Here is a 71831-nt window from a genome sequence, read left to right on the forward strand (position 1 = left end):
CGAGTAATTTTTGGCTCGACCCTATTCGGAGCTCTTTGTTGATTTTATAACTGAGCAATAGCGGCTTGCTGAGCCTGGAGCATCTCGAATATCACTTGGAGACTGACTCCTTCGTCTCCTCTGCCCTGTGTTCCTTGGCCACTAGATCGGCCTTCTCTGCGTACACTCCCATCGAGATCTGCGCCTAGGTCCGCGTTTAGAGCAACGTGCGAACTGACATCGACTGTGTTAGCAACCGGTACTCCCCCGAGATTAGCCTGTGGCACCTCGACTCCTAGAGCAATCACATTTTCATTTTCACCGTGGAATCTGAGGCCATTGTCACCGTGTGTGGATGCGTTTTGTGAGTTTGACATATTTTAACCTGAAAGCAAAGATACTTGACAAGAACAAGTGTAAAATAATGTGTTTTACCAGAATCAGTACTGAACAATCACTATTATCCTTAGCCCAACGATGGGCGCCAAACTGTTTACCCTAAAAATTGAGTAACAATTAAACTTATATTATGGTTTTAAGGATATGTGATTTAACCCAGTGTCAATTGATAAATAACAAATTAAATAGATAAAATGGACAATAAAATAAATCAAACTGGTCTGCAAACAATGCCTCGACCTCGATTCGAGATAGTCTCGAGGTTAGTTAATAGGAACAGTAGAGGATGGAACAAACAGCGATGAACAGTAAGTAAAACAAAGAAAAAAACGTATATGTATATTCTTATCAGTGAATAATGATTATTCTCCTACAAGTGAATGGAGTCCCTCTTTATATAATAGAGGAATCATAAATAAGGTACAACTCTAATAACGGAAGTAGATCCCATGATTAGCACTAATAACCGCTTTGATTTGGTCTGTTCCGGGATTTTCACTGTGATCTTCGACCGGTTATGATATCTCGTCATTCCGTTATTACGCCTTACTCGACGTCAGTCATGCTTGATCTCGATTGTTGCTGGCCTCGATTTCAATGAACACTTCGATCTCCAGGCTTGATGTTCTATATTCGAGCTCGAGCCCGATCTATTATGAGGTTATCCTCGGGGCAACTCCCCTGCCAACTAAATCGGGTAATACACTCATCTTAAGACACATGAATAATATAAGTGCAATATTTAGTAATCTAATACAGTTTAGTGATAGTGATCATGTTTGTCCTGAGATAGGAAGTAGAATAATAAAGATGTGGAAAAGTAGCTATAGATGACAGTTAAAACACTGTTAACAGTACTGAAATTAAAATGATTGTATGCTAACAAAGATTTAAAAAGCAGCAATAAGTTCTGAATAAAATATCTAGATTAAAGAGGCTAATCGAAAACTAATAATGGAGATGTAGAAACTAACAAGAACACGAAATTGAGGAAATTAGAGACAAATAATGTCCAATCAAGCATGATGCGATCCTTTAAAGACAAATAATACTTTCTCCGTTCACTTTTACTTGTTCACTATTTACTTTGTTTACTACTTAATAAATAATAAATAAAGTGCATAATTTACCATGATACCTATATTAATTGGTGTGTAATCTTAATGTATTTGAAAAATAATTTGGAATGAGTAATTAATGCTAAGAACAAAACATAAAAAATAAATTATTTTTCTCTTGATATGCGAAAAGTGACAAGTAAAAATAAAAATTTATTTTTATAATAATTGACAACTAAAAGTGAACAGAGGAAGTAAGAAATAGAGGAGTCACGACAATACTGCCAACTTTTACCTTCTATTTTTGGCAGCTTGAACTGTGATTGTTACTATGGTTGACTGTGTTGGAGAATTTACACCAAACGCAAAACCAATATTGCCGTTTGTTGTAAGTCTAAAAATATGTTATTACCATCGTTTTGTACGCGTGGGGTTGGTTCACAAATAGCAATATAAAAACGTAAGTAGTAATTTCCTATAACTATATGTTGATAATTTCCACTCATTCGTTCAATGAGAATGTGGTTCCCGAGTTCTATGTTATCTTGTGAACTCACATATACATAATCTTGCAAAAAAGAAAAGGCCAATGAGAAATATAACTACCAGTCCAAAGGTTTGTCACTTTTCGCTTTTAAAATTTTAAAACAAATAAAATTTTGAAAATATTTCATTAGAATTAAAATGGGGTCAAATGATTTTTGCGGTATTTACAAACTCGTTTTTAGTTAAAATGGAAGATGTTTTTAATTGTATCTTTAATAGGAATATTCTTACAGTGTAGTTAAGTGATAATAACTTGCTTGAAAATAAAAATCCACAAACATTAAATTAAAGTGCAGGAGTAGAGTGATATAGAGATAAAGTAGCAATATTATTTATGAGTTGGTCAATTTAGCGATGATGAATTAATTGTTTGGTAAGTAGGTAAGAAGAATTTATAGGTAGGGGATGTATTACTCATTTATTTTGTGTAATTAGAGATTAGATTACGCGTAGGCCAAAGCTGCCTAAGAAACTTCACTATCATTAATTACTTTGTTTTTATCTTTCTCCTTTTGTGTGCATGTAATTATGAATAGTACCGTTTTACCATTTGAATCAACGCGGTGTGAGCAAAAGTAGAGAAACTTCCTTCTCAGCACAATTGCAGACGCAGACACACTATTGCTCAATTCCAAAACCTGGCACATAAGTCCATTCAGAATATTTGATAAAATTGGATCGTTACAAGAAAGATTGACACAGTCTGCTGCATATTATGTACAAATTAGAAAACAAGTTGGAAATATAAGAAAACGTAAAATGTATAGAAAAATAACTTTGTATGTGCAAACTGCAAACACAATTTGAAAAAGGGAAAAGGGTCAAATTAATTTTTTTTTAATTATCAATGCACCCATTTCTCTTCTTGTAATAAATAAAATTGGTTTAGAATTTTATTTATTTTTCAATCATATACACACCGTAGAATTTAGTGGATCTATTTATTATGTATTATATGCAGTTGATCATCACGTATGTACATGTATATTCAAATATATTTTATTATTACCTGGTTAGTATATAGTTTGATCGACTAACTTAAGAGTGCACAATGTGTATGCGTTTAATTAAAGCAAAGTTAAATTAGATAACGGTAGGGGTAAATTTGGTATGATAATATAATGGAGGTTAAATATAGATAATATATGAAAGTAGAGGGGTATATTTGGCCATTTTTCCTTTGAAAAATGATCTAAATTTGCAAATAACGTGGCCTAAAACCTTTTTTTCCCAAATTAATTATATTATACAACTACTAAATTGGCCAATTGGTCGTAAAAGTTACATGACTCAAATTTACTGAGAGATCCTCAAATTATATGGATAATTCGAAATACAACACGATATATGTTTAAAACAACATTTCTACTTGGAAAAAGTTATACAACAAATACTTGTAGGCAATAACATTTGCAAATGCCAAACTTGTGCTGTTGTGCACAAATAAGCTAATTATCCCACGGGATAAGGAGTATGCATGCCCCTTTCTAAAAGAATTCACATTAATTTATATGTAACAAGCTCTAAAGCTTTAGTAAAAGTAATTGATTTAGCATGTAGTGATTTTCCATCATTATTATATTCGAACATGGACTTAAAGCAAAAAGCAAAAAAATTATGTGGGGTGAAATGCAACTGAAAAAGAAAAAAGAGAAGACCTAAATTCTCAATTTTAACCCCAAATTACTCCTATATACTCCATCTATTTGGTATCTATCCTCCCCCCTCCCACTCTCCAAACATTCTCGTCTGCAAAGAATAAGCAGCAAGAACAGGACTTCTCAACTGATAATTCCGATTCTGTAGTCGACCTTTTATAACAAACCCAATTACTCTCTCTCTCTCTGAGATTTTGGAATTAGAATTAGACCAGAGTTAGGAAAGATGGTGACTGGTTGCTATCATTCTCTCAAGTGCTTTACTCATGAATCTGTGAAATTCTCCGGTTAGGTCAGGTTTCGATTTCTTCTCCACCCAGAATTAATGTTTTATTGCAAATCTTTTCAACTTTTGACTTGAGTTGTTCGTTTTTGGTTACAGGTGCTGAGTCCGTTTCTCGCTTTGCAAAATTCAAACGTGCTATGATTTTTCCTTCAAACTGCTCTGAATCTCTCTGTTTCGTTCCTTCAAACTAAATTTTTCATAGTGGGTTTAAATAAATCCATGGCCAATTCCCAAACTCCTTTCCTCTCACCACCATTTTGGTTTCTCTGAATATGGATTTTTATTCCCGGATTTTCTATCAAAATCTATTTTTATTACTTGCTACCCTTTTGGTCTCTGTTTCCATCTATTTGCTTCCTCTGTTCAGCTTCACCCCTACATTATTCCTCAGGTATCAAGTTTCATTCTTTTCAGTAATTTTAATTTGTTGGTGATCAAATCATCCTCCGTTTCTTTTCCTTTTCTAAAAGTTTAATTATTTTTTTGGACATTACAGATTAAAAAAGGGTCACGCTCCTTTAAACGACAATTCAGATTTTTCTGACGTTCTTCCTGAAGAAGATGACCAGAAAGAGTGCGACAATGTGAGGACCGAGCAACAATTAGAACCCAAGTTTGAAGCTTTTGAGGAAGTTATTGAGTATTTGGATTCGGACAAGCATGTCGATAAGCAAAAAACTGATTTTTGTTTTGAGTTTAAGTTCCCTACGTACGAGGAATTTAGTAAGAGCAAGAATGAAACTGGTGAACTTGTCACCTCTGAGTTTGTATCTGAGAAGAATTTTAGCAGCTTAATTCAAGAATCAGAAGTTGTGAACCTGAATGTTAAAGAAACTGGTTCTGTTTTAATACATGTTCCTAGCAAAAAAGAAGTCATTCAGGAGGAAGAGGAAATTAAGGAAATTGAGGGAATAGAATTTGTGAAAGGAGAATCAGATACTGTGTGCAAACAATTTTTGGGTGATACAGATTTTACTGATGAGTTTATGTTTCAATCAGAAAAAGATTCGCTGAGTACAGATTCAGATTCTGTATCAGTTGGTTTTGAGCAAATGCGTTCACTTATGAGCAGGTTAGTTAATTCGTACAGTGATGGGTTTTTATCAGATGATGACTTTGGAGGTGAATTTGAGCTTGATTCTTTGAATGATATTAATGCCGATTATTCAGAAGCGAAAAATCTTGAATTATCTGAAGAAAATCTTGAACCTGAGGATTTTGAGGACAGTGATAATGATACAATGGAAGAGTTTAGGAAATTAGAACAAGAGGATTCAGAATTTTTATCACAGAATGATTTTGGTGAAGATTTGGACAAGGCTAAAAGTGTAGAATTTGTTACAGAAGATGACAAGTTAATAATAAATGGTTCACAAGAGTCTGAAAATCACAAGTCAAACAATGCAGCGGTTGTTGATTCTACTGAAGATGTAAACAAATTAGAGTCATTGTGGGAACATCAAGAATTGATTGAACAATTAAAGATGGAAATTAGAAAAGTCAGAGCCACGGGTTTGCCTACTATTTTGGAAGAATCTGAGTCTCCAACAATGGACGAATTACAACCATGGAAAATTGATGAAATGCTTCACCGTGAAGATTGCATGAGCGAACTACACAAATTCTACAAGAGTTACAGAGAAAGAATGCGCAAATTTGACATTTTGACGTACCAGAAGATGTATGCAATAGGTTAGTCACAACTCTAACTACGTAATATCTTTTTTATACATAGTACTAACTATATTAGCGCATAAATGTTAAACTATTTTTTTCAATAGGCCATCTTTGCGTCATTATGTTAGTCTTTTCTTAACGGGCGCACCAGGATTAATTAGTATTCGAGTAAAAAGAATAAAGTGGCTCGACTTTAATTATTTCTAAAGTTTAACATTGGACCCACAAGATCTAGTTTGCTGGGGCTCCTGAAATTCATAATAGTAACATGAAATGCAATGCATTGGATTCATGATGTAAGGAACAGAGGTCGGCCCCAGTGAAAAGGCTTACTACTACCTTTCTCCTATTTTATGTTTTTGTCCATGTGAAAAACAAAAGGTTAGATAATGATACACTCATACACTTTCTACATTTTTTTAATGTTTATACAATTTGAATAGGTCAAAATGTTGTTTAAACACACACTAGCTAAGGACCATTCACAGGAACAAGAGGAAGATTACACAACAAGATGTCCTTATTATATACAGTATACTGCACTTGCTAGAAGTATGTACACGTTTCTTTCTTGTGAAGCTGTGTAAACAGAATACACAAGTAAAAAAATATAAAATAGCCTATGCCGACCATTTGTGTATGACCATATCTGGAAAGTTGTACGTTTTATACTTTCATATAGTTCATACCCATACCTTTGTTGGCCAACAACAAACAATTTGTCTAAGATGTGATCTTGACCTAGAAATTTATTGAATTAGTTAGTATTGACTGCTTACGTACAGTGGCGGGTGTCAAAATATAAATAAAAACCCATTTGAATTAGCTGATTGTAGATAGTTGATAAGCTTGAAGTGCTGAAAACCATTTTTAAGTGCTGAAACTGATTTTTTAAATAAGCATTTTCGTGTTTGGATAGACGTGCTAAAAGTGATAATAAACAGTTGATGTGTTTAGTAAAAAAAATGCTGATAAGCTGTTATTTTGTTAAAATGACTAAAATACCCTTTAAAACTTTACAAAAGATTATAAATGAAAAAAAAACTTTGTAAAGAAAAGGATGAACAACAATATGATTGAAGAGAAAGTTAGAAAATTTATTTTAAAAAAAATTGTGGATTAAAATTTTTTATTAAGGATAAACTAGTAAAAACTTGGTCAAACTAAAAGTGTTTATAAGCTAAAAAACCATAAGGTGGGGGTGACCAACTTATGACTTAAGATTGATTTTAACTTATAGGCATTTTGGATGTTTACTAAACGAAGTCAAAAGGTAGTTATAAGCTAGTGTGACCAGCTTATAAGATTAGCCAAACACTCTCTAACTAAACAAATAATAAGGGGAGTCAACTTATAGTACTATATATACATTAAAATAAATTTTTGACACCCCTTCGGATGAGTTGGCTCCGCCACTGCTCACGTAGCGTATCATAGTTTTCTTCCCTAAAAAATGTCCATCTAGTTGCTTCGCAAAATTCCTTGTTGCTTCTTGGAAAATCGTTCACTTGAAATTGTTTATTCAAAATCACGAGCTTTGAATTTGGTTTCTCACAAAGTATGTGGTAGCTAATTTGTTTTAAACATTAATAGTTTAAAAGGATCTTTTCAAAATGTGGCTCTAATCCAACATGTTTTTACAGGTTATTTGCAGAAAGATCCGCAAAAAGATCCATTGCAATTACTCTTCAACCAGAAATCTTCAGGTCCAACACTAAAATCCCTTGTCTCACAAAATATTAGGCTATTCAAACATAAAAATCATGACGACATTGACCCAATGGTAAAGTTTATCAAAGAATTGCAGAGTGATTTGGAAGTGGTATACGTTGGACAGATGTGCCTTTCTTGGGAATTTCTGCACTGGCAATATATGAAGGCTTTAAATTTGTGGGACTCTGACCCACGTGGGATCCGAAAATATAATGAAGTTGCTGGAGAGTTTCAACAGTTTCAAGTGCTCATGCAAAGATATATAGAAAATGAACCTTTTCAAGGGCATAGAGTTCAATATTATATCAAGAGCCGATATGATCTTCGTAATCTTCTTCAAGTTCCTGTTATAAGAGGTTAGTATCTGATAAGACAGCTCTCCTTTTTCCTCTTGTTGTGATACAATTAGATGTGGCAAATGAGCAGGTTGTTCACATTTAGGCGGGTCAAAAGGAGTCAAATCAAAAAATGGGTCGTGATCCAATTTACCAAAAGAGATGAGTCAAAATAAGAGTAACTAGTCATAACCCAACTCATCCAACATGACCCGACCTCTCCTTTTTATTCTTCTTTTGAAAAAGAAACGAAGTGAAAAATAACTTAATTTTTTTTAAATTATTAGCTTTTACTAATTCTAGGTCTCCAAACTTGATATTGTATGTTTGGATTGTATTTGACTGGTTGAGTTACACTATTTTGATCCATTTTGACCCAATAGCTTGATGGCGGTAATTTTGGGTTCAACTTGGATAAAGTCAACAAACATGTCATAACTCAACCCCTTTAAATTTGGACGGGTTGAGCGAGTTACTAAAAAATGGATTAATTGTGCCCCCTCTAGATATGGACACCTCTTCTCCTATAAAAGGTAGTGAAATATTGTGTGTATTAAATTTATATAGTGTATTGAATTTACAAAGTGATATGCAGATGACAGAGTGAAAGATAGAAACAAGGCAAGAACAAGAGAGAAAGATGACTATTCAATTACAAATGACATGCTAGTGGAGATCCTGGAAGAATCAATACGAATATTTTGGCGCTTTGTCAGAGCTGATAAAGATTGCTATAGTGTGATGGCAAAAGCGAAAGGTCAAAAGGTAATTCATCCAGAGGTTCAAGAAGAGGATGATCTAGAGCTTTTACTGGAGATCAGAAAAAATCTTGAAAAGGTTAGTTTCTAAGTTTCTCATAGACAAATGCTTTCTATAGTGATTATATTATATAAAAGCTTAAGGTATTAGAGATAGAATACTTTTATTTACTTAATTATGTTAAGTCGCAAAATATCTGTGCTTATATTTGGAATCTACAATGACATGGACTTCTTAATCTCTATTTTTATGGAAAAATGCAGAAAGAGAAGAAGCTGCAGGATGTTTTGAGAAGTGGAAATTGCATATTGAGGAAGTTCAGGAAGCAAAGAGAAGAGGATTCAGATCATGTACTCTACTTTTTCTGTCAAGTAGACATGAAATTAGTGGCTAGGGTCCTGAACATGTCAAGGCTAACGAAAGATCAACTAGTGTGGTGTCACAACAAATTAAGCAGGATTAGTTTTGCGCATAGGAAAATACATGTAGAACCCTCTTTTTTGCTCTTCCCTTGTTAATAATAGTCAATTTTTAGTGTCAATTATGCCAACAAATTTCTTTGCTTGTTAAATCTTTCGGCCGTGAAAGGAGGTAGGGGGTGTCAAATAACACCCCTTCGCGGGTAAAATACACTATGTAAGTAGGTAAAAAAATAAATTATAGTATGTATATATACTTAATTTCCTGGTATATTTATTTTTATATATTTTGACACCCCCTAATAAAAATTCTGGTTCCGCCACCGGTAGCTTTATCTTTGTCTATTTATCTTTTACGGTAGGAAGTTTCCCCAACTCCAACGAGTGACTTGCGAACTAAAGGTAACTTCTGATCGACATGAAGTGACATGTTGGGAAAGTCAGTCTCTTGCACGAAGAAACGTGGACTGGACTAACTGCATCACTTTCTGTAATATAAAGGTGAAAAGAAAAGAAAAAAGAGAAGGAACTCGCACACTCATACAATAGCAATAACTCAATATAATCTCACTAGTGGGGTCTGGGGAGGGTAGTGTGTACGCAGACTTTACCCCTACCCTAGGGTAGAGAGGCTGTTTCCGATAGGACCCTCGGCTCCCTCCCTCTAAAAACTCTCCACCTTGCTCTTGGGGTGACTCGAACTCACAACCTCTTGGTTGGAAGTGAAGAGTACTTGACACTAGAGCAACCCACCGAACGCACACTCATACATTCCTTCTATTTTAAGGACTGAATCCGATTTCTGACAGTAAGTCCACCAATTTTACTGTGCGTGTAAACTAGTAGTACAATAGTGGTTTTGTGGGGTTCTCGCATAATTAAGTAACACACCTTACTGCACGGTAAAGAAACTTATCCGAGGATAAGCTACGGGTAATTCATATTCGGAAACTTAGATTAAATGCAACCGAGCATATGCACTGACTTCTGTTTACTTAAAACTACCCGTTGATTGAGTAAAATAGTGAAAGGTGGAATATAAGGAGTGAATCCACTGTTAAATTTATCTATTGTGCTATCATACAACGAGCTCTACTCAAATCTAATGTCGTCGATACTTATGGTTCAATTCATTAACCGTAGGTATATGTTTTTCACACATATGGTTGAAATACTGTGGTAAACAATTAGAAGAATAATACCTAATCCCGATAACCTTTTGTTCGAGCTCGGCAAGAGTTGAAGGCTATCCAAATATTTAGAAGACTGAAGTCGAATGTCATACTAGGACATCCACGAGAAGCAAAGCTGCTCTTATGCAATAATGCAAATAAAATGGATATCAATGCCAGAATAACGCAAGATGAGGGCACATACCGTACCACTTCAACTCTTTACCATTCAGGAGGATGGTTTTAATATGACCTCCCTGCTGAAAGTTTGTGTATTTCTTTCTGCACGTCTAACTTTGTAGTAAAGTTAGAGGAGAGCAAAGCTTCAAGTAGCAAATGGATTGTCATAAGATCCAATGGTAATACTTGGCATCTTAATACAGTAAGTATGCTGCTTAGATGACATCTCAAAACGGAATTCTTAAACATTCCATCGCAATAAAATTCTTTCTAGATATCAATACTTAACATGATAAGACTTGATTCATTTAGTCAGCCATTGAATATGCACCCCCCAGAAGGACCATAGCTCATAAGTTTTGAGTTAATTGCACAAATTAAATCCCTGCACTGTGGAAAAAGCCATATGAAATGTGCAAGAACTGTACACCAGAGAATCTTACAGCTAAGCAGAAATACAAACTTGCGGCAAGGACAGCAGGCATGAAGAGACTTGTTCTAAAAATAGATCAGTTCAGATAATGCCATCATCTCTCTGTTTCACCAATGCCACCATCTCCAGACCTTTGAGTCTGTTCCTCATCTTTCTTTTTCTCCTTTTTGTTTTTCCTATTTAGGTGGGACCCTATTTGCATTTATTCGATTTAATCCCCCCTGGCGAAGAATGCAGGCTACTGAGCAAGGTCGGAAGGAGGCGAGGTCTCCAGATAGGGCTTCTGGTAAAGGCACATAAGAAAACATGTTATCTTACAAAAATACAACAGGAATAAGGTGTACTTGAACTTAATGTGCACTCATTACTGATTATTTTTCAGAACCCCAAAAAGAAAAGAAAACAAACACCCACGGATTAAGGAACCAGGGAAACCAAGAGAAGTACTACCTTTGGTCATTTGGTGGTGCTCTCCATCTTTTCTCGCACCTGATCATAAGCATTAAGCAGGTCTGCCCGTTTATTTGCTACTTCTACTAGAGTTTCCAGAGCTGCAAAAGATATAGGCACTCATGTTATCAAGATGAGGCAAAGAAGGATCATACATAGATAAGCCACAAAGTTAATGCCAGATTTCAGTGAGTCCTGTAGATGGTTAGAAACACCCGTTCTAGAGTTCATACAGTATATTTGGCTAGAGAAGAGAGAGACATACACCACCCTGTCTCTCACGCACACGTCATTTCTGTTTAATATTCTAAACTCTCAAAAGGTTAACTTCGCCCGGGATTTTTTGGCACTCCAAGTCATTTTGATCTCCAGTATACCTAGGTAAAAAGGTACTTCTGATGGTTCTGGAGGTATGAAAGCAATTTACCTGTCTCAAATGACGATTGGGCAGTTCGAAGCTTGGGAGAGACCAGCATCCCAAACATGGATAATGACTTGAGCCGCTCTTTTCGAGCCTAATAAAGAAATACAGTAACACTAAATTTGATGTATGCAATGATGCTCAATGAAAAATTAATAAAAAGAGAGGTAACCAGGAAAATAGATTAGTAAGATTGATCTGAGTCCAAAAAACATCTGTAAATGGGAAAGTTAAAAGGTATTGCCAAAAAATTATGAAATCCAATTAGGTATCCTTGATTATATATCTAGGCTGAACTCTGAAAATCCAACCTTTGCAGATTTATTACACTTGATCTTAACCAAAGGGTTGAGAAAAGTAAAACTCAAACCTTGTAGATTTGCACTTCACTTATCCAATTTTGGCTACTAGCTCGGATATCAAAACAAAGGAGAGTTGATGGACAATTTCACTAGAGTTAGTGAATGATGGTTTGAAAAGATGATAGACAACATGACATGTAGAAGAGAATAGTTTCTTCAAAACATGTCACATCAAGGGCCAAATAATAAACACAATGTTTATTGACTTGGAATCTTAATTATGGAATATTCTGTCATTTTTGGAATATTGTGAACTAAGCTGAGACAAAGAATTTACATTTTGCATGTCCACAAACTAAATTAGACTAGTGGTACTTGTAATTAGTACAAGAGGCAATGTGGAATGATTGTACGAACATAATAAAGCTGAAATCCATGTATAGAAAGCAAAAGTAAACTAGCTATGGCTTTCATAGTGCTCGATAGAATATTTCTTCATTTCAGTTTTATGAATTCACACAGAGGAAAATTGCAGGAAACTTTGAATGAAGAGAGGGGATAATATAATTGGGAAGATATGTCAGCTAAAAACAAGTTTACAAAAGTTTAAAAAATGTTTGGTTATCGATGTTCATTTCCAAATCGCGTCACAGAAATAAAATTTGATAATCCCTATCAGAAGAAAAGAAAGAAAATTTGATAGCAACACTCAAGTGCAAATGACTCAATATTTTTTTTTCTGATGGTACTCAATATTCTGAACAGAGTTATCTAAATATTAAATAAACTTATTGGGCATGGAGCATTCAGATATGTTGTCAGTACCTTCATAGTCTTTGCATTGAAAGGTGACTTTGGCAAGCCACATTTTCAGAACTATTCATGCATTTGATCATCTAACTCAATTAGAGGTTGAATATCCTAGCATACCCGTTTTCATAGATGGAGATTTCTGTTTCTTTTTTCCTGGGGGAGGGGGGGGGGGGGGGGAGGGGGTGTAGGTACTGCATGGATTGGGAGAGAAATTGAAAAATGCACTATAAGTTCCAGACACAAGCATCGCCTAATAAAATCATACCACCTGCTAAGTCACTTACTTGATCATCAACTGTACGTGGTGATTCAGTAGCTTCTGGCATTTCTTCCTGGACTTCTTTGAAAAAGTAAAAGAAAGAAAGTTAGAATCTTTGTTGTGATAGATGCTTAATTCAGGTAAAGGAATAGAAGATGCGTCCTTTATTCAGTTATATATTACATTATCTTTTGCTGCAAGTGTAGAAGAAGCATTCCTTAAACTGGACTTCCATGCCACTAACAAATCAGGTGCTGAAGGAACAAGGTAGGTGCTGAAGGAACAAGGTCGGAAATATTGTCATGCAGTCTGCACTACAAAAACGGAGAGAGAAACATTTCCATGCTTCTACCTCAGTAAGAGTAGCTGAAAATTCAGGTCTAGCACCTATTAGAACCTAGTAGGTGCTTTACTTTATACTGGGTTAACTGCCTTAGTATCTATTCTCCTTTAAACTATTTAAGAAACATTATGAGTGCTAAAAGAGCCAGAAACATGCATTCTGTACCAGAATTTGAGGAACCGTCCTGCTTCAGAACCTTTGGGCTACTGGATTTCCTCTGTAACAGTTTATCCTCCTCAAATTTTGCTTCCTCAGAAGAGCTTTTTGGACTCTCAGACGATGCCCACTTACACAAACTGAAATGCAATTTCTCCAATTCAGGCCCAGCTACATATCAAAAACATTACAATACGATTACTACTTTCAATACGGTTATGTAAACTAGCAGAAGAGAAGTTCCACCACAGAATGAACATGATACAGATAATTTTGTGTGCCGACAAGTAAAATGCACAAATGCTGCAAAAAAGGTATGGATTTACCATCCAAATTGTTTAACTGCAACGTAGTGGCAGCAGAATGAGATTTGAGGTCAAACAAAGCACTATTGATACGTGAAGCACCCATGGAATGCCTAGCACTCGCCAACTCAAACCATCCCTGCCATGTAAGCAAATGCAAAGTAAATACTATTTCAACTTTATTGGATCCAAAGCTATTATTGCACAAATTTGTCAGCTTAATCATACTTAAATATTCATTATGAGTTACATATTATAGGTACACACACAAAGGATTGCTGCAAATCCATTTACACCAAATTCTGGATCGGTCCTAAATTAGGGAATTTGGATGTTTTTACTTGGAGAAAATAAGTGAAATCACAAAGGAGGGATAAAACAAAGGAAGGAAGAAATTGTAACCTGGCGAAGTGATGAAGAGAGAGAATTCATAAGAACTAAATAGCTGTCCGTTGAATCCATAAACTCCAAAACATTCTTATCGTTTTCGTGGACGGAGCTCTGCATTTCTGCAACTTCCACCTTCGCCATATTGAAATCGCAAATCTGTTAAGCTAGGTGTCCTTAGTTTAATTCTAGTTTCATCTCCATGTTAATACGCCTCGATCCGACCCTGCTGCTCAACTCGTGACAGTTGTAGAAATTGACCAGCTTACCCTTTCGTCAAAAATCCTTTTTGGAACCATAATTACAATATTGGTTAAGAATTAACAAGAAAAGGATAAGTTGGTACCACCAAATACAAATTTAAATTATTTTATCGATGAGAAAAGGGATTTTATTTCTTTATATTTCTTTCTTGTAAAGATTTTGAAAAATGTATAACTATTTTCTTTTCGGTAAAGGGCCAAATATACCCCTCTACTTTCGAAAATAGTCTAAGAATATCCCTCGTTATACTATTGAGTTATCTATACCGCTACAGTCATACTTTGAGTTCAAATATACTCCTCATTTAAACGAAGGAACACGTATCATCGTCATGTTGGTCAATTCTAAATATCTCCTAATTAATTAAAAAGACTCATTACCCATACCCGAAAAATAATTTTTTAAAGCAATTTTTTTTTTGTAAAAACTGAAAAAAAAACTGAAATTAATAAAAATATTTTTTTTTTCAGTTTTTACAAAAAACCTGCTTTAGAAAAAACTGAAAAATATTTTCTAAAATAATATTTTTATAAAAACTGAAAAAATAAAAGCTGAAAATTAATTTTCTAAAGCAATATTTTTGTAAAAACTGAAAAAAACTGAATTTTGTTTTTACGAAAACTTAAAAAAACGAAAATATTTTTTTCTTCCAGTTTTTATAAAAAACTGCTTTAAAAAAAGCTGAACAATATTTTCTAAAATAATATTTTTGTAAAAACTGAAGAAAAAAAATTAAAAAGCAATTTTCTTTAGCAATGCTTTTGTAAAAACTGAAAAACAAATATATATATTTTTTTCAGTTTTTAGTTAAAAATATTTTAGTTTTTTCCAGTTTTTAATTACTTTATAAAATTACTTTTCAGTTTTTTTTTTTCAGTTTTACAAAAATATTGTTTTAGAAAATATTTTTCAGTTTTTTTAAAGCAGTTTTTTTGTAAAAACTGGGAGAAAAAATATTTTCGCTTTTTTCAGTTTTTACTAAAAAAAATATAATTTAGTTTTTTTTCCAGTTTTTACAAAAAATAAATTATTTTTCGGGTATGGGTAATGAGTATTCTTAATTAATTAGGATATATTTAGAATTGACCAACAGGACGATGACATGTGTCCCTCCGTTTAAATGAGGGGTATATTTGAACCCAAAGTATGACTGCAGGGATATAGATAACCCAGTAATATAACGAGGGATATTCTTAGACCATTTTCGAAAGTAGATGAGTATATTTGGAGAGAGGACAAACAGACTCACTACTCTTAGTGAGGCTTCTGCTGCATGTGGGAAGCAAGATTCGCAGTATGGCTTCAGAAAATATATTCATTATACCTATATCATTTAACGAATTGTCCAATTGTCGTTTCACTCAATGAAAGAGTAACTACACAAAAATGTACTTAAAATTGCTCAATTGAGTCAGTCTTGTTATAAAATAAAGACTATAAAAAAAATAAATTGAACACAAGTATAGAGGGAGATTGATATTTTATTCAACTTCAAATTCATGTACATAATGAACTGAAAACTCATCTATTTATAGAAGAAAGGAAGCAGCTGCGAGGCTTTTCAGAAAGCAGCTGCAAGGCTTTTCTTTAGCTGCTTGTAAGTTGTCTGCATGAGCTGCTTGCAACCTGCCTGTTTAATAAAAAGCTGCTGCAAATCATTTCATTGAACTGCTTGCAACCTGCCTGCATCAGCTGCTTGTAGATAAACTTCAACAGAGTACTAAATGGATAATCTTCTTCAGGAAGATTATCTATAGCGGAGTAATAAATGAACATCCACAATATAATTATTTTCATAACACTTCCCCTTGGATGTTCATTAAAAGATAATATGCCTCATTAAAACCTTACTAGGAAAAAATCCTGTGGGAAAAAATCCTAGTGAAGGAAAAAGAGTACACATATTTAGTAATACGCATTGCTAGCTACCTCATTAAAAACCTTATAAGGAAAACCCTGTGGGAAAAAACTTTAGTAAGGAAAAAAGAGTACATCGCGTATTTTATTCCCCCTGATGAAAACCTTGTTTCAAATATTTAAGTTTTCGCATTCCAATCTTGTATACCATCTTCTCAAAAATTGAAGTTGGTAAAGATTTAGTGAATAAATCTGCTGGATTGTCACTTGAACAGATTTGTTGCACATCAATGTCACCATTTTTCGGAAGATCGTATGTATAGAATAATTTTGGTGAAATGTACTTTGTTCTATCTCCTTTTATAAATTCTCCCTTCAATTGGGCTATGCATGCAACATTGTCTTCGTATAAAATTATGGGTCTTTTATCACATTCCAACCCATATTTTTCTCGAATAAAATGAATCATTGATCTCAACCATATGCATTCCCTACTTACTTCATGAATAACTATTATCTCAGCATGATTTGAAGAAGTAGCAGCAATAGATTGCTTTGTGAAGCGCCATGATATGACAATACCTCCACATGTAAATACATACCCGATTTGAGATCGAACTTTATGGAAATCGGATAAATAACCTGCATCTGCATAACCAACAAGATCTGCACTACCTTTGTTGGCATAAAACAAACTCATATCAAGAGTTCCCTTTAAATATCGCAATATATGCTTAATCTCATTCCAATATCTCCGTGTAGGAGAAGAGCTATATCTTGCTAGTAAATTAACAGAAAATGCTATGTCAGACCTTGTAGCATTAACAAGATACATAAGTGCATCAATTGCACTGAGATAGAGTATTTCAGGACCAAGGAGTTCCTCATCCTCTTCTGGAGGTCAGAACGAATCCTTATTCACTTCAAGTGATCGAATATCCAATTGGTGTACTTAATGGGTGCGCTTTGTCCATGTAAAAGTGTTTCTAAGACCTTTTCTGTATAGACAGATTGATGGATAAAGATCTCGTCTGCTAAATATTCAATTTACAGACTAAGATAAAGTTTTTCCCTTTGGAGCTCTTCTGGAGTTCCTATGATATTTATGCCGTTAACATAAACAACAAGTATAACAAGCTATGATGTTGTGTTCTTTGTAAAAATGCATGGACAAATGCCTTCATTTACATAACCTCCATTCATCAATTCAGTGAGGCAATTATATCACATGCGCCCAGATTGATTTAAACCGTACAAAGATCTTTGTACTCTGATTGAATGCATTTCACGATGCTTTGAACTATATGCTTTAGGCATTTTAAATCCTTCAGGGATCTTCATATAGACTTAATCAAATGAGTCATATAGGTTATGTCGTGCATTTAGATGGCATGACATCTTCAGGTGTCTATACTACAGGTCCGATCCTCACAATCTTTTACAATATTGTGCACTATATTGTATCAAATATATCGTCGACGATCATTTTATATCGGTTCGCAAGTGAAATAACTTGTTGAGATCTCATCACTTTCTTTATTTTCAGGTACCTGAACTTCTTCCGGAGTTTCATGAAATGTTATGTCATGGGTTCTTCCAGAGCTTATTTCCTCCTTATTATGATCATTTTGATCATTTGCTCCTATTCTTTTCAAGGATTGTTACCTTTGGAACCGATTGGTCTACCACGCTTCATGCGTACAGTAAACTCTATCCTTCAGGGACTTAATTTTAATAGGAACATTTACAGCTGAAATATGATATTTAATTTTGGATCAGCAAATGCTTCTGGCATTTGACTTGAATTATCTTCTAAGCGAGGATCATATTAATGATAATTCAATTCATATAGCATATTTTTTAGCTGTTTTATTCCATCCCCCAAATGTTAGAAAAACTAACTCATATCCTCAATCTTCTTTGGAAAACCTATCTTTGTGCATTGTGGTAGAGAAATTAATCATATACCACACATCAAAAGTTATTAGATAGTAAAACTATTTGGTTTCTGATCCTAAACCAATTATGAGGGGAGGACTTATCATATTTTGTTGGTCTGATGCATACAAGTGCTACTGTATGCAATTTAGAAAATCGTAGACCAACACATGAGGCTTTGTTCTGTTAAGCAATAGTTTAGCCATTAATAGGAGGTATTCAATACTAAACTAGCTTGGATATAAACCAGCATCATCAAGATGAACTATCTTGATTTCATAATCTGAAAATTATGTTCTTAATTGAGAAAGATAATTTCAAATGCCAAACTACAGGTTGACAATAAACATACATGTAACCATCTTATATATGCATCTATAAATGGTTCACATGATAGGTGAATGGGCCCATATTCACCTTTTATATATTTCAGAATTCGGGGATTTTAGTCCTAACTTTAGCTGGTATAATCAAGTTATTATGAGAACAAGCAACACAAGAGAATTCTTGAAGAATCTTCTAGTTCTTCAGTATATGCTTATCTGAATTCTCAAATAGCTCATTTAAAGATGGCAAATGAAAACTTCAAGTTTATCATAGCATGTTGTCACGGAACCGTTTTTCTGAAGGTTCGGCGAGGGCAGCAAAGTAAGCCTGACTGCTACCTAGCTTCAGCCCTTAGACAATAATTAGCACAATCGTGCTAAAGCGATGGCAATCACACGAAACAAGCAAGAAAGCTTTGAAATAAAGAGACTCGAATTTGGGAGGCAAGTGCCAATTTTCTGTTGTGTTTATTCAATATCTGATGCCTTACAAAGAATGAAAACAAAGCCTATTTATAGAACTAAAATGGCTATACAAAGGGTTGGTTGGCTGTCTAAAACAGCTTGGTGCATTCCAGCCTGGAAAGGTGCCTGGATTCCTGGATGAAAAGCTGCCTGGATTCCTGCCTGGATTCCTTAATGGGAAGTTGCCTGGATTCCTGCATGAAAACCTGGAAAGGCAGACTTTGTGGGATATGATGTCAGCCATGACCTCCTGATGGCAGTCCGAGAGTTGAGCTCGGTCAAGGCTCGCTATCGCTGGTTTTGCTGAAAATTAATAGGTGCGATGGCGGGGCGGTGCACGTTCCCCCACCTGAAATGGCGACGACCCCGGCGCCACACAACTGAAGATAATCGTGGACTTGTTCCTTGAACTGCCACAAGTCTTCAAACTTCTCCCATGATGCCTCCTCTAACGAAGTTCCTTTCCAATGAACAAGGAACTGCGCGCTTGAATTGCCCCATCCTTTTCCACGGACCAATTGATGGTCTATGATGGCCTCCAACTGCTTGTCTGTTGCTGGCGGAGTAGCAAAGATCTGGCTTCGACTGGTCTGCGCCCGATCCTTGTCTTCCATGTCTTCGAAATATGGTTTAAGTTGGCTAGCATGGAAGACTGGATAGATTTTCAGATGACGCGGCGTGTCCAGTCGATATGATATTATCCCCACTTTGGCAACAATTTCGAACGGACCCTCATATCGGCGAATCAAACTATGATGTACGCCTCGCAGTGATTTGAACTGCCGTGGATTTAGTTTCACCATGACCCTGTCTCCAATCCGGTAATTGACTGGACGACGTTTCCGATCTGCAAATTTCTTCATTTTACGCGCAGCCTTGTCAAGATATGACCTGGCTAGATCGGCTTGTTCCTCCCAAAACTTGGCCATGTGAAAAGCCCCCGGATTCTTCAATCCGACGTTGGCGGGCAATGACTGAGGAGTGTTGGGCTGTTGCCCAGTTGCAAGCTCGAAGGGACTCTTCCCAGTCGCTTCGCTGCGTTGTAAGTTGTAAGAGAATTGAGCTATGTCCAGTAGCTTAGCCCAGTCTCTCTGATTGGCGCTGACATAATGCCTCAGATAGCATTCAAGCAAGGCATTAATTCTTTCCGTTTGCCCATCTGTTTGTGGATGGAAACTTGTTGAGAAGTGCAATTGAGTTCCCAACAAGCTGAACAATTCTCTCCAGAATGCGCCTGTGAAACGAGGGTCTCGATCGCTTACAATGTGCTTAGGCACACCCCAATATTTCACGATGTCCCTCAAAAATATACGTGCTGCCTCCTTAGCTTTGCAACCGGCAGTGGTGGCCGAGAATGTTGCATACTTGGTGAACCTGTCGACAACCACCATAATGGTGCCGAATCCCTTCGAATTTGGCAAACACGTGATGAAGTCCATGGTTATGCTGTCCCATGGCTTCGCCGCAACTGGCAGCGGCTCAAGTAATCCCCCTGGAAGCTTGGATTCCACCTTGTCTTGCTGGCAAACTAGACAAGTGCGTACATATACCTCGATGTCGTCCCGCATCCGAGGCCAATAATAAGAAGACTCGATCAGGGCCATTGTGCATTTTTGCCCTGGATGACCTGCCCAGGCAGAGTCATGGCCTTCCTTCAGAAGAGTACGCTGGAGATTTGCCCATTTGGGCACGTAAATCCTCTTGCCAGAGGTATACAAGAGACCATCTTCCTCCCAAAAGCGCTGAGTTTTGCCCTGACTGGCCAAAGCAAAAAGTTGTTTAGCTACGGGATCAAGTTGCATACCTTCTTTGATGGTCTGGATGATGCCACTGCTTGCTGAGCTAACCATGTTTGCCAATATTGTCTTGCGACTTAAAGCATCGGCTACTACGTTAGCTTTTCCTGGCTTGTATTCCAGGGTGTAGTCGAATTCTGCCAAGAAATCTTGCCAACGAGCTTGCTTGGCAGATAGCTTCTTCTGCGTCTGGAAGTAGCTTGTTGCAACGTTGTCAGTCTTGACAACAAAATGTGCTCCCAGCAAATAATGACGCCAAGTCCTTAAGCAGTGAACTACAACAGTCATTTCCTTCTCTTGGACAGTGTAACGCCTTTCAGCGTCATTCAGCTTTCGACTCTCAAAAGCTATAGGATGGCCATCTTGCATCAGCACGCCTCCTATAGCAAAATCAGACGCATCAGTCTGGACTTCAAATACCTTCGAGAAATCAGGCAGGGCCAATACGGGTTCCTTGGTGATTGCTGCCTTGAGTTTCTCGAATGCCTTCTGGCATATGTCGCTCCATTCCCACTCTCTGTCCTTCTTCAGCAAGTCAGTGAGGGGAGATGCAATAGCCGAGTAACCAAAGATGAATCTCCGATAATAGTTGGCTAAGCCAAGAAAGGACCGAAGTTCCGGCACCTTTGTTGGAGCTTCCCAGTCGTGGATAGCTTCCACCTTGTCCCTATCCATCCGAATTTCCCCGTGGCTGATTGTATGCCCAAGGAATTGTACTACGGGCTGTGCAAAGCTGCATTTCTCCCGCTTGACGCACAAATCATTTTCCCTTAGTACCTGGAATACCTTGCGGAGATGTTCTGCATGGTCCTCCATGTCGTTGCTGTAAACCACGATATCATCTAGATAGATGACAACGAACTGATCCAAGAAGGGATGGAATAGTTTGTTCATCAAAGTGCAGAAGGTTGCTGGAGCATTTGTTAAACCGAATGGCATTACCAACCATTCAAAAGCCCCATATCGTGTAACACAGGTTGTCTTGGGCTCGTCTCCATCCGCAATCCGCACTTGGTAATAACCTTTCCTCAGATCCATCTTGGTGAACACCTTTGCCTGCCCCAAACGATCAAATAAATCAGCAATAAGAGGGATAGGGTACTTATTCTTTACCGTGACCTTGTTAAGGGCCCTGTAATCAATACATAACCGCATGGTACCCTCCTTCTTCTTCTGAAATAAGACAGGAGCTCCGTAAGGTGCTTTGGATGGTCGTATGTGGCCAGCTTCTAGCAACTCCTTGAGTTGCTTCCTCAATTCCTCCAGTTCTGGGGGCGCCATGCGATAAGGCGACATGGCAGGTGGCTTTGCCCCTGGAACCAGCTCGATCTGATGATCAACTTCCCTCCGTGGTGGCAAATGTTTGGGAAGTTCCTCCGGCATCACGTCCTTATTATCTTCAAGGACTTGCTCAATACGGGGAGGCAATGCTACTGCCTCAAGGGAATGCTCAACGATTCCCGTCAAGGTTGCAAGAAATGTTGGTTCTCCTTTCTTGAAGCCTTTCACAAGTTGCATCGCTGACAGATGCACTCCGGTTTGTGGTACCCGAACAAGGGGCACAATACATGAACCTCCAGGGTCGCTTATGTGAAGCTGGTTGATACGTGGTGCAATAAGTGCGTTGACCTCGTACCAAAAGTCCAACCCTAGAATGATGTCAAAGACATCCATGGGAGCAACAGTGAAGTCTGTCAATCCCTGCCAGTCTCCTAAAGCAATCTGTACGTTAGGAGCAAAGCCATGAACGGTAGTGGGAAGGGCATTGACAGTCTTCATCATCGTGTCGCTGGATATGAAAGCAAGTCCAAGCTCCCTAGCTCGTTCTTTCATCACGAAGTTATGAGTCGCACCTGTATCCACCATGATGCGTACGTCTTTGCCATTCAACTTGGCATCGACGAATAAAGATTCACGTGGCCTCATACGAGGCGGTTGGGCAGCAATAGCGGCAATGGTCATATGGTTTATCAAGGCCATATGATTGAACAAGCCTACGGCCTTGTTCTTCTCTAGTCCTGCACCATCAGCTGGTGCTCTTCGCTCCTCCGGTTGCCTACCAATAGGCGCAGCAGTTTGTCCTTGCTGCTGGTGTGCTGCGACGATTGCTCCTAACTTGTTTAGAGTAGGGCAATCTCGAGCAGAATGAGAATGGTTACCGCAAAGATAACAAACATCTCGCTGAGCAGCCTTTGGTGCTCCTTTCCTCTTATCATCGTAGTCCTTGCGATAATTAAAAGAGTGATTGCGGTTACCTCGATTATCATTGCTCCGATTGGGAATGAATCTGCCTTTGCCTCGATTGGTGTCCGCCTTTGGAGCAGCAGCAGCTTGGCTCCGATTGTTGTTTCCCTTAGACGCTCCGGTCCGGAAATCTGCTAATGACTCGGCTACTACAATAGCCTCATCGACGTCGTCGATCTGTCGCCTTTGTAATTCTTGTTTGGCCCAATTCTGCAAGCCATCCAAGAAATGGAACAATAGATCCTCACTTGTTAAGTTGGGGATCTGAAGGGTGAGCTTTGTAAACTCCTTTACGTACTCACGGATGGAGGATGTTTGCCTAAGCTCTCTCAACTGTCGGCGAGCTTCGTGCACAACATTTTGAGGATAAAACTGCCGTTTTAGCTCCTCTTTGAACTGCTTCCAGGTATCAATGAAGCACGTCCCTTTCTCCATATCTGCCTTCTTTCTGCGCCACCAAAGTATGGCGGTTTCAGATAAATACATGGCTGCCGTTCGGATTTTGGCAGCATCGCTGGTAATGCTTACATGTTCGAAATAAGCATCCAGCTGCCACAAGAAGTTTTCCACGTCTTGAGCGCTTCTTTCACCTCGAAATTCTCTGGGTTTGGGAGCCTCGATACGTGTTTCTCGGACAGTGATGGGACCTCGCCCAGTGGTTCCTTCTGTCTCCTCTAGGCGTTGTCTTAAAGCTTCAACTTCTGCCTGTAAGGAAGACAAAGCCTCAGTGAGCTTGAGTTCAAGGTTGTTTAGCCCGTCATCTTGCTCCTGAACGTTCCCTCTGACTTCTTGAAGTCCATCAAGGGCAACTGACTCAAGTGAACAAATATTGATTTCTGCAGCAGAAATACGACGATGTGTGGCCTCTAGACCCTTCTCTATCATACAAACTCTCTCGTCTAGAGATATAGCTTGAGAAGTTTCGGGTGCAGTATAGGGCAGCAACTCACTTTCAGGTGGAGATGCATCCCTGGCCCTACTTTTGTCGCGCTTTCGACCCATGCCTCTTTGTGGTTCTGGGTTCTCTTCAATGTGGGTTTCTTCAACGTTACGGTGTGAGTTCTTAGCCATGCAAGAACCTAGGCTCTGATACCACTTGTCACGGAACCGTTTTTCTGAAGGTTCGGCGAGGGCAGCAAAGTAAGCCTGACTGCTACCTAGCTTCAGCCCTTAGACAATAATTAGCACAATCGTGCTAAAGCGATGGCAATCACACGAAACAAGCAAGAAAGCTTTGAAATAAAGAGACTCGAATTTGGGAGGCAAGTGCCAATTTTCTGTTGTGTTTATTCAATATCTGATGCCTTACAAAGAATGAAAACAAAGCCTATTTATAGAACTAAAATGGCTATACAAAGGGTTGGTTGGCTGTCTAAAACAGCTTGGTGCATTCCAGCCTGGAAAGGTGCCTGGATTCCTGGATGAAAAGCTGCCTGGATTCCTGCCTGGATTCCTTAATGGGAAGTTGCCTGGATTCCTGCATGAAAACCTGGAAAGGCAGACTTTGTGGGATATGATGTCAGCCATGACCTCCTGATGGCAGTCCGAGAGTTGAGCTCGGGCAAGGCTCGCTATCGCTGGTTTTGCTGAAAATTAATAGGTGCGATGGCGGGGCGGTGCAATGTGCTATCTCTAAGTAAATTTTCGGTTTACTATGGCATAATCTTTTGCATCAGTAAACTTCTGATTTACTGCGGCTACTTTTGTATTTGTAAATTTCTGATTTACTGTAGCTACTTTTACCTCAGTAAAACTTCTGATTTACTGTGACTACTTTTGCATTAGTAAACTTCTGGTTTACTGTGATACATGATATAGTACAACTTGAAGAATAAGACGGGTAACTTCTCACATACATATTATTTTACCCCATATGATTGTGGAAACATGGAGATTTTCAGTCTTCCAATCATTTGTGGTCTCAATATAATAGCCATTTGTATCAGTAAACTTCGGATTTACTACAACATATGTTTTGACCATAATCATATAATATGAATGACATATTTGTATATAAGCTCTTCGAGAGCCTTTCTTTATTATCCACAATCTAATATTTACCAGACACTACTGGTGTCATGTATCTTCTAGACAACAATTAGCTCTTCAGGAATTGTTGATACATTTTGTACTATCAAATATTGCTCGGACATTTCTGGTATCATGAGAGAAAATCATAATCAAATGAACAATATAAAACTAATTCTAAATTTGTAAATGACGAAAATTAAGAATTTTAATATTTCTACCACTAACTTTGTGACAAATATCTCCTTCAAGGAGAAATATCATTAACATCTGAATATTTTGTATCAATACGGCAATCACATAGTCATTGCATCTTTTAAGGAAAGATACACGAGTTATTATTTCCTTCGGGGAACTCAATAACTAACCATAATATATTAATGTGGTTGTAGTAGAAAACATTTTACAAGAATGCTTTTGCCTTAGAATGATACTTAATAAAATTATCCAAGATGTTTTACGTACAACAGGTACGTGCGACAATGATCTTTATGCCTCAAAAATAATATTTATACCATTTGTTATTCTAGCTCTTCCGGAGGTGAGTTGTGGTATTTCTTCATTCACTACAAGGAATGGAAATGTGCTTCAAAAATAACTTTGAATAGCTCATTATTTTATTTACGCACAGAAAGACACAATTTCATAATATTTTCCTGCTTCGGGAGAAAATTTCAATTGTGTTACTTCTTTAGGAGCAAATTAAAATATGAAAATTGAGTATATATTCTCTCAATCATATTACCTCTTCTGGAGGTGAATTGTAATATATTTACATCAAGAGCACGTTCATATTTACGATTTTATTAATATTATCATATTCACTTCAGGGAATGGATTAATATTTATCAAAAATTCTCATCCTTCAGGAAATCGAATATAATTATTTGAACGCGCATTAATCACATCAATTGTGATGCTTCAACCTCTTTTAAAATATTTACTACTTCAGGAGCAAATTGAGGCGTGCATGTAATATAGAGAATATTTCTCTAGCTTATCTTTAATTGTAACCACAGAAAGCCTAAATTATCACTTCTGGTGGTCATAGGCATATACCACTTCTGGTGGATAACAAAATTTAGTTACAATGAGATATACGAAACATAATCACTTCTGGTGGTTGTATATTTCTTGCAAACTCTGCTGGAGTTTAAGTGGATCTAACAATGGTATCCACTTTGTAATCCATTATTAAGATAATTAGGATGACAATAAGCACAAAATAACTATTGTATACATGTACGTAGACCGCAATCGTTTGCCATATAAAAACTGGTGTGTCTCGCTACCATATAACAACTTAAGTAAAATCAATTATTTTTTTCAATTTCACGAGACCACATCCAAGTAAAACGACATCGGCATCATTAGTTGGCTAAAAAGACAGTAATTAACATATATTTATTCAAGCTCAAAAGACATAAAGAACATAATTTAATAGTAGTACTTATCTTAAGAATACCAGTAGGATTGCATATCAAGTGTTCAGAGAAATGGAATTTATAACAAAGACTCACCAATTACGTCACGAGAGAAGAAGCACTCCACCTTATTTGCCGAGTTGCCTACAGTCAATTGGTGATTTTCATTCTGATAAAAATACTTTCAGACTGATGACAAGATTAGAAACTCGTGCTGATAACGTGTTATAAAATAAAGACTATAAAAGAAATAAATTGAAGACAAGTATAGAGGGAGATTGATATTTTATTCAACTTCAAATTCATGTACATAATGAACTGAAAACTCCTCTATTTATAGAAGAAAGGAAGCAACTGCGAGGCTTTTCAGAAAGCAGCTGCAAGGCTTTTCTTTAACTGCTTGTAACCTGTCTGCATGAGCTGCTTGTAACCTGCCTGTTTAATAAGAAGCTGCTGCAAATTATTTCATTAAGCTGCTTGCAACCTGCCTGCATCAGCTGCTTGTAGATAAACTTCAACAGAGTACTAAATGGATAATCTTTTTCAGGAAAATTATCTATAGCGAAGTAATAAATGAACATCCACAGTATAATTATATTCATAACAAGTCTCGTTTAAATATGAGAATCTTAGTAATTCCGTGTTCCCTTTAGGCCATATCTAATTTTATTTTATTTTTTGTTTAAGAAAAAGGGGTGACAAATTTACGTGAACGAGAGGCTATTTTGTAATATTCTCAAAATTAGATGGCCATTTTTGTAAAACAAGGCCAGCTGATTTAGGGTTTGCAACAGTACATAATCTGCTATATAAATGCATCTCGTCACTTCATACAATCTCTTTTGGTCCATTCTTATCTTACCATTGTAGAGAAGCGGAAAAACTCCACCTACTTGAGAAGATGGTTCAGAGACTTACATATCGAAAGCGGCACAGCTATGCCACCAAATCCAATCAACATAGGGTTGTCAAAACTCCTGGTATTGCTTCATATCATAATCTAGTTTCTTATTTTCATTTTATTTCAATTTGGCTCAACACTGTGCTTGTTGTCTGTACAAGGCAGATCCAGTATTTTAATTCAGCATGTAGAATTGTTATTAATATATAGTACTTTTTATGAAATTATAAACTCTTTCTATGAAGTTTGAGCGGAAGTCAGTAGAGCGGCTAGTACTCTATTTACATCTAACAGTGTTACTTGTTTGTTATAAAGTGGGTTGAATGTTCAGTGATATGTGATAATGTGATGACTGATGTAGCATGATTATTTTTTGGAAAACTAGGTGGAAAGCTAATTTACCAGAGCACCAAGAAGAGAGCTAGCGGCCCAAAATGTCCAGTTACTGGGAAGAGAATCCAAGGGGTTGGTTTCATTATTCCCTTTATGGTCTTTTTATGAGTCGTTTCTTTCCAAGTTCCACCATGCTGTGCTCCGGGTATTCAGGTTCTCATGTCCCTGAGAATTGTGTTTGCCATGTCGTATTTGTGTCTGTCAACTTGTGTACTCAGAATTAAAGGTTTCATGCCATATTAGTGCGTTAAGGGGATGATTCATTTCATGCCATATTAATGCGTTAAGGGGATGATTCATAGTAATGATGTGATACTAAATAAGCAAATTAGCAAAAGTACTTGTTATACGGCACCCCCATGCTCTGGTTCAATCGCAAAGGTAGTACACATTGAATGTGTGGTAGGCTCACATCACGAGTTAAAATTTGAACGCTGATTGGTGAAGCAAATCTATTATTCAAGTGGTGAAAGATAGAAAGATTGGCCGGGGGGGGGGGGGGACATCATACAACGTGTTTTGAAGCTTGAAACATTGATATCGTGGTTATAATAGGGAAAAGGAAAAACGTACTCGTTCTGTGGAAGTACCAAAAACTAATTGGAATTATCCGCAAGTACTTTCGGAAAAATCCATAAGTACTCGAGAGTCGAGTGGGTTAGTTAGCAACCCCAAAGGCTATGCATTTTACTCTTTTCTCTGTTTCTTCTTTCGAACTTGGTTAATAGACGAAGTAAAAGATGCATAAACGAAGTAGAGCTGAATATGGCGTATATTTATTTTACAAAAATTGTCCATGGACAAGATAAAAATCACGTTTTTTTTCCTGCTAAAGCACGGAGTTTTAAGTCTTTGGAGTTTAGTTTGCTGTATAGGCAAACATTTCTTGCCCCCTCTTTACATCTTCTCGCATGTTTTTAAAATTTATGACATTTAACGAACAAAAGAGTGGTGCTTAATATCTTCTGTTACATTGATGGAAGACTCCTAGGGAGCTTATAGATTAAAAGTTTCCTGTCCATAGTGGATGTACTACTGGCCTACTCGGTGTATGGATATTTTCTTTTTTGTTGTGAGTTGTGACTAGAATATATTAAGTTCTTATTCACCAAATAATTTTAAAATTGTTTATATGTATCTGCATGGACAACTAATAGAAAAGGTATGAAATCATAGACAAACTAGAATTATCATGCACGAAACTAGGCAACGTAAACAAAAAGACTTGCAATCCTAAGCAAGAAATCTAGCTAAAAAAGGAAGTTATATGTGGTGGATGCTGGATGTTTTGCAGATGGAAGGGTTGAAATTAAGAGATTAGGAATACCTGTTAAATCATCTTGTCCGGTTGTCCCTTCTCCATGATTAGGTGAAGTCATGTTTGTGGGATTAGTGTCCTCGTTTTACTGCAATTCGCTTACAATTACCAAAGATAGGCTAATTTTCCCACCTCTTTTTCTATCTGAGGCTTAAAGAGGGCCTTTAAGCAGAAACGTATTTACTGACAAATTTCTCTCTGTCGATTAGATTCCACACCTGAGACCTGCTGAATACAAGAGATCCAGATTGTCCAGGAACCGCAGGACTGTGAATCGTGCTTATGGAGGTGTGCTGTCTGGAAGTGCTGTGAGGGAGAGGTATGCCTTTTTTGTCAGTGGAAACTGCATATTTGCTTTTGAATTTACTGGGGTTTCTCTGCGCAAGTACTTAATCTGTCAATGAATTTACCTATGTAGAATCATCCGGGCTTTCTTGGTTGAAGAACAAAAAATTGTGAAAAAGGTGTTGAAGATTCAGAAGGCAAAGGAAAAGCTTGCCTCAAAGAGCTGAAGATAAAGACACTGAAGTCTCTTGCAATTCTATTATGTTTTCAGTTAACTTAGGCTGTGATGACGATTAAAATGTTTGAAAGAACATGTTGAAATGCTAGTACTCATATCTAGTAGAATCTGAGGCTCTAGTATGGTTTTGTAGACCCACTTGTTGAAACTATTGTCACCTGACTGGAGAGGTGTTTCCTGTTTGCAGTTCAGCGATACTTTAATGCATGTTAACTTTTGAATTTACTTTAGGATTATAACTAACCTTTTTTTATCCTTCAACCATGTTAACGTACATATGTTAGGTTTTAATACTTGAGGGAAAGAAGCCCTTTCTAATAATGAATTGGTTAACACTTAACACCCATCTGAAAAACTTTTACTACCTTTTAAATGAAGCCTTGTCCGCTTGAGCTCTTCAAACCCTTGTACGAGGTTGGAAAGTGCAAGAGAAAACGACTGATCACTTTCAGTTACAATCAGCTGCAGCCCTTAGATCTGATATTGATGAGTTTGTAAGTTTTGAAACATGTACTGGAGCAAACACAAAGTAGAAGAGTAGATCCAAACCCAAAGAGCAACGACCCAAGATCTGTTTGTGATGAATTTTGGTGTTTAGAGGTACAATTTTTCCATGTTGTTAATTGAAGCATGGGGATATGAACTCAAGCTTTAAGTCCAGTCATGTTTTATTCATTGAGTCTTCTGTCCGGCTCATAAGTGCCATAAGACGTTCAAATCTACGATTTCTTACACTAACCTCTGATAGCTGGTCCGCTAATTTTCCCTTTTTCTTTTCTCAGATTAAAAGGTAAAAAGATCCTAACACTAAAACGTAACAAAAGCCTTGCCAATTCAAGGAGTAAATTCCTGTACCTACGAATATTGTATACTAATAAGTAATATGAGGGGAGATGCAAAATTGGTTGTGAAAAAAATGGATTCGAACCTTTTGTTTAGTCTGCATGTTCTCCTTTAGAAAACAAGTCACCAATCCTTTGGCACTACCGATTCCGGTATTTCAACAATGTGTTCCCCAGACGGGTTCACATATTCTTGAGTCTCCTCCATATTTTCATCAATATCAATTTTCACTTTGTCATTTACTTGCACCACATTGTTTGGAATCTCATCTTCTTGAATCACTTGTTCATCATCCACAATTTTTCTTTGACTCGAGATGGTTGCATCCCCACCTTTTCCACTCCTTGTAGTCACGACCATGGCATGTCCTGTGTTGTTCCCACCCTTCGGGCTCACCACTGTGTTACTTGGTAGTGCCCCATTAGGACAAGTGTTTAAAGCTTGTGATATTTTCCCCAATTGAAGTTCCAAATTGCAAATTGAAGTGTTGTGAGAGGATAATTGAGCATCAAAGTCGGCATTCTTCTCCAGCATTTGTTTAAACCTGTTCTCAATTCGCCCCATCTCATTGTTGGAAGAGCTAGGACCATAGGAAGGATAAGGCAGCGGGTTGCTTGGTTGTTGATACATCGGGTGACCCGAGTTCATTCCCCGGCAACGACGCCAAAAATTGGTCTCGCCCAAATCACACCTCAGTTTGGGGTTGTGAAGCGGTTGATTGCAATAATAATACCCAACTAAGAGTCAGGATCGAATCCATATGGAGCGTAGATGGGATTAGGTATATATTCGGACTAAGCGCGTAAAGTGTCTAAGATGCCCTTCCACAAACTGTATTTTGTCTCTACTTCTAAATTATGCTACGGTTTGCAAATGTAAAGCTAGAGAATAATATTTTTGGTGTTGTTTTCCAAGTATGTAAAAGATCTAAGTCTGTGACTTCCACCTAGGTATTTGCCTAACGGGTTGTGGTCTTTAGAGCGGGTTTTATTGATTGGGGTTTATTATTGCAATCAACACACAATTACCCACTCAATACCTCTCGGTAATAGAGTGGTTTTTCCCAATTTGGCTTTCTCAAGCCCAAATGGGTAATGCACAAAACAATTGATAGATGCTCAAGTCGGGTTTTATTATCTCTAGATTTCACCCTTTAATTGGGACTATCAATTTCTTGAGTTCATTACAATTTCTTGTTAGCCAAGTTTTCCTAGACTAAGTCTCTCTTTCGCAAGTAGAGACTAAGTCAAATAGACTTGAATTAATGTTTGCAACAATTAATTCTACAATTATACCAAGAACTAGGCTAAATATTATACACCCAACCATAAATAAGCCCTAAATCAAACACCCATTAGGTACCCACACTAGGTTGGGTCACAACCCTAGCTAGAAATGTAGCTACTCATTGTGGGTGATGAAGTAAATAAAGAAGAAAAGATGATTAAACTCATATTTAATGATAAATAGATGAAAATCATATATAAAATTGACAAGCTATGATAATGTTTCCTAAAACAGTAAAGTAAAACGGCTACCATGTTTCAGATATTCAAAACCTGACCTAATTTCGTGAAAGTAGTCTATTTATACAAAGCTAAAATTTTCGGACAAAATTGCCCCTTAGGAGGTTCTCCGACCGTACAATTCTTTGTGCTTTTCGCACTTTTCTTCAACTCTTGATAGGAGTAGATTCTGCGGCCGCACAATTCTGGAATGCGGCCGCATCTCTTGAGTTGTGCGGTCCGCATAATTCTAGGTGCTGCCGCACATTTGATTTCTGCGGCCGCACAATTATAGTGTGGTCCGCAGTTCTTGTTGGGCTTGAATTTAAAACTCTCTGAACTTTGACTTTTGTGGCCGCACAATTATTGTGCGATCCGCACTTTACACTGACGCTCTGTTGAATTGTTTTTTTTTATGCGGCCGCAGACAGAATTCTGCGGTCCGCACTTTATCCTTTTTGCTTAGATTTTGTCCTTGTTCAAAATCAATCATTCTTGAGTTGAATTTCATCACTTTCGCTAATTTTCCACTACTCTTACAAGTAAGCATATTTCATTAGTTTTTGGGAATACCTTTAAGCATTTTTGAATTAAAACGAAAGTTAAAAGGCGCAAATAAGTAGTCAAAATTCCCCCTTATCATCGACCCACACGACTTTATGGTGAGATGGCTTAGCTGATCGGGCCGATATTGGACACCATGTTGCACACATGGTGGTGTTGTGATTAGATGTCTTGGGTGAGATGGCTTAGCCGATCGTGCCAAGATCGAACTCCATGCTAAAACCACGTTGGTGTATCGGTACTAAAGATCTCCAAACTTAAAAATATTGAAATTTAGGCGGCTTCGATTTGTGATAGCGGTACATACTCTTCTCAGCTGACTTGGTGAGCACGAATTCATATCGGGGTCTTATGACTTTTGTTCCTTATGTATAGTGTTTTGAGGTATAGCCGGGGGCTTGTCACCGGCACCATCATATTACTCTTTTGTATCAATTAGAAGCTCCGTAGATGTAGTGTCGGTTATATTTTGATTCGGGTAAGTTAAACTTGAAATGTTGTACTTGTAACACATGTTTCCACTTCTAAAACTAAGACCGTGTAAGGTATTTTGGGATTTTGTAATAAAATTACTAATGGTAATGAAATTGATATTGTTTATAAAATCCTTTCATTGTCTAGCGAACGGTATGCGCCTTCACTTTATTCATGGGTAAGATAAGGTAGAAGGCATCAAGTAGGCTTGTTTGATTGGAATATCTCGGTTGAGCATCGGTTGCACTCTCCAAGGTCGCGGCGTGACATTAAGATGATATTTCATTTTAGGATCTCTTATGGTGAGCTTTGTGTAAGGGTCATAGTGTTCTGGCAACTAGAAGTGTTATCTTGAAGGTAATTCAGAAGCAACTCAAAGAAACATGTGAACTTGGTATTGGAAATGATTGGTTTTTTTAGTTCTCTTAATGTGGTATGGTTATATCGAAGTTTTGTGGCTATACTCTTGGGTTGAGAAACCGGTGTGACTTGGTTGAGTTTGATGGATTTGGTTTGGATGGATTGATCTTGTGCTAATGGGTTTCAAAGAGTTCTCGATGATTTCTACTACGGTTTGAGATGGATATTTTCTACCGGCATAAAGAGTATGTTATGTACTGTGATTTTCTCGTGAATGGGATCAAGTAAAAGGTTTCTGGCTGATGGGGTATGTATTGTGCTTGTGATTTAGAGCCGATAATGGGATTCTCGTGTTTTTATATGATGGATTGTAAGATGAGGTGTGTCGTAGGAGATTGAAATTTGCATGTGTAAGTGTGGTTCAGTTTTGACGGGAAGGTCATGAGTTCTAGACAATATGGATAGTTTATGATGTTTAGAAGAATGATAGTACTATTTGGTAATACCTGAGAAAAGCGTGTATTTCTAAAAAGCGCATTGGGTTTTCACTTGCGGATGGTTGGCTGGTATTATAGCAATCACTTGGTGGATCGACTACTGGTGTTCAGATTTTCCTACGTGGCACAAAACAATTATTGAAGTGTTTCTCGTGGGATGCTTGTGTATGTGTCAGTCACTTTAGTGGTCCAGTTGGGATCAGATATGGAGATTTTTATATTCTTGTGGTTTGGAGATTGAGAGTCTCAGAGGTGGATTATTCCTTAGTTGTGCACTATGGAAAATTTGGTCCCAGTTAGAAAACTTATAGTATGTGTTACGGTTAGGTTATGTGGACTTTTGGAAGGTTATTTATCTAATTGTAGATGATCGGAGTTGATTTGTGGGATCATTGGTAGGCGTAATGAGGATGTGCGTTCTACGTCAGGTCAGATTTGTTGACTCAACACTACTATTGTTAGGGAATGTGTCATTCGGTTAGAGTGGAGCTTGTTCGTGTTCTGATATGTTATGTGTGTTACTCTTCTAAGCTAGTATGGGTTGTGATTTGTTGGGTATTTGCACACATTATGCGTTATTATTTGAGCCTTGTGGCGAAAATCGAACGAGAAGACTTTTGGGTTGTTGAATGTGTTTATCTATTGTCAGGATGGCCGAGTGGTCTAAGGTGCCAGACTCAAGTTCTGGTCCTCGTGAGAGGGCGTGGGATCAAATCCCACTTCTGACAATTTCATTTTACCTTTTAACAATTTCTTTTTTGTTTAAAATAAAAACAATTCCTTAGGTCAAGTAAGGTCTAATGAAATGGAAGCAGCAGGGAAGAAAGCAGGGCGATCGGCGAAGAAAAACGCCGGGGCAAATCGCTCAGGTGAAAGTGTAGTTTAAACGTCATTAATTCAACTAATTGCTTATCTGCGTATGCCCTTAGGCATGGTGTTGGTCCCTGGACTGAACAAAAGCACCTCTAAATCTTTTTAGATGCTCACATAATTAAGAAATATTAGTTTCATCTTTGTAATTCTATGAAAAGGATTAAGTTTGATTCAATCTTATTACAGTTTGAAGTTGATCTAACTTGCTATTTATCCAATTTGTACGCGACCTTTCTTAGGTAACAGCTTCTCAAATTAGTAAAAGAAAACTTCTTTTTCCTTGAGAACAAACTAGAACAGATCTTAAAAATCAATGCAGAATTCAAGTTTTAGAGAGTTCCAAAACCATCACTATGTCAACAAGTAGTATATGGTGTATGTATGCCAAAGTAGTGTTAGCCTGTAACCTGTTAGGTCTCAAACAGCGTGAAAAAAAATGAAAGAGAAAAGTCCAACTTGAGAAAGGAAAAACATGTAGCAAAACATACTCTAGTACCTAATAAAGACTGAGGAAACACGAAAAAATTATCCAAACATATTATGTTTAAATTTGAAGAAAGCCAAAAGAGTGAAAATAAAACACAAAGCTGTACAATAACTTTTGACAGGATATCACTGTTTTTGAGTGCTATGACTAGGTTTTCTTCCATTTTTTTCTTTTGGCGTCCTGTATCTGAAACAGACTAATTCGGATAAATAAAGAGGAACTAGTTGTACATAAAGCCAGGAGGTTCTCTGTTTGGGTGTAGAACTAGGTGTAGCATTTGTTTGTTGAGTCGTAAGTGGTGGATATCTCACTAGGACATGAAGGAGAATCCCAACTCAAACTAGGCTTCCATTCATCAGCCAAACTAGTTGTCAAACTGAAAGGAAATCCAATTGATCTGATGTTTTCCCATTGAGTAGTATTATCATTTGTTGAATCTTGATTACTCCTTAATCCTGCCTCATCATCTTCCATTCCTATACTTCTTTGCATCTCTTGTGATGAACTAATTGAGAAGCTGTTCATCTGTTGATTTGAACCTTCAAAATCAATAGTCTCAGAGGTCTTTATGTCAGCATTTTTTAAAGCGGGGGGTGTGTTGAAAAACATGGAAACCTCAGGGGACGAAAACATGAAGTTACAAGGAACTTCTGTACTAGGACTTGAAAGAAAAGATGGTCTTGAAACCATAGTATTGAGGGTTTTATATGAAGGGACATTTGAGGCTCCTTGTAGTAAGTCATTGGTACTGGATAAGTGGAGAAGTGATCCAGTTTCAGTTAAAGAAGAGATATTCTCCGCGCTGAAATGAACAGTTGTACTTTGATTGAACACCTCTGGAGATGCTACATCAGATAACGGATTTATCCAAGGGTAAGAAAGAGCTCTATTTGCTATTGAGTTGGTTTTCTTGAATATCCTGCAGATAGCCCACGAATCCTGCAGGAGCCAAGTTGAACATAGCGATTTAAACTAAGGTAACAAAGTCTAAAATGGATAATAAGGAGAATAATTAAGCTGTAATATGGACCTACATTTGGTGGAAAATTCTTATCTAAGAATTTCCTAGGTGGTGCTGAGTCGATAGTAGTTGTAGGAAGGCGAAACTCGTGCATCATCCAGTCAGTTTTTATGCCTCTAGCGGCTCTACCTCTGTAGAAGACTAAGGACTTCTTCAAACCGATGCATTTGGTGCTATCAGAGGAATATATTGGTCTGTCAGTTCCAGTAGCCTTCCAAAAACCAGCTCCTGTAACACGGTTTGGACGGGCGCTGTTCCTGTACTTACGGTCCCTTGGACAGTAAAAATACCACTCTTTCTCCCCCGTAGATGCTAGCCCTGGACAAAAACGGGAAGTCAAGAAAATATTAGAGTCTGGTTCATAACTTGTTAGAATGAAATGCAAACAAAATCTCTAAGTCAGAGATTTATATTGATTTTCTGAAAGGAAACAAACATATAGTTTAAAACATTCTTCTTTTTTTTCAAAACCAGACAAATTAATGCTCCAAATATGCATAAACATAGATCAACCCTGATGCATATTATGTGATTGCAGAAGATAGCTACTGCATGTTTTAAAATGGTCAAGAAGTTTTCTTGGTTCTTTTTGAGTTTAACTTCTATACACTATCGGACGACCTAAAGATAACCATAAGTAACCCTTCACAAAAGTTGGATTAGTAGCCTGAAAATAAGAAAATTTACTTCCTACAATACGTCAGTGTACACAAGTTAAATCTTTTTTTACTATTACGAAAGGAAGGATGGTTTCCTTTCGTGAAGAAATTAGAAATGGAAAAAGAACCTAAAGAGTCTGGAAATGAGATGAAGAGGAATAATCTTTCTTACTTGGAAGATCCCATGGATCATATTTATATATATCCACTTGTTTGATGAGCTCAATAGGAAGTGATCTCTGCTGAATCTTTCTCTTTAGATAGAATCCAACTAACTCTTCATCTGTCGGATGAAATCGAAAACCAGGTAGCATCGCTTCATCAAGCTTTTCCACATCACTTTTGTTATCCATAGTTTCTCTAGTAAAAGTCTCAGTGCAAATCAAGAATGTAATTCTCTAGTAAAAGTTTCAGGGCAAAGTTTTGATTGGAATAGCAGCTTAGAACACAGTGACATAGTTTGAGGCCATATTATATTGTCCCTTAAAAACTGCAAACTTGGGACCAAAATGAAGGCTATAGAGTTGTTTAAATCCAAATTAATGATCTCAACGAGACTAAAGAGTTAGTGTGTATGGAGATATGTTTTTCACACCTTCCATGATGTGCTATTGTTGGCTACCTCTTATATATTATTTTGAGTTATGGCAATCAAAACAAAATGACAAGGCAATCTTCTAATGAAATTAGTGTACAATATTTTTAATATGTTTTGAGTTTGAATAGTTTTTTGTTTAGGATGCGCTCTGATTAACGTTTGCCAACGTTTTGTGTACATCCTCTGGAAGTTCCTCTGATTAAAATATGACTTTTAGGCAATTGGTTCTAAAAATGGCAGTTTCTATTCTCTGATGAAAGCTTCTATACTTCCATATTTTTATTCTTTCTGCGACCTACGACCATGTGACCTACCTCATTTAATATTTTGGATTCGTAGATATTCATTAAACAAGGTTTTGAAAATACTTACAGTAAATAAGGCACTTAACCCCTCTCAATTTGGAACTACTCCCTTGTCACATATTAGTTGTAATGTTTCACTTCTCAAGAGTCAATTTGATTAATTTTCGAAGTTATATTGAATTAGATCAACTCAATATTTGTTCAAAAACTATACGAAAATTACTACAAGTTGCAATTTTTCTCATGTCTTTTTTTTGCTAAATATTTTTCTCATGTTAATACGATGAAAAATATATTTTAAAATATAAGTCCAAGTTCACATACTTTGACTCTCGAAAAGTGAAACATAACAAATTAATTTGGGACGGAAGGAGTAATAAAGTCGCTAGTTGGATAAGGAAACACTCATAAGATGTTGTCTTAAGTGTTTGTCTTGTCACTTTTGTCTTTTAATTGATCCATTTATTTGGTCTAATTTTCATTACAACCTTATAATTCCCACTTGGTTACAAGACCATTGAATTCACGTGCAATGCAAGATGTTAACATAATATCAAGAAAATTTTTTCTAGGATAAGTGACAGAGAATACAACGTAATTCTTCAATAACATGAGACTTTGGCTTAATTTACCATAAAGTATCTTACTTTGGAGCAGTAAAAGAGGTTAAGATGGTAAAAGAAAGGGGGAAATTATGTATCATCAGAAGATTGATGGATCTGGAAATTTACGTCAGTGCATTGATTTAGGTTGGAATTTGGAGAAGGTTGAGTATAATGCAAGACTAGGTTAACCACATATTGTTTTACTACCAGCGTCTAAGTGGTGAGCATGTGCACCCAAATCCAATGAAGCTAATTAATGGGTAAATATTACAGTTCACCAAACTGTAAGCCACGAGCAGCTTACCTACTAGAGTTGACTTGCTGTTTGACTGCTTCTGTAATGATCACTTATTTCTATTATTGCAAAAAAAAAAAAAAAAAAAATAGCTAGGAGATCACAAATGCAACAAAAAGAATAAGAAATTAACTCGAAAAGTGAAAGAAGAAAAAAGAACACAAGTGCAAGAAAATGGAAGATGCTGTCAAATAGAAGCAGGTTATAGTAATTTGATGATTTTGTGCAGTGTTTTATACCTACTATTCATATACTATTATCTTTGAGATTTTTGCACTGCTTAAGTAAGACGTTTAATAATCTTAATTACAAGAGTATTCGCTTTTGCTGCCCTTTATGAATTTCATTGCCCTTAATTAACACATCACTAATTGAAGCAGTAAGGGTGAATTCGGAAAAATCATAATACATGTTTTTGTCCTGAAATAATAAGTGCAGGTTGTCAAAACTCAAAACAACTAATATTTGGGACTTCGGAAAAGGGTCAAAATTACCCGTAAAGTATTGGATTTGGTACAAAAATATCATCCGTCCACCTATTTGAATAAAAATACTCCTGTCGTTATTTTTCTGGCTCAACCTTACCCCTATTTCTGACGGCTCTTTCTTTTAAATAAAAAAAGTATATTTATTATCCACATATTAGCACTTTAATGGCCTAACTTAAACCCCATCCCAGATACACAAACCCACCTGCCCCATTAATGACCCACCCCAAATGTTTTTTAACAAACTCGTCTTCTGCTTAAATTTCAGCCGCCACCTTCGGCTCTGGCGATATTACTGGCAGAACCTCCTATTTTGTATTTTTCTTTCAATTTTGCTTGTCTTCGCTCTCCCGTTATGTCACTGACACACACAATTACATACATTATCTTCCCAAATTAATTCTTATTGGAATCAGAAGAATCAGAGAAAAGTAGAATCGGCAAAGAAGAACAATGGATTCTCCTCTTCAAGGGTTAAAAAATCTCTATTATTAATAGTTCCAGTCATATAGATAGGCTATACCGGCAAAACAATCATCACATATAAGACATTATAAAGACTCACTGCATTGAATTTTTGACTCTCTTTGAAGCTTTCTTACATAGAAAAATCTTCTTCAATTAACAACCACAATTGAAGCAAGGGACATAACACATCACTTCTTGTTTGAAGAATTTGTTGCATAAGTCCGCAAAATTGAAGTAAAAGAGTTATTTTGGATTATAATTGAAGTAAAATTTTTGTTGCATCACTGCATGTTCATCTTCATAAGAGAAAGGGAGACAAGAATAGGGCAAGACAAGTTTAACTGTTTAGCCCTTTCTTAGGCGGGTGAGTCAAAATCAAGTTATGAGTGGGTTTTTAAAAAACAAAATGGGAAGGGCTTAATTTTGGGCCAATTATTTTATGCCACGTAAAAAATAAATATTCAATTATTTTATTTTCAGGGACCGTTAGTTTTAAGGTCAAACTTGAGCCAAAAAAAAAAACTGTAGACATTTTTATTCATATAGGTGGACGGAGGGGTATTTTTATACCAAATCCGATACTTCAAGGGTAGTTTGGGCCTATTTCTGTTGTGACTTTTATATGAGATTTATAAACCCTGAAATATAAGTGGAAAACTCGTTGTTTTCCCATAAAAGGTAGGAGTATATAAAATGTTGGAAATTTCTTTCATGCACTCCTCTGCAACGTCGACGATGAATATGTAACATAATTAAATGCTTGAAAGAAATACATCACATCTTCAAAATGTATGCACACTTTGATAAAATATTACTTAAGTTTGAAAATGACTTTTTCATAGTTGCATATGTAAACTGATGGCAATTGTGACGTTGTAGTGTAAGAACTCAATCATTTATCAATATATAAGCCTTATATCATGATAATTGTGGTCCAAAATCTTGCTATAACATGGGGCATTTTGCTGGTTTATCAAGTGAAAACGAATAATGCATAACTTAATATAGAAAACGCTTGGTGGAGCTTTTGCATTAGATTGCTAACCAAATGTCTGCTGGCTGGAGAGCAGATAATTAATAAATAAGCAATCCATAGTAAATATTGTTCATTCTTCGATGCAACCCTTTAACGTTTATGGCTCTCGTTAATTTCAATTTCCAATTAAGGAATAGGTCAAAGCTCTTGTAACCAAAGATAAAGGGCCTCTTTTTGTGTGTAATTATATATAAACACATGTGTTTCACATTTTAAAATACAATTACAATTAATGCTGACAAAATGTTGAGAATTAACAGTGTAATCGAGCTCAAATTGAGCTCCAATGGAGGAAAAGGGAAAACACCCACACTGAGAAGTTTCGAAAAGCTGAGTGAAGCAGAAATGAAATTTGCTTAGTTGCCAAAAATATTTGTACAAAGTATTTATACATGTGTATAATTGTTACCAGCTCCAACCTCCACTGACTAACACCCTAACTGCTTCATTACACAATTAGCCTAACTGATTACAAAAATAGCCTATATAGAAGAATACAAGATGACTAACTACTAAATAATCTCAACATTCCCCCCCTCCCCCCAATTTGGAGGTGGGGATCTCGCATCCAACTTGCTAAGTAAAATAGGGTGTTTGTTCCCTGGTAAGGATTTAGCAAAGATATTTGCAAGCTGTTCCTAAGTAGGGATGTAATGTAGTGAAATCAGACCATTTTGAAGCTTATCTCTTATAAAATGACAGTCCACTTTTATATGCTTGGTCTGCTCATGGAACACTGGATTATTTGTAACGTGCAGTGCTGACTGGCTGTCACAAAAGACAGGTATGGATAGGGAAAGAGGTATTGTGAACTACTCAAGCAGTCGTGCAAGCCATACAAGTTCTCCAACTACTTTTCTGACTGCTCTATACACAGCTTCTGCTGAAGACAAGGATATAGTAGACTGTTTCTTTGATTTCTAACTGATTGGAGTATCACCAAGTAACACTATGTAACCACAAATATATTTCTTAGTTTCAGGGCAAGCAGCCCAATCAGAGTCACAAAAGGCTCTTACTCTGTAATCTCTGTTGTTGGATAGGAAGATGCCCAAAGATAGGTTCCTCTTCAGATATCTCAGCACATGTACATCTGCCTTTAAGTGATTGTCTCTAGGACTTTGCATGTATTGGCTCAAATGTTAAACACTATAAGCTATGTCAAGGAAGTTCAATTTTCCAATTAATTTCCTATAATAACTAGGATCTGGAAGTAGTGTGCCTTCTCCTGCTTTCAATTTTACTGATAAAACAAGAGGTGAGGTCACAACAGAACACCCTACACAGTCAAACTCCTTTAGAAGTTTCTGAGTGAACTTCCTTTTGTGTGATCAGGACTCCATCCCCTTTGTAAAGTATCTCCAACCCTAGGAAGTAGTGAAGTCTGCCCAAGTCTTTTATTCTGAAAGTTTCATGCATGAACCTCTTCAAGCTATTGATTTCTTCCAAGTGAGCTCATATGATGATAATATCATCTATATACACAACTACAAAAGTCACTAAGTCCCATTTACCTTTGTAGAACAGGGAGTAATCAAACATAGAGTGCATATAACCTCTAGAACAAAGAGTTTCTGTCAACTTGGCATACCACTGTCTACTAGCTTGCTTTAATCCATACAAGGATTTGTTTAACTTGCACGCTATCCCAGATTTCTCCACAAGTAAGCCTCGTGGTACTTCCATATACACCTCCTCATATAATTCTCCATAGAGGAATGCATTGTTCACATCTAATGGGAACATTTCCCATCCTTTCTTAATTGCTACCCCAATTAAAATTCTCACTGTTTTCATCTTTACAACAGGTGAAAAGATCTCAGTGTAGTCCACTCCAGCTTGTTGAGTATAACCTTTCACAACCAACCTAGCTTTAAACCTTTTCACACCCCTATCTGCTTTGTGTTTTATTTTGTATTCCCACTTGCACCCTATGGCATTTTTTCCAACTGGAAATGGTACCAAATCCCAAGTATTATTGGCATGTAGTGCCTCAAATTCTTGAGTCATTGCTTCTTGCCAGGCAGGTATTGCAGCTGCCTCCTCATATGAACCTGGTTCTATGTCTAGTGACACATTTTTTATCAAATATTGACTATTAGTGGCTAAGGCTATAAGGTCAGTGAGCTGAATATTAGGGATAAAGGCATTGAAAGAAAGAGAACATAACATGTGCTTTGTTCATCATGAAGTGAAGTATTATCAGGTTGGGTTGGGAGTGTGTATATATAGTCTCTCAAATAAGTGGGGAGTTTGTGAACTCAAGATGGTCTGTTGTTTTCTGGAGTTGGGGCTGGAATACTTTTATTAGAACCATATGAACTGCTAGTACTATATGGACTGTATGAGCTGCTAGGACTATGTGGATTGTCCTGATCCTAGAGTTGTGGAAATGAGATACCGGGTTCAGTTATATCATGATGACCCCCAGAATCATAATGCCCTGACACAGGTATTGGTGACACTATATTGTGACTGTGAGGTGATGCAGTGGAAGATGTAACAAAATCATTTGAACTTAGGTCTGTTGATACATTTTTTCTACATTTAAATGCATTTGAGGTAAAGGAAAGGATGAAACATCAAAACAAGAAGACAAATTATCAAAATTTGATTTCAAGCCAAATAGAAAGATATTTTTATGAAATAATACATCTCTTGAAACATGCATCCTTTTTGTGGGAAGATTTAATACATTATACCCTTTTGTCCCAAAAGGTATCCCATGTGGTGTTGATCAAGGTTCAAACTTACCTTTGTGAGTCTTGAGTGTGACTGGGAAGCAAAGACAACCAAAGCTCCTAGTGTGTGAATAAAGTGGCCATTTTTGGTAGAGTAGTTCATATGGGCACTTGTTTTTGATAGGGGATGATGGCGGTCTATTTATTAAGTAAGTTAAGGTGATGTAACGATCCGATCGGTCGTTTTGAGCATTTACACTTCGCTCGGTTGTTTGAGGGTATGAGTAACTCTGTATGATGTAATATGACTTATGTGAATCGTCGGTTTTGGTTTTCAGGTTATTCGGAATTGATTTGAAAGAATGATTCTCAGCTAGAAGCTTTAAATTTGAAATAGTCAACCAAGTTTGACTTTTTGTGAATTTGAACCCAAAATAGAGTTTTGATTATTTTATTAGCTCCGTTGGTTGATTTCAGACTTAGGAGCAAGTCAGGATTGTGATTCGGAGGTCCGTAGTTGAATTTGGATCGAAATGGTGAAAGTTAAAAATTTAAAAAGTTTGACCGGGAGTGGACTTTTTGATATCGGATTCGGATTATGATTCCGGAATTTGAAATAGCTTCGTTATGTAATTTTGGACTTGTGCGCAAAATTTGAAGTCATTCCGGATTGATTTGCTATGTTTCGGCACGAGTTATTGAAGTTGAAGTTTCAAAGTTCATAGATTTCGATTTGAGGTGTGATTCGTCGTTTCGATATGGTTATGCGTGATTTGAGGCCTCGAGTAGATATGTGTTATGTTATTGGGCTTGTTAGTATATTCGGACGGGGTCCCGAGTTGCCCGGATGAGTTTTGGACGAGGTTCGGATCATTTTCACTTCATGTGCAAAGCTGGAGGTTGCTAGTTCTGGTATGATCGCACCTGCGGTTGGTTTGCGCAGGTGCGATGGACGCAGAAGCGACAAAGGCGTCGCATATGCGAGAATAGTACTGGGTCAGGAAGACTGCACAAGCGGATATTTCGGCGCATATGTGATGTCGCAGGTGCAGAGTTAGAGGGTGTCAGCAGAGGTCGCAGGTGCGATGTGATTTTCGCACCTGCGATGGCGCAGATGCGGGCAGCGAGTCAGAGAAGCAGAAATGGTAAGGAAGCCGGGCAGCGCAAGTGCTAGGTGTTTCCGCAAAAGCGGTAGTCGCTGGTGCGAAGAATTTTACGCAAATGCGGATGTGCTGGGAAGAATGTTATATACAAGGGTTCGCGGTTTTGGCTTCATTTTTACATTTTCAAGCTCGGATTGAGGCAATGTTTGGAGCAATTTTTATCATATAAATTTGGGTAAGTGTTCTCTACTGGGTTTTGGTTATATTCCATGAATCTATCTTCGATTTTAACTTTTGGTTGATGAATTTTCAAGAGAAAATTGGAGGTTTTGGCCTAAAGTTTCATAATGTGAATTTTTGAGTTTTGAATATCGAATTGGAGTCGGATTTGAGTGAAACTAGTATGGTTAGACTCATAATTGAATGGGTTGTCAGATTTTGTGAGTTTTATCGGGTTCCGAGGCTGGGCCCATGGTGTGATTTTTGGTCGATTTTGGGCTTTAGATTCAAGATTTGATCTTTTCGATCGGGATTGGTTCCTTTAGCATTGTTTGATGTATTTGAGTTATTTTTGATTAGTTTCGAGCCGTTCAGAGGTCGGAACGTGCGGGATGGCATCTTTGGAGCACCACTTGGCTTGCTCGGCATTTGTATTGACTTGTTCGAGGTAAGTAACTCTTCTAATCTTAGTGCTGAGGGTATGAAACCCCATAATACGTGTTATGTGATTGGTATTGAGGTGACACACATGCTAGGTGACGGGCGTGTGGGCGTGAACCATGTGAATTGGGACTCTGTTGTTTCTATGGCACTGTATAGTGGTCCTATTTTTTTGATATCCGTGTTTTCACCATGTGATAATGTAATTGAGGTGTCGATCATGCTAGATATCATATTTAGGCATTTTGTCGATACTGTTTGGACCCATAGTGGTTGTTTCTTACTGTCATCTCACTGATTTCATTGATATTTCATACCAGTCATATCCATTTATTCATACCATATCTCAGTCTCAGATATTATTTATTGATACATCATATCATTATTGTCGGGCTAGTTTCCTGACATTGTGAGCCCGTGAGTGAGACTGGAGAGATTGATGACTGAGTGAGGCCGAGACCTGAGTGAGAGTGACATTTTGGTATCGAGCTGCATGCCGCAGCATATTATACTGATTATATTTTATATGGATCGGGTTGCACTCTGCAACAACTCCGCAATAATATTGTTGCGGGTTGCACGTCGCAACAATATTGGATCGGGTTGCATGCTGCAACAATATTGAATCGGGTTGCACGCCGCATCAATATAGCGCTTGGGCTGAAGGAGCCCCTCCAGAGTCTGCACACCCCTAGTGAGCGCAGTCAACTCTCTATATATATATATATATATATATATATATATATATATATATATATGGATCAGGTTACATGCCGCAGCTGGTCTTATGGTCATATATGGATCAGGCTGCACGCCGCAACAGGTATTGTACAATGCTGAGTGATTGAGTGTGCTGAGCATTGAGCATAGTGAGAGAGGATGTGAGACAGTGAGATTGAGTACTCTGAGAGTTCTAGTACATGTGCTCATCATTGAGATGCATTGCATTTGACATGCGTACTTGAGATACATGCATAGAGGTGCATTTCCTTTTGCTACCCAATTTTAGGGACATTTATGATTTTACCTGCATCTTGACATGTAGGCATAGAGAAATACCTTCCTTATGCTATGTGAAAATGAAACATCTTACTATTTGTTGAAAGGAGTTTTGGAAAAAATTACAGTTTTTAACTTACTCGTATATTGGCTTTTCGATAAAAGATTTAGATTTTCACTGAGATACTTGAAAAGAAATGCCTATTTTTCTGGAACTGTAAACGAACTGAGCCCTTTTATTTATGAGATACTCGTTTGTTACTTGTACTATGCTGTTATGAACTGTTGTGGAATACTGGTGTTGGACCCGACCCCTTTTTGTTAGTTTGTCACTACTTTCAATCTAAGGTTAGGTTTGTTACTTATTGAGTACACGAAGTCGATTGTACTCATACTACACTTCTGCACTTTGCGTGCAGATATTGGTTGCTGATGTTGTTGTGTTCGATGGGGGCTGGATCGAAGATGTACGTGCGTCTCGGTTGTAGCTGCCCCTTGTTCGTGGTAGCTTTAAGTCTATGAAACTCTGTTTATGTGCTTTTCAAACATACTATGTATTTAATTCATTTCAACTTTGTAAACTCTATTCTTAGAAGCTCATGATTTGTACTACCAGTTCTTGGGGAATGTATTAGATTCAGATATGTCTTTACTTAATTGCTTTATTAATTGTTACTGGAATAGATTAGTGGTTAATTGGCTTACCTAGCGGATTGGGTTAGGTGCCATCACGACTAATCGGATTTTGGATCGTGACAGGTGAGGATACATTCACCCCAATATTGTAAAGGCAGTTTGGATTGATACAATAATGCTCTAGTTGTTTCAAGGAGATACTTGTGTTTTCTCTCAACTATGCCATTTTGTTGTGGTGTATAAGGACAAGGTTTTTTGTGTATGATTCCTTTATTTTAGAAAAACATGGTGCTGGCAATATTAACAAACTCTAGTCCACTGTCTGTTCTAATTGTTTTGATGGTAGTCTTAAACTGATTTTCTACCATGGCAACAAAGGCTTTGATGACATGCAAGTTATTGCTCTTGCACGTCAAAAGATGTGTCCATGTAGACCTACTGTAATCATCTACAAGGGTAGTGAAATACTTATATCCATCATGAGTTGGAATGTGATAAGGACCCAAAGATCTACATGCAACAGCTCATAGGTTCTAAGAGTATTTGTGGTATTTTGTGAAAATGGGGATCTTCTTTGACTGGCCATTTGACATATATGGCAGAAAACTGGTTGTTTTTGTGCAAAGGTAGTTGGAATTGCTGAGATGTCCCTCATTTTGACAAAAGGCACATGGCCAAATCTATTATACCACAAAATATCTACATTATGTTTCCCAGAAGAAGATGTATTTGAAACAAAACTACAATCTTTATGGTTTTCAGAAGAAGAAGAAGCATTTGAAATAGAACATTTATTTTTATTGTTAGAAACAGTAGTCTCTATAATGGACTGCACATTATTTCTGTTGTGTGTGTAAGTGGTAGTGGATGCACAAGGTACATAATTAGAAATATGCGATGAAACAGTAGTGTGAACAAGGACAGATCCACCTTAGTCCAAGCAGTGTCACGTGACACCGTTTGGAAAAAGGAAGTGTGACAGCTCTGGCGACTCTGCTGGGGATCGAACCTAGAATCTCTGGTTTCGCAGACCAGAATTCGAACTTAGAATAACTGTTATACTTGGCTTTGGTTTATTATCTGATTTTTACATATTTGAGCCTAATGTGCTAAATGTCGTTTTTATCGCTTTGATATTGTTTGAACTGTATATAAACTGTTATGAAAATCCTTCTTCTCTCTGAGTCTTCTAAATCTTCTGGTAAGCGTGCGCTTCGTGTGACTTCTTTTTTGTTAGAGTCATACCCTAATTTAGAACGAGGATTGGACAAGTTGCAAAGTCGGTGAAGTTTCTGTATTTCCGGTACGCTGCTCCTCCTTGGCTCGAGTTGTCCGCTCGGGTAAGCCAGGTCTAGAACAATACACTCTAGGGTTCAAACCTAGAATAACATAACCTCATGTCGGATCCCTAGTAGGTACGTTTGTTTGCATCACGTGCATTTTGACTTTGGGGACTCAACACAGGGGTTGGGTCCATCTAGAACTGGTATACCCAAATTAAAGAGATCATCATGATGCATCTTACGTGCTACTTGCGCAGTTGTTTATTTCGGCTTGCATGTTGACTGACTTCTAGAATAGGAAAAGAAAATAAAAATAAAAACAAAAAAAATAAGAGTGAGGTAGATTTTTTAAAAATTTCGAAACTCTGCCAAAATTTTGAAAAAAAAAGAGAAAGAAAATAAGCCAATGTTTTCAAAAAGTCACATTTTCCCATGTTTCGTCAAAACTGGATGAACTATGCGGGTATGATTCTCACCGGATGTGAGATACGTAGGCAAACCTCATCGGTTCCGGTCCCAATTTTTAAAAATCCAAAAATATTTTCTTTTAAGTTCTTCTAAAAATCCAAACATATTTTCAAGATTCAAAAATAATTTCTTTAGAAATCTTTCTTTCATAATTTTAACATAAAAGTCCAAAAATCCAAAAATATTTTCTTTCTTCTTTATAAGTTTTTCTTTCGAATTCCCCCCCCCCCAAAAAAAGATCGAAATCAAAAAATATTTTCTTTCTTCTTTATAAGTCTTTCTTTCGAAAATTAAAAAGAAAAAAATTTCAAAAAAAAAAGAGTTAGTTTATTTACTTTGTATTCCCGATCTGTCCGAACTACGCAAGATCTGATTCATGTCTCTACATGATACGTAGGCAACCTACATAGGGTTCGATCGAATCGTTTTTGAAATGAAATAAAAAAGGAAAAAGAAAAAAAGTATGAAGTTATGAGAAGTGAGAAATAAGGAAAGAAAAGAGTGATAATCAGATAGAAAAGAGATGAAAGAAAATGAGCAAACCAAAGAGTGTTAAAGAGGAAAGAAAAGAGGGAGGCTAGAACAAGAAAATTGGGATGATGCCCTATGACTTTCGTACCCTCGAAGTCATTTTAAAACCGTTAACTGTGACTAGGTGCATTGCACATAATGTGAGCTTATCTTATGTTAAATGTCCTAACACTAACGTGATGACTTCATTTTGTTCCTCTTTATTGCTTTATTATAGCAGAAGGGTGGTTCGTTTGTGGTTCTTAAACTGGTAACTCTTCCCTACAACATAAAGTCGAAAGGCAATGGCAGACGACAACGAAATTGAGTTGGTTGATACTGGTGCCCAAAAGCAGTTGTCTAAACGAGACACTGGGTTGGCTGAAGAGGTAAGGATGTTAAGACAACACATGACAGACATGTATCAGGCTTGGATGACTGGGAAGGCACCACACCCGCCACCACCTAGCTTCTTATATGCTACCCTCACCCAAGCCCCGACCATATTGTCAGATGATCCACCATATTCTCCAGATTTTCCCGCTTATCATAGCTTTCCTAGCCTCCCTAGTAGCTCCATTGTTCGTCCTCCAACTACATTTCCCATAAATAGCCCTCCTGTCATGTTCACTATTCCCACCATCACAAATTCTAAACAACCTCTCCTCAAGTCCAACAGTGAACACCAGTTCAAACCTCATGATACCCAATACTACCTCCCAGAGGTTGTCCACCAGGTCCCGGACTCGTATAATCGTAACCTTCAGAATGAGCCTTATGTTGAAAATGAAAAGTCCGCAGGAAAAGAAGGGCGGGATGAAATATCCAGAAAGCTGAAAGACATAGAACGGTCCTTAAAGAACATACAAGGAATGGGAAATCAGACTAACATGTCTTACAATAACTTGTGTATGTTCCCTGATGTTCATCTGCCCGCGGGGTTTAAAATGCCAAAGTTTAACTTGTATGATGGGCGTGGAGATCCAGTGGCCCACCTGAGGGGTTATTGCAGTGAAATGAGAAGTGTTGGCGGGAAAAATGAGTTGTTGATGGCGTATTTCAGTGAGAGTTTGAGTGGGGCAGCCTTGGATTGGTATACTCGTCAAGATGTGAGTAAGTGGTATGCATGGGATGACATGACTCAAAATTTTGTTCGACACTTTCAGTACAATATAGATATTATCCCAAACCGTTCCTCCCTATCTAAGATGGAAAAGAAACCCGAGAAAAGTTTTAGGGAGTTTGGGCTCAGATGGAGGGAACAAGCTGCTCGGGTCAGTCCCCCGATTGATGAAGAAGAAATGGTTAAGCTTTTCCTACAAGATCAATGACTCACCTACTTCAATATTTGATTCCGGCTTTAGGTAAGCCTTTCAATGATCTGATAAAAATGGGGGAGATAGTAGAAGAAGGGATCAAGTCAGGAAAAATCATGAGCTATTCTGCATTGAAAGATACTACAGAAGACATTCAGAACATCTCAGTAAGTTTGGAGGGAAGAAAAAGAAATAGAAAAGATGTTGTTGAGTCCCGCCAACGACAAGATCCAGTGGTTGTTCCTGCTCAACGCTTTCAGTCTCAACATCGACCCCATGAATATCCACGTACTCCAGATAATCCTCCCCAATACTACTTCTCTCCACAAAATCCCCAAAGTCATACCTCACATTCCCACTACTTTATCCATAATGCACCACCATATGCTCCACATCCACAGGATTTGCATTGGCCTGCACCACCTCCACAAATATTTTACCCACCTCCTCAAGCATGTCAACCACCTACCCGCAAGAGGTTCCAACCGAGGCCGGAGTACAAAATGAAAAGGCAGCAGCAAAAGGAAAAGTCTTTCACTCCTATTGGAGAATCATATGCCAGTTTATTCCAAAAGTTGAGGCAATTGGACATGTTGAAGCCGATTCAGATAAAAATAACGAACCCCCTTCCAAAGAATTTTGATTATTTTCAAAGGTGCGCATATTGCTCTAATGCCCCGGGGCACAGTATAGAAAAGTGTTTGCCTCTGAAAAGAGCAGTCCAGAAGCTTATTGATGCATGTGACATTACCGTGCAAAATTCAGATGCAGTGGATACTAGCCAAAGTCCATTGCATGTTCATAATGAGACGCATATGGTGGGCATGATTTGTGTTGAAAAGGAATATGAGAACTCTTCTGAATCCCTTGGAGGGCCACTTACCACAAAGTTTTCAGCGCTATCAGTCTCAGTTCCAGAAGTTGATTTTAAGAACGAGTTGGCAAAAGGGACCCAAAAGATATTTGCTAAGGTCAACGTGATGGAGACTTGTGAATGTTTTGGTAATGTCGATGTGCGACTCAGTGGCTCAGATGTCAAGCTTGGTAATTGGAAAGACACTCCTTTCTTGGCTAGCCAGGGAGGAGTTTTGGTGGTTTATTTTGTTGTCATTTCTATTGTCGGGGTTATTTCAGGGTTGTAATCTGGATATTGTCTTGTGGCTCAAACCCTTCTTCCTCATATTTTGCCTAGTTCGTTTAGTTGTAGTAACTCATCTAGTGTTATCTAGGATCGTTCCAGGGTTGTAACCAATGTCTATTTTGCTTTTTTTATTTTTCAAACCCTTTCACCGTCTGTCTAATGCAATCTCATGTTTTATGTTATTTCTAGTGAGTTTTTATTTAGTTCTCCTTTCTTTTTATAGTCCTTTTCATGGTGACTCTAGTGACATGATATGCACACATAATTCTCAGCCTAGTCTTAAAAGTTAGTCTAATCATGAAGCAATGAAATAAGTTTCGAAGATGACATAGACATTTGAGAGAAACAAGTAAAGATTTGGACATTTTGAGATCATTTAAAGTCCGAATTTTATGAAACTGGGGCGGATAGTTTGGGGAGTTAAGAGGACAATAAGAATTTGTTACAAGAGAGTGCGTCCTGGACAATTTGAAGCAAGGAGCTTTGAATTCAAGCGTCTAAAGTTACAAGATAAAGCCAAGGGAGTTTGTCCCAAATTGATAGAGGGTATCCATTGTGAAGAAGAAATCACCCATCGAGAGTTCTGTACTTGACAGGGCACTAAAGAGAAATGGAAGGAATATCAGTGATATCAATACCGAAGCGGCAAAAGAAATGTTATGTATGATCTTCATTTTTCACCCTCAAGTTTCATATGTTATACTTGGTATTTTCAGAGATTGGAAGGCCCTCTTTCAGCTACCCAAACACTTTATACCCTTCGGTACCCTTTTGAGCCAGTGCTGATTTCTTTGACCTCCCCTCTTTTGGAATCGAGTATGAGTCATTAAAAAAAAATCATGCCCCCATAAGGTTTGTTTTAGAAAGTTCATTCCAAAAGAAAAAAAAGAAAAAAAAAAGAAAAGAAAAGAAAAAAGGAAAGAAAAAAGAAAATTAGCAACAAAAAAGAAAGTATTCTTTTGAACTATGTTCGACATGATTCTTGTCACCACGATATACGTAGGCAGCCTTACGGTTCGGTCACACCAAATAAAATATTTCATAATCCCACGAAGTCAAGAGTGGACAGTTTTCTTAGAAATTCCATTTCAAAAAAAAAGAATCAAATTATCTTGTTTTAGAAATTGGGGCAAAGTTTTAAAATGGATTCCAAAAGTTGTAAATAAATTAACCCTATTGTTTTAATTATTTTGAGCCATCATGATATCCTTTCTTTCTAACCCCATCCAAAAGCCGTATCCCAGTCCAAAATAAAAGACCTCCAAGATAATCTTTGAGAGTGCCGAGCTAGACATGCCATGAGCATATGATGTTTGTACTATGGTCAATGCCTTGCCATCTGCAGAATCAAAGAAAATAAGAAGAAAAGAACAAGATGAGAGTCTTATTGGTGAAAACCCTCACGGGCATCATAAGGCGATGGTGAGTCGAGAGAAAGAGCAAAATGAGAGAGGCTTGATGGTGAAAACCCTTCGGGCACTACAAGTCGAATAAGGATCTTGAATCGGATAGGATAATTGGAGCATTGAAGCCCAGTTTCACGGCTTAGAGGTACAACAAGAGTTGAACGTTAGACTTGCGTGACAGATCATGCCACTTAATCCAAAATGCATGTCATGATCATTAGAGTTGGTATCCACATTTGATAAGCTTACTTGGTAATTTTCTTGTTAGATGTCATCTTTTTCCATTGTCCCCTTTCTCTATTTTTCTTGCTTTGTTTGAGTCCTCTTGAGTCTGTTTTGTCAGAACAAGTGAGAAATGACTTCAAAATTTGCTACCAGCTTTCCAATTGCACAAAGCAGAGTTTGGCTAGCACATCAAAGTGGCATAAGTCAGGAAAAGTAGTATGCATACTGAGTTGGTGACAATTGACGTGCTTTGGGATTCATGTGAAATGCAAAGGTTCGGTAAATGTCAATTCATGAGCACAATGCAAGAGACAGAGGGTATTGGTTCTGAACAGATCACATGTGTTTTATGTAGCAAGGGTTGACAGAAAAGTGGTTAGCCAATAACAAGCAAGGTCCTCCAAGTTGAAATCAAAGTTATCGTGGCAAGTGTAGGAGCAATCGCCCTTAAGATCAAGTGCACAAACCAACCACCATGTTTTAAACTCACAAGTTTTTTTTGTTTGAAATAGGGACGAAGACTATGTCCAAATCAAAGCTTGGAAGCTTGAAACTTTCGGGAGTCGTACCCAGATTTTGTCAGCACAAAGGCTGTTTGAGAATTCCTTTGCATCCCTAACATATTGCAGACTATAAGCCAAATCCTTCGACAGTGAGTTGAGAATCCACGAAGTAACCATATCATCGTATCGTTCCCACTGATTGAAAGTAGCATGACCTGTATCTGGTTTCTTAACCTTTCCGGTGATAAATCCGACCTTGTTCTTTACTGACAATGCTCTAAGTATTCCTTTCCCCCAGGATCTATATCTGACGGATGCATATACAGAGGGTTAGTTGAATCTTAAGTTTCTTTGTCTCCTGCCATGAATCGAGATGTAGAAAACAAATCCCAATCAAATAGCAATCAATTTCAGCGAAAGTAATTTTTCTCCTACGATCCTTGCTCTAACTAAGCTATATCAGCGATTTCAGAAAAATTGAATGAAGCGCTGAGAGATAGTTAACACATTGAGTATCTAGAGTGAGAATCGGAGCCTATGCTCTGATACCATGACAAAATATTGAGAATTAACAGTATAATCGAGCTCAGATTGAATTCCAATGGAGGAAAAGGGAAAACACCCACACTGAGAAGCTGAGTGAAGTAGAAATGAAATTTGCTTAGTTGCCTAAATACAAAGTATTTATACATGTGTACAGTTGTTACCAGCTCTAACCTCCCCTAACTAACACCCTAACTGCCTCATTACACGATTAGCCTAACTGATTACAAAAATAGCCTATGTAGAAGAATACAAGAGGACTAACTATTAAATAATCTCAACAATTGCCGACGAACTTGGTGGTGGTGTTTTTCTTTGTAAATAAGCGAAGAAGCAGAGCCCGCAAGAAAGAACAAAAATTAAGGTTAATATGGTCAATTTTATTATTAATTTATGCTAAAAGATAGATCTCTTAATATGTGTAAAAAAAATAAAAAATAAAACAACAACAACAACAACGACAACAACAACGATGACAACAACAACGATAACAACAACAACGACAACAACAACAATGACAACAACAACAACAACAACAACAAGTTCAGGGTATATTGCTTGGCCCCCATGAAAATTTGATAACGTTGTGTCTAGTACATGTGTTGGTTATTACAGTGCTAAATATTCACGTAATGTGACTAGTGAATATAATTACAAGTAAAAGAAAAACTAATGAACTAGCACACTTAGCACGAAGGATTTTAATTCAATGAGAAATAATATTCCGGGGTCATGGTTATGTAACAATCCTGTTAAATTCTTCAATCAACTCGACTTATTAATTTATTTGGGTTATTAACTTGCAAAGACAATAATACTTGTAGAAATTTAACAACTTCTACTCGCCTATTCAATTTATTCTAAACCCTATATTCCTATGAGATTAGAGATAAAAAGAATGCATTAACAATCTCTTGCACGATTGGCTAAGCACGGAAAATAGGTATATTTCTATCCGTATTCGCAAATCAATTTCCCAATGACTAGGTTCAAGATCGCGCTCTATTCACCTAACGGAGCTAACGAAACCATCAAAACTCCGTTCCAGAGTCGCTTACTCAAAGATCAACATCCGGTCAATCATTTCAACTTAAGCTTTTAACCTTGAGACTAAGTGTCTCATTTCATTCTAAAATATCACCGGACCCGAACCGACTACCCCGACAAGTCACATAATAGCTATAAGGCATAAAATGAGCAGTAAATACGGGAACGGGGCTACAACTCTCAAAACGACCGGCCGAGTCATTACACAAGTTCAACTCAAGATTCATATATATTATTTCACTGTTAGCTAGGCAGTAAAATAATTAAACTCAAGATATGAATAAACAACCCAATATGATAAATTAACTCGTCAAATCAATATTCGAATATCAACATTCATGTAAAACCATAACCCCAGAACAAATGAGTTTAGCCACGCATAGTCATAGTAGCAATCTCAATTAATCCCAAGAATACATAAAAATCAATATAATAAGGGAAAAGTAAGAACTCAAGTGAATTCCGTGGTTTTCAAACTCTATGATGGCTTTTCTCTGCTTCCCCGTGTGTTAGATGACCTAAAAGAAGCATTTTTGGCTTATATATTGCGTACAAAAGTCGTGGGCCAAAGTTTTCCTATTTCTAGTCCGGATCAGCTTCAGGGATTGATGCTACGGTGGATGCTTCGCATCCGCCTCAGCTTCAACTTCTCAGCATCGCATGCTGGGGTGGATGTTTCGCATCCACCCTTTGTTCCTTTATCTCTGCTGTGCCCAGGTGTGGATGTTGAGGCGGATGCCTTAGCCCGACTTTACTGCTAAGGGTACACCAAATACAATTTTTCCTAGGTTGGATGCGACGCATACACCCTATTCTCCTATAGCTAGAGCACCTTTTCTTCATATTGTTTCACTCCAAATACCCTAAATAATCACACATAACTCAATTAGTCATAAAATTAATAATTAACACATGTTGGGCATTTTTAACACCAAATAACACCAAAAAGTGGTTAAAACATGGGCAAAGTAATCTTAAAACATATATAAATATGCCCAAAATCACCACCCCACACTTAAACCTTCGTTCGTCCTCAAGCAAAGTAAAATCAACCTATAATGGATCGAACACAATTAAGTTTATCGCTATCAAGCCACACATTTCAACTAAGCTCAAGCACCCATGACTTTGGTTGATACTAACAATTAGCCATTTGTATATGCATTCTTGGACTTTCCTCCCCATATTAAAAGCATGTCTAGCACGCTATTGAACAGTTCAAACCAATCTAATAGCAAATTCGGGACATCTCAACCTCAGAAATTGACTCCCTAGCATAACTACTTTTAGGCCAACTTACTCACTCTAACAGAAGAGTTTAATAAAGTCACCTATCCATCATGAAATATGTGCCCTCACCACAAATCAAAGAGATATAATCCACATACTCAAATAAAATTCGAACGTAATTTAAGGATTTCAAACAATAGAGGAAATCACTTACTCTCTCAAAGAAGTTCACATACGCACAAAAGGTACCATATGCTTGTCCATTATGTAAATCTCTACTAATGTAGGCCTGCTCAGTCTAAAATAAATTAGGACTTTATTGTGGTTGTAACGTAGGCTAAGGGACGAGTATGATATATCTAGTAATAGTGGTTCATCCTCCAAGCATTTTAACACATCACATAATAAACTTTAAGTTCACTTCTTCAATCGACTTCAATTTCGCAAACAAGATCACTCCCCAAAATTATTTCCTCTTTCTTTAAGCACTACTTCAATTTATACCTCACTAGCAAGAACAAGACAATAATTTATTCATCTCTATTTTTCCTTCTCTGTTTTCAGATTTTTTTCTTTCTTTTCTTTTTTTATCAATTTTTGCCAGTGGTGTATTATTTCACAAAACAAGTGAACCTTTCTCCCTTTTATTGGTTCCACTCGAAAGCAACTCAAGTTCCATCCCTACTTCTTCTAGCGCTTATTTTACAAGTTACGTGCTTTAAGAGGTACAAAGATCAAAAGTTTCAATTAAGAACAAAAGGATATAGGCTCGTAACGTGGGTGCCAAATAAAAGATCTACCAGCTTAAAAGGGTTAACTAGGGATAGCATTTATTTATGGTAGCATTACAATTCAAAAAGGATCAAAGAAGGCCTAAAATCGTATTTCAAATCGAGCGGAACTTAGGATTTCGCTTCAACTCTGTTACGCGGCGCCTTCCTGAGATTCTTTGGAAGGGCTACATCAGGCTAAGCAATCGATGTCAGTGCGATTGATGTCCGCCAACTGAGATCCCCTCCATATGCTAGACTAGATTGTCAGTGTCGTACGAAAAAACCAATGTCATGAGCAACTGAGAGAGCAGAAAAGAGAGTTGAGAATGAAAGAAAGCTTGATTGCCTTAATGAAAGCTATTACATAAAGCAACACGGTGTCGGGGAGAGAGACACCAGTACAGAGAATTGATTGTTTGCTAGAAAATTTGATTGCTTGATCCCCCTTAATAATTGTTACACCCTGTACGTCCCAATGTGACGTATAATGAATATGAGACTTATTAATCATGATTTAAATGAGTTTATAGTCATAATATAACTATATATGATGGTTGGACAAAACACATAAAGTTTGGAAAAAATCGGATTAAAGTTGCGGAAATACCGACTAGGAATTTGCCCTATAACAGAGCTTTTTGAAAAATAAATTTCGTATGCTATGTGAGGTTTTTTTGGGATATATTATATACCAAATTGAAGGTCTTGGAATGTAGTTTCCAATGCTCTTAACCTTTTGTTCATACAATATCCGGATAAAGAGATATAAGCGTCAGAAGATAGGCGAATCAGAGGGTGCCAAGCTAGCACCTTTTGACTTTTCAAAAGTTGATATATTTTCTTTAATTCGTCTCTCTCTCTCTCTCTCTCTCTCTCTCTCTCCCTCTCTCTCTCTCTCTCTCTCTCTCTCTCTCTCTCTTTATTTTTACATAGAATATGACCAGAGGACACCATAAACAGTCATTGAGCTCTTTAATATTGCTTCAAACAAGACTATCATCTCGGATACGAAATCAAAAAGCGATAACATTAAAACGATCCCTACGACGTAAGTATCGCTATATCGCCTCTCTTTTTCTTTGTAGTTTGAGTTTTGGAATGTATTTAATAGTTAATAAAAATTCCTAATTTCTGTATTTAATCTTTAAAATATCAAGAAAATTTGATAAATTCGTTTCCTAATAGTTAGACCTCACGGGACGGTGATCGGAAGCCGTGAGTTCGAGTTATTTGATTTGTAGTGGACTGTTTTGTGGGTTGTTTTGTGTTAATTTTGGGCTGTTTGTTGTGCTGATGATTTATGGAGTTTGGAAGGATAAAAATGGCATGGAGAAACACCACATGTGGTAGGGTAGTAAGTTGGTCGCTCGTCGTTGTAGTTGCAGGCTAATTGATAATTTGTTGATTAGGTGTATTATGGTATATTTGGGGATTTTGTTGTATTGAAGGTCCCGGATTGTAATTAGGTTTGTTTTGAGTTGCTGATTGTATTATGTTTGTATCTCGCCTATAGTAGGCTTGAGGGACTAGTAAAATCAGGGGAAATGCTGCCCGTTTTATTTTAGAATCGAGTTATCGTTTGAGATACGAAATATACTGCCGCCATCTAAATTGTACACGTATTTCTTTGCTATAGGGTTGGCTCTAGTTGTCATAAGCTTGTTATTGAGTTGCATTGACGACTTGAGGTATGTTAAGACTATCTATTTTTTCTTTTTGGCATGATCCAAATGATACAAACGAAACGAGCAAAATACGCAACGTTCATAAATGACTCTATTCATAGAAATACTAGAGGTGTCTATATTCTTGATTCCCCATGTGAATTGTTATTATATCCTCTGTTCATGGGTCTCAGAAAAATACGTATTTGATAAAGTTTGTCCGAAAGACATATTGATTTTATGATATTCGAGAAATCTTATTAACGTATTTCTTATGCATTTCATGCATTTATACATGTACATTGACCCATGACCAGAAGGCGTTATATACGCATATATTATATGTATATGGGATATGGAAAAAGGTTAAGGCGTTATATACGCACCACCACCTGATCAGCTGGTATATGTTGATGATTTTGCCCACAGTGGCCGAGATGATATGATGGGATGCCCTCAGAGGCTTGATGATGTTATGTACACCTATACCTATGCATGATACGACATTTACACGCACGTGCATAATATTATAAATATTTCAGAATTCACAAAGTTATTTAGACTCACAAGTGGAATTCTTTACCCCATGTTTCATCTATGTGTTTTATGTACTGATTTTCATGCTTTACATACTCTGACGTCCCTTTTTGCCTGGGGACGCTGCGTTTTATGCCCGCAGGTGCAGGTAGACAGGCTGACGGTCCCCCTTCTTAGGATCCTTGATCAGCGAGAGTTAGTGTACTCCATCTGATCCGGAGCTGCTTTGAGTTTTGGTACGATGTTTATTTATATATGGGGGTATGACGGGGCCCGGTCCCGTCCTTTATACAGTTGTACACTCTAATAGAGGTCTGTAGACAGTCATATATAGTTAGATAGTATGTGGCCTTGTCGGCTAGCCCTACCGTATTCTCTCTCTCTCTCTCTCTCTATATATATATATATATATATATATATATATATATATATATATATGTGTGTGTGTGTGTGTGTGTGTGTGTGTCTTTTGGGAATGTTTTCTCACGTAGGCTGTTCATATGAATTAGTAGTTTATTTCCATACTTTATGCATGACCTACACTTATTTTATGTTTATATCTTAGACGAATGCTTAGAGGTGTTCGATAGGTAGAACTCGGGCACTCGTCACGGCCCATCGGTTTGGGTCGTAACAAAAGTGGTATCAGAGGAGTTCTGTCCTAGGATTGTCTACAAACCGTGTCTAGTAGAGTCTTGTTTATGGGTGTGTTATGCACCACACTTATAGACAGGAGGCGACAAGATATTTAGGATGGTTACTCTTCTTTCTTATCTTAGATCGTGCGATATAAGAATTCATTTTCCTAACGACATGTTATGTTTCCAGCGATGCCCAAGAAGGCTATAACCGTCCAGAAGGGCAAGTCCGTGGATGATGAGACTACAAGTACAGCGCCACGAGTTACCAGGTCTCGGGGAGATTCGCATAGTGAGACTCCATCTCAGACTTCACATACCCTGCCCTTTCGAGAGGAGATCCGAGGGGCACCAGTTCCAACACTCGCTCCAGTACCCCCAACTCCTAATCCAGATGCACCGGGTCAGGAGATAAGAGATGCTATTTAGTTATTGACTCGGTTAGTGGCCACACAAGCTCGACGTCAGGAGGTTGGTATTGGTCATGCAGATAGGGCCATTAGTGCGAGGGTTCGTGATTTCATTAATTTGGACCCTCTGATATTCACTGGAGCAGATCCAAATGAGGACCCTCGGGTATTTATCGATAGGATGCAGAGGACTTTGAGGGTAGTGAAGGCCACTGCGACTGAGTCAGTTGAGCTAGCTTCCTATAGACTTCGGGATATTGCAATTAATTGGTATGAGTCTTGGGAGTTGTCCAGAGGTGAGGATGCCCTTCCAGCAGTATGACAGGATTTTACAGAGGCTTTTCTTCATCATTATTTGCCACCAGAGCTTAGACGGGCTAGAGTTGATAGGTTCTTGACCCTTCGACAGGGTAATATGAGTGTTCGGGAGGACAGCCTTCAGTTTGATTCTTTGGCGAGGTATGCTCCCACTATTGTAGCTAAGATGGAGGATCGGGTTCACCGATTCGTGATGGGGTTGGAGCCGCACCTGCTCAATGACTGTATGTCGGTCTCACTTCATCTAGGCATTGATATTTCTCGTATTCAGGCATACGCTCAGGGTGTAGAGGAGCATAAGCAGAAGCAGAGGGCCGATCATGAGCATGATAGGGGCCAGAGTAAGAGAGCGAGATCTTCAGGTCCTTCTGGTGAGTTTCGAGGTGGTCATATACAGCAGTACCCGAGGTATCCAGCTTAGCCATCAGCTAGTGCACCCCTTCCGTTTTCCGGTAGGAGATTTGATCGTTCCACATATTCAAGGCCCAATCAGAGTTCCAGGGCCTCTCGTTCTCAGTATAGGGGTGAGTCAAGTCAGATGAGGCCACCCTTGCCATGATGTGCTCAATGTGGTAAGCATCATGTCGGGCAGTGTCTCGTGGGGTTGGGTGTTTGTTATACTTGTGGTTATCCAGGACACATTATAAGAGATTGTCCAACGAGAGGTGGTGCAGGTATAGTTCAGTCAGCGGGATCTATAGCTGGTTCGTCATCATCATACGCCCCCTAGGCAAGTATCACAGGCACCAGTCGGTTATGGTAGAGGCAGAAGTGGAGCATCTAGCTCAAGCGGTCCTCAGAACCGCATTTTGCATTAGCGGGTCAACAGGATCAGGAGTCGTCACCTGATGTTGTTACAGGTATATTATCAGTCTATTCATATGATGTATATGCATTGATTGATCCAGGTTCCACCTTATCGTATGTCACTTTGTTTGTTGCTAGCAAGTTTGGGATAGAACCTGAGTTGATTAAACCTTTTGAGGTGTCTACACCTGTTGGGGATCCAGTGATAGCTAGGCAGGTATATAAAGATTGTATAGTAGGAGTTCTTAGTCATTCTACAGTAGCGGACCTGATTGAGCTAGATATGGTAGAATTTGATGTTATAATGGGTATGGATTGGTTGGTTTCTTGTTATGCTAACGTTGATTGTAGATCAAAGATGGTTAGGTTCCAGTTTCCAGGGGAGCCAGTTCTAGAGTGGAAAGGTAATACTGCATCGCCGAGAGGTAGGTTTATTTCCTATCTCAAGGCAAGTAAGATGATCAGACAGGGCTATATTTTTCACTTAGTTCGGGTACAGGATATGAAAGCATAGTCACCGACCCTTCAATCTATTCCGGTGGTTAATGAGTTTCCCTTTTTTTTCCCGATGAGCTTCCAGGCCTTCCGCCAGAGCGGGAGATTGAGTTTGCTATTGACACATTACCAGATACTCAGCCGATATTTATTCCTCCTTATAGAATGGCACCTGCAGAGCTGAGAGAGTTGAAAGAACAACTGAGGGATTTGCTTGAAAAAGGCTTTATCAGACCCAATACATCACCGTGGGAAGCACCTGTGTTATTTGTGAGAAAGAAAGATGGTTCCTTGCGGATGTGTATTGATTACAGACAGTTGAATAAGGCGACGATCAAGAATAAGTACCCACTCCCGAGGATTGATGATTTATTTGATCAGTTGCAGGGTGTCAGATGTTTCTCAAAGATAGACTTGAGGTCGGGGTACCATCAGGTAAGGGTTTGAGAAAAGGATATTCCGAAGACAGCATTCAGGACCAGATACGGACACTTTGAGTTTCGTGTTATGTCATTCGGTTTGACTAATGCCCCAGCGGTATTCATGGACTTGATGAACCGTGTGTTCAGACCCTTTCTAAATCTGTTCCTGATTGTATTTATAGATGATATTTTGGTTTATTCTCGTTTAGAGGCTGAGCATGCAGATCATTTGCATACTGTACTCAGAGATCTACAAGAAAGGAAGTTGTATGCAAAATTCTCTAAATGTGAATTTTAGTTGAATTCTGTAGCCTTCCTTGGCCATATTATTTCGGGTGAGGGTATCCGGGTCAATACACAGAAGATTGAGGCAGTGAAGACTTGGCCTAGATCCACGACACCGACAGAGGTTTGTAGCTTCCTGGGTTTGGCAGGTTATTACAGGAGATTTGTAAAGGGGTTTTCTTCCCTTTTAGCACCATTGACAAAGTTGACTCATAAGGCAACCAAGTTTCAGTGGACTGATGCTTGTGATGCTTATGCTATCTATTGTGACGCTTCGGGCGTTGGATTGGGTTGTGTATTGATGCAGCATGGTAAGGTTATCGCTTATGCTTCTAGACAACTAAGAAACCACGAGAAGAATTACCCCACCCATGATTTAGAGTTAGCCGCGGTGATTCATGCACTAAAGATGTGGAGGCACTATTTGTTTGGCATTCATGTTGATATCTATACGGACCATAAAAGATTCCAGTATATATTCAAGCAAAAGGAATTGAATTTACATCAGAGGCGATGGTTGGAGCTACTAAAAGACTATGATGCTGATACTTTATACCATCCAGGAAAGGCGAATGTAGTAGCCGACGCCCTCAGCCATAGATCTATGGGTAGCTTATCATATTTACAGCCAGAGAAGAGTGAGATAACTTATGAGATTCATCAGCTAGCTAATCTTGGAGTTCGGTTATTAGATTCAAGTGGTACCGGAGTTACTATTCAGGATACGGCAACATCCTCTCTTGTAACTGAAGTAAAGGAATGCCAGTATGAAGATCCTGTGCTAGCTCACTACAGAGATACAACCCCTTAAAAAGAGAAGACACCATTGGAGATTACAGGAGATGGAGTCCTCAAATATCGAGGTCGATTATGTGTTCCTAATGTAGCAGGGTTGCGTCAGCAGGTTATGGGAGAAGCTCACTATTCTCGTTATTCCATTCATCCGGGAGCGATAAAGATGTATCATGATATCAGGGTAATATACTGGACGGACGGAACGAAGAAGGATATAGCAGAGTTTGTTGCTCAGTGCCCAAATTGTCAGCAGGTTAAGATTGAGCATCAGAAACCCGGTGGATTATTGCAGGCTATAGAGATTACGACTTGGAAATGGGAAGTGATTAACATGGATTTCATCATAGGCTTACCTCGTACCCAGCGTAAGTTCGATTCTATATGGGTTATTATTGATAGACTTACAAAATCAGCCCATTTTCTACCTGTCAAGACTACGTATTCAGCAGAGGATTATGTAAGGATCTACATTAAGGAGATAGTACGACTTTATGGTGTCCCTATATCTATTATCTCAGATAGAGGTGCTCAATTTACAGCTAATTTCTGGAAGTCCTTCCAAAAAGGATTGGGGACTCAAATAAGTCTTAGTACAACATTTCATCCCCAAACAGACGGTCAGGTTGAGTGTACTATTCAGACATTGGAGGATATGCTACGGGCTTGTGTGATGGACTTCAGGGGTAACTGGGATGATCATCTTCCACTTATTGAGTTCGCATATAATAATAGTTATCATTCAGGCATTCAGATAGCTCCATACGAAGTTATTTACGGACGAAAGTGTAGGTCACCTATCGGATGGTTCGAGGCTGGGGAAACTAAGTTAGTAGGACCAGAGTTGGTATAACAGGCAGTTGAGAAGATTAAGCTTATACGGGAAAGGCTATTAGCATCTTAGAGTCGTCATAAGTCATATGCAAATAATCGACGACGAGACTTTGAGTTTCAGGTAGATGACTGGGTATTCCTAAAGGTATCATCGATGAAAGGCATTATGAGATTCGGTAAGAAAGGAAAGCTTAGCCCTCGGTACATTGGACCTTATAAGATCATACGCAGAGTAGGCCATGTAGCATATGCGTTAGACTTGCCTTCCAACTTGGAGTCAGTACATCCAGTTTTTCACGTGTCTATGCTCCGCAAGTGTATTGGAGATATTTCTAGAGTCGTTCCAGTTGACGATATTCAGGTCACAGAACATCTATCATAGGAGGAAGCTCTCATTGCTATACTAGATAGACAAGTTCGGAGATTGAGAACTAAAGACGTATCTTCGGTTAAAGTACTTTGAAGGAACAATAATGTGGAGGAGATGACTTGGGAAGCTGAAGAAGATATAAAGTCTAGGTATCCTCACTTGTTTTCGCTTCCGGAGGAGGATCGGATTGAGACATCACAGCCTTAGGTACGTATATGGTACTTGATTCTTATGTTAGTTATTGTCATTGGTCGTGTGAGACCATTGGTGTTATTGATGATTGTGGACTTGTGTGGCTTTGTATTATTGGGTTTTCTGTCTCAAAGGTTGGTAGTTGTACCATTACAGAAGAGACTCTACCAAAATTTCTATAAATCTCTTGGAGTTTAACATTCGAGAACGAATGTTTCTAAGGGGGGAAGATTGTTACACCCTGTACGTCCCAAGGTGACGTATAATGAATATGAGACTTGTTAATGATGATTTAAATGAGTTTAAAGTCATAATATAACTATATATGATGGTTGGACAAAACACATAAAGTTTGGGGAAAATCGGATTAAAGTTGCGAAAAAACCGACTAAGAATTTGCCCTATAACAGAGCTTTTTGAGAAATATATTTCGTATGCTATATGAGGTCTTTTTGGGACATATTATGTACCACATTGAAGTTCTTGGAATATAGTTTCCAATGATCTTAACTGTTTGTTCATACAATATCCGGATAAAGAGATATAAGCGTCGGAAGATGGGCGAATCAGAGGGTGCCAAGCTAGCACCTTTTAACTTTTCAAAAGTTGATATATTTTCTTTAACTCGTCTCTCTCTCTCTCTCTCTCTCTCTTCATTTTTACATAGAATATGACCAGAGGACACCATAAACGGTCCTTGAGCTCTTTAATATTGCTTCAAACAAGACTATCATCTCGGACACGAAATCAAGAAGCGATAACATTAAAACGATCCCTACGACGTAAGTATCGCCATATCGCCTCTCTTTTTCTTTGTAGTTTGAGTTTTGAAATGTATTTAATAGTTAATAAAAATTCCTAATTTCTGTATTTAATCTTTAAAATATCAAGAAAATTTGATAAATTCATTTCCTAATAGTTAGACCTCACGGGACGGTGATCGGAAGCCGTGAGTTCGAGTTATTTGATTTGTAGTGGACTGTTTTGTGTTAATTTTGGGCTGTTTGTTGTGCTACTGATTTATAGAGTTTGGAAGGATAAAAATGGTATGGAGAAACACCACATGTGATAGGGTAGTAAGTTGGTCGCTCGTCGTTGTAGTTGCAGGCTAATTGATAATTTGTTGATTGGGTGTATTATGGTATATTTGGGGATTTTGTTGTATTGAAGGTCCCGGATTGTAATTAGGTTTGTTTTGAGTTGCTAATTGTATTATGTTTGTATCTCGCCTATAGTATGCTTGAGGGAGTAGTAAAATCAGGGGAAATGCTGCCCGTTTTATTTTAGAATCGAGTTATCATTTGAGATACGTAATATACTACCGCCATCTAAATTGTACATGTATTTCTTTGCTATAGGGTTGGCTCTAGTTGTCATAAGCTTGTTGTTGAGTTGCATTGACGACTTGAGGTATGTTAAGGCTATTCTTTTTTTTTGGCATGATCCAAATGATACAAACGAAACGAGCAAAATACACAAAGTTCACAAATGACTATTCATAGAAATACTAGAGGAGTCTATATTCTTGATTCCTCATGTGAATTGTTATTATATCCTCTGTTCATGGGTCTCAGAAAAATACGTATTTGATAAAGTTTGTCCGAAAGGTATATTGATTTTATGATATTCGAGAAATCTTATTAACGTATTTCTTATGCATTTCATGCATTTATACATGTATATTGACCCATGACCAGAAGGCGTTATATACGCATATATGATATGTATATGGGATATGGGAAAAGGTTAAGGCGTTATATACGCACCACCACCTGATCAGCTGGTATATGTTGATGATTTTGCTCACAGTGGCCGAGATGATATGATGGGATGCCCTCAGAGGCTTGATGATGTTATGTACACCTATACCTATGCATGATACGACATTTACACGCACGTGCATAATATTATAAATGTTTCAGGATTCACAAAGTTATTTAGACTCACAGGTGGAATTCTTTACCCCATGTTTCATCTATGTCTTTTATGTACTGATTTTCATGCTTTACATACTCTGACGTCCCTTTTTGCCTGGGGGCGCTGCGTTTCATGCTCGCAGGTGCAGGTAGACAGGCTGACGGTCCCCCTTCTTAGGATCCTTGATCAGCGAGAGTTGGTGTGCTCCATTTGATCTGGAGCTGCTTTGAGTTTTGGTATGATGTGTTTCTAGAGCTGCTTTGAGTTTTGGTACGATGTGTTTACATATATATATATATATATATGGGTACGACGGGGCCCAGTCCCGTCCTTTATACAGTTGTACACTCTAATAGAGGTCTATAGACAGTCATGTATAGTTAGATAGTATGTGGCCTTATCGGCTAGCCCTATCGTATTCCATATATATATATATATATCTGTGTGTGTGTGTGTGTCTTTTGGGCATGTTTTCTCACGTAGGTTGTTCATATGAATTAGTAGTTTATTTTTAGACTTTATGCATGACCTATACTTATTTCATGTTTATATCTTAGACGAATGCTTAGGGGTGTTCGATAGGTAGAATTCGGGCACTCGTCACGGCCCATCGGTTTGGGTCGTGACAATAATGCTTTAAAAAAATAAACCAAAGTTACATAACATGACCTAAATAAGCTGTAAAAGCACACTTAAAGAAAATACAATAAAACTACTCTATATTTATAATGAAAAGGACTAGTCTTCTACAAGGTAGAAACAGGTCTGTTGGCACCAACTTTGTCTTTAACATCACGGTCGCGGCATTGTATGCGCGCGTGGCACTGTTGGCGTCTGCCTGTGGCTGGGCGTTAGCGATGGCTAGCGGTGGGGCAAAAGAGGCATATGCGCGCTTGTCTCTTGGAGCTTCTAAGACCACGGGGGGTCTCGGGGCCGACCGTGGCGCTGGGCGTTGGGAGGCTTGCTATGACGCCACGGGGCGCGTCCAAGGGGTCATGGTACATGGCTGGAAAGCCGCCCATGACATTCTCCCCCACCTGAGTTGGCGACGTCCTCGGTGCCATACTTGCAAGAAAATCATCAAGTAGGCTCTTGTAGGATTTGAGGTTTGTTCCCCTCTCCCAGGTATTCTCCTCTGCATCACATCCCTGCCATTTCACCAAGAACTCTTGATGATCTTTCCTTGAGGCTCCAATCACTCGATCATCAAGAATAACTTCAACACATATTTTTCCGGTTGAATTGGGGCCTCGAATACTGGATACTGTGAGTTGGCTCGGTGAAGGATCCTCTATATCTTCCCGAAAAGGTTTCAAGAGACTGACATGGAAAAAGGGATGGATTTTCCACCAAGCTGGGGTATCCACCCGGTATGCAAATTTCCTAATGCGCCTTTCAATGGACAAGGGTCCAATATATTTTTGCAATAGGCGAGGGTCATGGACCCCTGCAAACAAGTACCGCTTTGGAATTTTGACCATCACTTTGTCTCCTACTTGGTATTCAACAAAGCGACGATTTTTATCAGCATGCCTTTTCATCCGCTTTTGGGCTTTGACAAGATAGCTCTACACTATTTCCAAAGTTCGCTTCCATTCTTTTGAGAAGCTAGCAGTTCGAGGAGATTTTGACATGTTCGGTGCATTCACAGTGTGTGGGAGTAGCGGTTGATGTCCGGTAATAATTTTAAAAGCGTTTTTGTTGGTAGTAGAGCTCTTTTGTGAATTGAAACACAGCTGAGCAGCATCTAGAAGCTTCACCCAGTTCTTCTGTGATCCGGTTATGAAGTGGCAGAGAATTCCTCCAGCATGCCATTGAATCGCTCCGTCTGGCCATCATATTGCGGATGAAAACTTGAGCTTTGACTCAATTTTGACCTAAGAAACTTAAAGAGTTGGGTCCAAAAGTTGCTAGTGAAGTGTGAGTCGCGATCACTAATGGTGTCTTTAGGCAGGCCCCAATATTTGACGACATGAGAGAAGAAGAGTCGAGCTGTTTCTTTTGGTGATATATATATTGTGGGGCTACTATAAAGGTAGCATACTTGGAAAATCGATCCACCATAACCAAGATAGTTGTGAGATCTTCGACCTTGGGCAATCCGGTGATGAAATCTAGGGAAACGCTTTCCCAAGGTCTTTTTGGGACAGTTAGTGGTTCCAAGAGTCCTTCTTGCGTCAAGCGGTCCGACTTATCCTTCTGGCATACTAGACAAGTCTTCACATACTGAGTGACGTCATCTGTCATTTGAGGCCAATAATATGCACGGCGAAGTAATGCCATGGTGCGTTCTTCACCGGGATGACCAGCCCACAAAGTATCGTGGCATTCCGCCAGAAGATTCGTTCGCAGATCTCCTCCTTTAGGAACATAAAGTCGGTTCCCTTTCACTTTCAGTAAACCATCTTCTGTGTACAACTGGAGAGTCTTGCCCTGTCCTACCAAATCAACCAAATACTGAGCAGCGGGATCCTTGATGAGTAGATCTCGCATCTAGTCTTTTATGGTGGTGGTTACTTCGCTCCCCCTTAGGGTGGTGAGTAGGCACACTGATGCTAGATCAGCTCTTTGACTGAGCACATCAGCAACATGATTAGTCTTCAGCTTCGGCTGGGTCATGAAATGGCTAACAGCTGTGTTGTCTGTCTTGACCACGAACGGGGTTCCCAGTAGATAATGCCTCCAAAGGCATAAGCAATGAATGACATGTATCATTCTAACTCTCAATCAAAGCAAGTACCAAGTTAAGTCACAATTTTAATGCACAAGGCACAGCAGTTAGTACAAGAGTCAAGAAAATTAGCCTAAGAGTCACAAAAAAAACTAATCTACTTTTCAAGGCAAAAATAGTTCTCAAAAACTCATGGAGAAAGTTATAATCCACATGCTCAAGTCTAAATCTGTTGGTATCAAACAAGTTACTGAATATGTTGAGTTCAGTCTGAATCTCTATATCCTACACTACTCAAAAAATAAAAAGTACCCGGTTCAAAAATCTATCCCTTGAAAAAGAACCGATGCCCAAAGAAAAACCAAGAGTTGTCTACCTAAGACTAACTAAAAACGAAAAGAATTTATTTTTCATTGGACCTTAATCCCTCAAGAAAACTGCCCAGAAAATCCATCGTCGGGAAAAGTCCAAAAAAATTATTTTTTTTCACAAACTAAATAACGGAAGAGTACTATAAATAAGCTAAAGATAGCACATAAAATTACCTAGACAATCTCCTCACCCCACACCTAAAATTGTGCAATGTCCTCAATGCATTCCATAAATAACAAGAGGATAAAAAAGTTTCCTTGGTAGGCCAAAGCCCGAAGCATTAGCAGCTCATGGGATACTCAAACTTCTCCCAAATATGGTCCTTTGTGCGGGCATGCTACACTTAGTTCTAACTACCTGCTCGCTTTTGTACACGCCTACTAGCTTGATTTCAGGCTGCTACTCCTATAAAATACAAAAATAATACTACAAAAATAACACAACAAAAAATAAAAATAAAAAAATAATAGAGTTGGGTTGCCTCCCAACAAGTGCCTTATTTATAGTCGTGGCCCGACTTACACCAACTTTACCACTTTTTCTTCCACCTCGAAGATATAAATTATATCCCCAAATTTGAGTCGATCTTGCGATTATGGCTCTGGGGTGGTGCTATGAATACAAAAGAACCAAGCAAATAATGCCGCATTTTGCACTTCTTGGCCTTTAAGTGAGGGATGTTATTTTATCTTCTTGGACTAGAGAATTTCAGAGTATAAGCAACTCTTTTATAGGATCGAAAGGATCGATTCCTATGTCATCATCCCAACACAATGTTAAAAAGTTGTTAGAATGAGGTCCAATACGCTTCAACTCTAAAATCGCTTCACTTTTGACATCCTCACTTTTGCAAACTTCCTCAACCTTGGAATCATCAATAATAATTTGGTGGAATGGTTGGAACTCCTTTTTCTGCTCCACAAGCTGGCCAGTATCCATAACAATTGGTTGTTGGACATCAGACGCCTCAACCTTTTTATTCAATTGAGCCTGCAGGTCATGGATATCTGAGCCAAATTGGTCTATCTCTTACCTAAGCTCAGTTCTTCTTTCTATCAGTTGTTTTGCCATGTTTGAATGACCATTACGGAGAAACTCATGAAATTTCATCACTTGAGCTTATTTCTCTGGCCAAGACCGGCTCACTATATCTGCTTCTTCAAAGTTATCTTCTTATGGGAACTCACTCTTTTCAGCTAATTCCTCCACCGTGGCCTTCATTCTCGTGATTTCTGCACTAATTCTCTTTATAGCTTCTTGATTTTTATCTTGTTGCTCGGCTATTTGTCTCACCATGTCCATAATATGGGCAACATGCTCCACATCCCCAACTTTATTGCTCCTATCAAACTCAGAAATATTATTAGAAAAATCATAATAAGATCTTGAAAAAGAATAAAAAGAATTAGGACAACCATCCCAATGTTCACCTTGACCACCACATATATTACAAATATTTGACGCAAAATATAAAGGTGATGCACCTAACTCGTTCCCGGAAATATTTTCACAATTTTGCCATAAGTGTGGTACTCCACAATATGGACAGGGATCACCAAAATAAGAATAACCAACATTCAACAAATTTTTATTAAAAGATGCCATCTCACACAAGTAAAAACATACTAAATTATACTAAGACTAGAAAACGCAAAAATAAAAATTAAAACTTGACTTGATAGTTAGTAAAAGCTTGATCTAATGAAACAATTAATTTCGAAGTCTCCGGCAACGGCGCCAAAAACTTGTTGCCCAAAATCGCACACGCAAGTATACGCGGTCAATCAAGTAATTAAGAGTGAATAGAGTATCGTTCCCATAATGACTTGTGATTAATTATCAACTAAATCAAGCGAATTCTAATTTATCGAGTGAAGAACAATTTCAAGGTGATTTTTATTTGATTAATTCTACTAAATATAATTCCAAGTAAAAGAAAAACTAATGAACTAGCACACTTAGCATGAAGAATTTTAAT

The 71831-nt window shown here is 37.9% G+C and overlaps 4 protein-coding genes and 1 non-coding gene across 9 annotated transcripts; 3 read left to right on the forward strand and 2 right to left on the reverse strand.

The window, feature by feature from the left end:
• The first annotated feature begins 3677 nt into the window (after window positions 1–3677).
• On the forward strand, window positions 3678–8951 carry LOC104102533 (uncharacterized). Of its 2 annotated transcripts, XM_009610273.4 has the most exons (7): window positions 3678–3932; window positions 4023–4317; window positions 4423–5618; window positions 7247–7309; window positions 7403–7672; window positions 8247–8488; window positions 8674–8951. In XM_009610273.4, exons 2-7 carry the CDS (start codon window positions 4199–4201, stop codon window positions 8926–8928), a joined length of 2145 nt encoding a protein of 714 aa, XP_009608568.1. In that variant the 5' UTR covers window positions 3678–3932; window positions 4023–4198; the 3' UTR covers window positions 8929–8951. The 2 variants fall into 2 exon arrangements, with proteins under 2 accessions (XP_009608568.1, XP_009608561.1); XM_009610266.4 differs by having other exon boundaries at window positions 3679–3932; window positions 7247–7672.
• A 1478-nt stretch (window positions 8952–10429) lies between these two features.
• LOC104102511 (uncharacterized) lies at window positions 10430–14323 on the reverse strand. 4 transcript variants are annotated; one of them, XR_001970451.3, is made up of 8 exons: window positions 14066–14323; window positions 13685–13802; window positions 13368–13529; window positions 13043–13113; window positions 12885–12937; window positions 11492–11579; window positions 11065–11165; window positions 10430–10897 (listed from the first exon to the last, which is right to left on the reverse strand). XR_001970451.3 is itself a non-coding variant. In XM_009610240.4 (7 exons), exons 1-6 carry the CDS (start codon window positions 14192–14194, stop codon window positions 11071–11073), a joined length of 645 nt encoding a protein of 214 aa, XP_009608535.1. In that variant the 5' UTR covers window positions 14195–14323; the 3' UTR covers window positions 10430–10897; window positions 11065–11070. The 4 variants fall into 4 exon arrangements, 2 of the variants coding, with proteins under 2 accessions (XP_009608535.1, XP_009608527.1); XR_001970450.3 differs by having other exon boundaries at window positions 12885–12940; XM_009610240.4 differs by lacking the exon at window positions 13043–13113.
• A 12881-nt stretch (window positions 14324–27204) lies between these two features.
• LOC104096091 (large ribosomal subunit protein eL34-like) lies at window positions 27205–29752 on the forward strand. Its single transcript, XM_009602398.4, has 4 exons — window positions 27205–27372; window positions 27679–27758; window positions 29214–29323; window positions 29423–29752. The coding sequence occupies exons 1-4, from the start codon at window positions 27294–27296 to the stop codon at window positions 29514–29516; spliced, it is 363 nt and encodes a 120-aa protein (XP_009600693.1). The 5' UTR covers window positions 27205–27293; the 3' UTR covers window positions 29517–29752.
• Window positions 29753–34414: 4662 nt separating this feature from the next.
• On the forward strand, window positions 34415–34498 carry TRNAL-CAA (transfer RNA leucine (anticodon CAA)). Its single transcript has one exon. It is a non-coding gene; the product is annotated as a tRNA-Leu (tRNA).
• Window positions 34499–35394: 896 nt separating this feature from the next.
• LOC104096092 (putative NAC domain-containing protein 94) lies at window positions 35395–37393 on the reverse strand. Its single transcript, XM_009602399.4, has 3 exons — window positions 36983–37393; window positions 36165–36469; window positions 35395–36069 (listed from the first exon to the last, which is right to left on the reverse strand). Exons 1-3 carry the CDS (start codon window positions 37161–37163, stop codon window positions 35395–35397), a joined length of 1161 nt encoding a protein of 386 aa, XP_009600694.1. The 5' UTR covers window positions 37164–37393.
• Between the last annotated feature and the right edge of the window lie 34438 nt (window positions 37394–71831).

Source organism: Nicotiana tomentosiformis, chromosome 2 (genome assembly GCF_000390325.3).
Source record: "Nicotiana tomentosiformis chromosome 2, ASM39032v3, whole genome shotgun sequence".
Lineage (NCBI taxonomy): Eukaryota > Viridiplantae > Streptophyta > Magnoliopsida > Solanales > Solanaceae > Nicotiana > Nicotiana tomentosiformis.

Bases quoted from the DNA above. Each gene is read 5' to 3' on its own strand.
- LOC104102533 (XM_009610266.4), top strand. From the start codon at position 4,199: ATGGATTTTTATTCCCGGATTTTCTATCAAAATCTATTTTTATTACTT. The intron at 5,619-7,246 runs GTTAGTCACAAC...ATGTTTTTACAG, and splicing joins CCAGAAGATGTATGCAATAG to GTTATTTGCAGAAAGATCCG. The intron at 8,489-8,673 runs GTTAGTTTCTAA...GGAAAAATGCAG, and splicing joins TCAGAAAAAATCTTGAAAAG to AAAGAGAAGAAGCTGCAGGA.
- LOC104102511 (XM_009610232.4), bottom strand. From the start codon at position 14,194: ATGGCGAAGGTGGAAGTTGCAGAAATGCAGAGCTCCGTCCACGAAAAC. The intron at 13,803-14,065 runs GTTACAATTTCT...CTTACATGGCAG, and splicing joins TCTCTTCATCACTTCGCCAG to GGATGGTTTGAGTTGGCGAG. The intron at 13,530-13,684 runs GTAAATCCATAC...TTTGATATGTAG, and splicing joins GCAGTTAAACAATTTGGATG to CTGGGCCTGAATTGGAGAAA.
- LOC104096091 (XM_009602398.4), top strand. From the start codon at position 27,294: ATGGTTCAGAGACTTACATATCGAAAGCGGCACAGCTATGCCACCAAA. The intron at 27,373-27,678 runs GTATTGCTTCAT...TTGGAAAACTAG, and splicing joins TAGGGTTGTCAAAACTCCTG to GTGGAAAGCTAATTTACCAG. The intron at 27,759-29,213 runs GTTGGTTTCATT...TCTGTCGATTAG, and splicing joins CTGGGAAGAGAATCCAAGGG to ATTCCACACCTGAGACCTGC.
- LOC104096092 (XM_009602399.4), bottom strand. From the start codon at position 37,163: ATGGATAACAAAAGTGATGTGGAAAAGCTTGATGAAGCGATGCTACCT. The intron at 36,470-36,982 runs GTAAGAAAGATT...GTTTTTGTCCAG, and splicing joins TGATCCATGGGATCTTCCAA to GGCTAGCATCTACGGGGGAG. The intron at 36,070-36,164 runs GTAGGTCCATAT...TGGCTCCTGCAG, and splicing joins ATAAGAATTTTCCACCAAAT to GATTCGTGGGCTATCTGCAG.